Here is a 72,089-nt window from a genome sequence, read left to right as displayed (position 1 = left end):
GGGATAGACCTGGGGCAGGGTATCAGGATCAGTGCCTTCACCCTCCTGAGGTCACTGACCTATAACTTGTGGGGACACCTGGGGCAGAGTATCAGGATCAGTGCCTTCACCCTCCTGAGGTCACTGACCTATAACTTGTGGGATGGACCTGGGGCATGGTATCAGGATCAGTGCCTTCACCCTCCTGAGGTCACTGACCTATAACTTGTGGGATATACCTGGGGCAGGGTATCAGGATCAGTGCCTTCACCCTCCTGAGGTCACTGACCTATAACTTGTGGGATAGACCGGAGGCAGGGTATCAGGATCAGTGCCTTCACCCTCCTGAGGTCACTGACCTATAACTTGTGGGGACACCTGGGGCAGGGTATCAGGATCAGTGCCTTCACCATCCTGAGGTCACTGACCTATAACTTGTGGGATAGACCTGAGGCAGGGTATCAGGATCAGTGCCTTCACCCTCCTGAGGTCACTGACCTATAACTTGTGGGGACACCTGGGGCAGGGTATCAGGATCAGTGCCTTCACCCTCCTGAGGTCACTGACCTATAACTTGTGGGATAGACCTGGGGCAGGGTATCAGGATCAGTGTTTTCACCCTCCTGAGGTCACTGATCTATAACTTGTGGGGACACCTGGGGCAGGGGATCAGGATCAGTGCCTTCATCCTCCTGAGGTCACTGACCTATAACTTGTGGGGACACCTGGGGCAGGGTATCAGGATCAGTTCCTTCACCCTCCTGAGGTCACTGACCTATAACTTGTGGGGACACCTGGGGCAGGGTATCAGGATCAGTGACTTCACCCTCCTGAGGTCACTGACCTATAACTTGTGGGATAGACCTGGGGCAGAGTATCAGGATCAGTGCCTTAACCCTCCTGAGGTCACTGACCTATAACTTGTGGGATAGACCTGGGGCAGGGTATCAGGATCAGTGTCCTCACCCTCCTGAGGTCACTGACGTATAACTTGTGGGGACACCTGGGGCAGGGTATCAGGATCAGTGACTTCACCCTCCTGATATCACTGACCTATAACTTGTGGGATAGACCTGGGGCATGGTATCAGGATCAGTGCCTTCACCCTCCTGAGGTCACTGGCCTATAACTTGTGGGATAGACCTGGGGCAGGGTATCAGGATCAGTGCCTTCACCCTCCTGAGGTCACTGACCTATAACTTGTGGGATAGACCTGGGGCAGGGTATCAGGATCAGTGCCTTCACCCTCCTGAAGTCACTGACCTATAACTTGAGGGATAGACCTGGGGCAGGGTATCAGGATCCGTGTCTTCACCCTCCTGAGGTCACTGACCTATAACTTGTGGGGACACCTGGGGCAGGGTATCAGGATCAGTGCCTTCACCCTCCTGAGGTCACTGACCTATAACTTGTGGGATAGACCTGGGGCAGGGTATCAGGATCAGTGCCTTCACCCTCCTGAAGTCACTGACCTATAACTTGAGGGATAGACCTGGGGCAGGGTATCAGGATCCGTGTCTTCACCCTCCTGAGGTCACTGACCTATAACTTGTGGGGACACCTGGGGCATGGTATCAGGATCAGCGCCTTCACCCTCCTGACGTCACTGGCCTATAACTTGTGGGGACACCTGGGGCAGGGTTTCAGGATCGGTGCCTTCACCCTCCTGAGGTCACTGACCTATAACTTGTGGGAAAGACCTGGGGCAGGGTATCAGGATCAGTGTCTTCAGCCTCCTGAGGTCACTGACCTATAACTTGTGGGGACACCTGGGGCAGGGTATCAGGATCAGTGCCTTCACCCTCCTGAGGTCACTGACCTGTAACTTGTGGGGACACCTGGGGCAGGGTATCAGGATCAGTGCCTTCACCCTCCTGAGGTCGCTGACCTATAACTTGTGGGATAGACCTGGGGCAGGGTATCAGGATCAGTTTCTTCACCCACCTGAGGTCGCTGACCTATAACTTGTGGGGAGACCTGGGGCAGGGTATCAGGATCAGTGCCTTCACCCTCCTGAGGTCACTGACCTGTAACTTGTGGGATAGACCTGGGGCAGGGTATCAGGATCAGTTTCTTCACCCACCTGAGGTCACTGACCTGTAACTTGTGGGATAGACCTGGGGCATGGTATCAGGATCAGTGTCTTCATCGTCCTGAGGTCACTGACCTATAACTTGTGGGGACACCTGGGGCAGGTTATCAGGATCAGTGTCTTCACCCTCCTGAGGTCACTGACCTATAACTTGTGGGATAGACCTGGGGCAGGGTATCAGGATCAGTGCCTTCACCCTCCTGAGGTCACTGACCTATAACTTGTGGGGACACCTGGGGCAGAGTATCAGGATCAGTGCCTTCACCCTCCTGAGGTCACTGACCTATAACTTGTGGGATGGACCTGGGGCATGGTATCAGGATCAGTGCCTTCACCCTCCTGAGGTCACTGACCTATAACTTGTGGGATATACCTGGGGCAGGGTATCAGGATCAGTGCCTTCACCCTCCTGAGGTCACTGACCTATAACTTGTGGGATAGACCGGAGGCAGGGTATCAGGATCAGTGCCTTCACCCTCCTGAGGTCACTGACCTATAACTTGTGGGGACACCTGGGGCAGGGTATCAGGATCAGTGCCTTCACCATCCTGAGGTCACTGACCTATAACTTGTGGGATAGACCTGAGGCAGGGTATCAGGATCAGTGCCTTCACCCTCCTGAGGTCACTGACCTATAACTTGTGGGGACACCTGGGGCAGGGTATCAGGATCAGTGCCTTCACCCTCCTGAGGTCACTGACCTATAACTTGTGGGATAGACCTGGGGCAGGGTATCAGGATCAGTGTTTTCACCCTCCTGAGGTCACTGATCTATAACTTGTGGGGACACCTGGGGCAGGGGATCAGGATCAGTGCCTTCATCCTCCTGAGGTCACTGACCTATAACTTGTGGGGACACCTGGGGCAGGGTATCAGGATCAGTTCCTTCACCCTCCTGAGGTGACTGACCTATAACTTGTGGGGACACCTGGGGCAGGGTATCAGGATCAGTGACTTCACCCTCCTGAGGTCACTGACCTATAACTTGTGGGATAGACCTGGGGCAGAGTATCAGGATCAGTGCCTTAACCCTCCTGAGGTCACTGACCTATAACTTGTGGGATAGACCTGGGGCAGGGTATCAGGATCAGTGTCCTCACCCTCCTGAGGTCACTGACGTATAACTTGTGGGGACACCTGGGGCAGGGTATCAGGATCAGTGACTTCACCCTCCTGATATCACTGACCTATAACTTGTGGGATAGACCTGGGGCATGGTATCAGGATCAGTGCCTTCACCCTCCTGAGGTCACTGGCCTATAACTTGTGGGATAGACCTGGGGCAGGGTATCAGGATCAGTGCCTTCACCCTCCTGAGGTCACTGACCCATAACTTGTGGGATAGACCTGGAGCAGTTTATCAGGATCAGTGTCTTCACCCTCCTGAATTCACTGACCTATAACTTGAGGGATAGACCTGGGGCAGGGTATCAGGATCCGTGTCTTCACCCTCCTGAGGTCACTGACCTATAACTTGTGGGGACACCTGGGGCATGGTATCAGGATCAGTGTCTTCACCCTCCTGAGGTCACTGACTTATAACTTGTGGGGACACCTGGGGCAGGGTATAAGGATTAGTGTCTTCACCCTCCTGAGGTCACTGACTTATAACTTGTGGGGACACCTGGGGCAGGGTATCAGGATCAGTGTCTTCAAGCTCCTGAGGTCACTGACCTATAACTTGTGGGGATACCTGGGGCAGGGTATCAGGATCAGTGCCTTCAGCCTCCTGAGGTCACTGACCTATAACTTGTGGGATAGACCTGGGGCAGGGTATCAGGATCGGTGCCTTCACCCTCCTGAGGTCACTGACCTATAACTTGTGGGATAGACCTGGGGCAGGGTATCAGGATCAGTGCCTTCACCCTCCTGAGGTCACTGACCTATAACTTGTGGGATAGACCTGGGGCAGTGTATAAGGATCAGTGTCTTCACCCTCCAAAGGTCACTGACCTATAACTTGTGGGGAGACCTGGGGCAGGGTATCAGGATCGGTGCCTTCAGCCTCCTGAGGTCACTGACCTATAACTTGTGGGATAGACCTGGGGCAGGGTATCAGGATCAGTGCCTTCACCCTCCTGAGGTCACTGACCTATAACTTGTGGGATAGACCTGGGGCAGTGTATCAGGATCAGTTTCTTCACCCTCCTAAGGTCACTGACCTATAACTTGTGGGGACACCTGAGGCAGGGTATCAGGATCAGTGTCTTCACCCTCCTGAGGTCACTGACCTATAACTTGTGGGGACACCTGGGGCAGGGTATCAGGATCAGTGTCTTCACCCTCCTGAGGTCACTGACCTATAACTTCTGGGATAGACCTGGGGCAGTGTATCAGGATCAGTGTCTTCACCCTCCTGCGGTCACTGGCCTATAACTTGTGGGGACACCTGGGGCAGGTATCAGGATCAGTGCCTTCACCCTCCTGAGGTCACTGACCTATAACTTATGGGATAGACCTGGGGCAGTGTATCAGGATCAGTGTCTTCACCCTCCTAAGGTCACTGACCTGTAACTTGTGGGGACACCTGGGGCAGGGTATCAGGATCGGTGCCTTCAGCCTCCTGAGGTCACTGACCTATAACTTGTGGGATAGACCTGGGGCAGGGTATCAGGATCAGTGCCTTCACCCTCCTGAGGTCACTGACCTGTAACTTGTGGGGACACCTGGGGCAGGGTATCAGGATCAGTGCCTTCACCCTCCTGAGGTCGCTGACCTATAACTTGTGGGATAGACCTGGGCCAGGGTATCAGGATCAGTTTCTTCACCCACCTGAGGTCGCTGACCTATAACTTGTGGGGAGACCTGGGGCAGGGTATCAGGATCAGTGCCTTCACCCTCCTGAGGTCACTGACCTGTAACTTGTGGGATAGACCTGGGGCAGGGTATCAGGATCAGTGTCTTCATCCTCCTGAGGTCACTGACCTATAACTTGTGGGGACACCTGGGGCAGGTTATCAGGATCAGTGTCTTCACCCTCCTGAGGTCACTGACCTATAACTTGTGGGACAGACCTGGGGCAGGGTATCAGGATCAGTGTCTTCACCCTCCTGAGGTCACTGACCTATAACTTGTGGGGGCACCTGGGGCAGGGTATCAGGATCAGTGTCTTCACCCTCCTGAGGTCACTGACCTATAACTTGTGGGATAGACCTGGTGCAGGGTATCAGGATCAGTGTCTTCACCCTCCTGAGGTCACTGACCTATAACTTGTGGGGACACCTGGGGCAGGGTATCAGTATCAGTGTCTTCACCCTCCTGAGGTCACTGACCTATAACTTGTGGGGACACCTGGGGCAGGTATCAGGATCAGTGCCTTCACCCTCCTGAGGTCACTGACCTATAACTTGTGGGGATACCTGGGGCAGGGTATCAGGATCAGTTCCTTCACCCTCCTGAGGTCACTGGCCTATAACCTGTGGGGACACCTGGGGCAGGGTATCAGGATCAGTGTCTTCACCCTCCTGAGGTCACTGACCTATAACTTGTGGGATAGACCTGGGGCAGAGTATCAGGATCAGTGCCTTCACCCTCCTGAGGTCACTGACCTATAACTTGTGTGTTAGACCTGGGGTATGGTATCAGGTCAGTGCCTTCACCCTCCTGAGGTCACTGGCCTATAACTTGTGGGATAGACCTGGGGCAGGGTATCAGGATCAGTGCCTTCACCCTCCTGAGGTCATTGACCTATAACTTGTGGGATAGATCTGAGGCAGGGTATCAGGATCAGTGCCTTCACCCTCCTGAGGTCACTGACCTAAAACTTGTGGGGACACCTGGGGCAGGGTATCAGGATCAGTGCCTTCACCCTCCTGAGGTCACTGACCTATAACTTGTGGGATAGACCTGGGGCAGGGTATCAGAATCAGTGCCTTCACCCTCCTGAGGTCACTGACCTATAACTTGTGGGATAGACCTGGGGCAGGGTATCAGGATCCGTGTCTTCACCCTCCTGAGGTCACTGACCTATAACTTGTGGGGACACCTGGGGCAGGGTTTCAGGATCGGTGCCTTCACCCTCCTGAGGTCACTGACCAATAACTTGTGGGATAGACCTGGGGCAGGGTATCAGGATCAGTGTCTTCAGCCTCCTGAGGTCACTGACCTATAACTTGTGGGGACACCTGGGGCAGCGTTTCAGGATCAGTGCCTTCACCCTCCTGAGGTCACTGACCTGTAACTTGTGGGGACACCTGGGGCAGGGTATCAGGATCAGTGCCTTCACCCTCCTGAGGTCGCTGACCTATAACTTGTGGGATAGACCTGGGGCAGGGTATCAGGATCAGTTTCTTCACCCACCTGAGGTCGCTGACCTATAACTTGTGGGGAGACCTGGGGCAGGGTATCAGGATCAGTGCCTTCACCCTCCTGAGGTCACTGACCTGTAACTTGTGGGATAGACCTGGGGCAGGGTATCAGGATCAGTTTCTTCACCCACCTGAGGTCGCTGACCTATAACTTGTGGGGAGACCTGGGGCAGGGTATCAGGATCAGTGCCTTCACCCTCCTGAGGTCACTGACCTGTAACTTGTGGGATAGACCTGGGGCAGGGTATCAGGATCAGTGTCTTCATCCTCCTGAGGTCACTGACCTATAACTTGTGGGGACACCTGGGGCAGGTTATCAGGATCAGTGTCTTCACCCTCCTGAGGTCACTGACCTATAACTTGTGGGACAGACCTGGGGCAGGGTATCAGGATCAGTGTCTTCACCCTCCTGAGGTCACTGACCTATAACTTGTGGGGGCACCTGGGGCAGGGTATCAGGATCAGTGTCTTCACCCTCCTGAGGTCACTGACCTATAACTTGTGGGATAGACCTGGTGCAGGGTATCAGGATCAGTGTCTTCACCCTCCTGAGGTCACTGACCTATAACTTGTGGGGACACCTGGGGCAGGGTATCAGTATCAGTGTCTTCACCCTCCTGAGGTCACTGACCTATAACTTGTGGGGACACCTGGGGCAGGTATCAGGATCAGTGCCTTCACCCTCCTGAGGTCACTGACCTATAACTTGTGGGGATACCTGGGGCAGGGTATCAGGATCAGTTCCTTCACCCTCCTGAGGTCACTGGCCTATAACCTGTGGGGACACCTGGGGCAGGGTATCAGGATCAGTGCCTTCACCCTCCTGAGGTCGCTGACCTATAACTTGTGGGATAGACCTGGGCCAGGGTATCAGGATCAGTTTCTTCACCCACCTGAGGTCGCTGACCTATAACTTGTGGGGAGACCTGGGGCAGGGTATCAGGATCAGTGCCTTCACCCTCCTGAGGTCACTGACCTGTAACTTGTGGGATAGACCTGGGGCAGGGTATCAGGATCAGTGTCTTCATCCTCCTGAGGTCACTGACCTATAACTTGTGGGGACACCTGGGGCAGGTTATCAGGATCAGTGTCTTCACCCTCCTGAGGTCACTGACCTATAACTTGTGGGACAGACCTGGGGCAGGGTATCAGGATCAGTGTCTTCACCCTCCTGAGGTCACTGACCTATAACTTGTGGGGGCACCTGGGGCAGGGTATCAGGATCAGTGTCTTCACCCTCCTGAGGTCACTGACCTATAACTTGTGGGATAGACCTGGTGCAGGGTATCAGGATCAGTGTCTTCACCCTCCTGAGGTCACTGACCTATAACTTGTGGGGACACCTGGGGCAGGGTATCAGTATCAGTGTCTTCACCCTCCTGAGGTCACTGACCTATAACTTGTGGGGACACCTGGGGCAGGTATCAGGATCAGTGCCTTCACCCTCCTGAGGTCACTGACCTATAACTTGTGGGGATACCTGGGGCAGGGTATCAGGATCAGTTCCTTCACCCTCCTGAGGTCACTGGCCTATAACCTGTGGGGACACCTGGGGCAGGGTATCAGGATCAGTGTCTTCACCCTCCTGAGGTCACTGACCTATAACTTGTGGGATAGACCTGGGGCAGAGTATCAGGATCAGTGCCTTCACCCTCCTGAGGTCACTGACCTATAACTTGTGTGTTAGACCTGGGGTATGGTATCAGGTCAGTGCCTTCACCCTCCTGAGGTCACTGGCCTATAACTTGTGGGATAGACCTGGGGCAGGGTATCAGGATCAGTGCCTTCACCCTCCTGAGGTCATTGACCTATAACTTGTGGGATAGATCTGAGGCAGGGTATCAGGATCAGTGCCTTCACCCTCCTGAGGTCAGTGACCTAAAACTTGTGGGGACACCTGGGGCAGGGTATCAGGATCAGTGCCTTCACCCTCCTGAGGTCACTGACCTATAACTTGTGGGATAGACCTGGGGCAGGGTATCAGAATCAGTGCCTTCACCCTCCTGAGGTCACTGACCTATAACTTGTGGGATAGACCTGGGGCAGGGTATCAGGATCCGTGTCTTCACCCTCCTGAGGTCACTGACCTATAACTTGTGGGGACACCTGGGGCAGGGTTTCAGGATCGGTGCCTTCACCCTCCTGAGGTCACTGACCAATAACTTGTGGGATAGACCTGGGGCAGGGTATCAGGATCAGTGTCTTCAGCCTCCTGAGGTCACTGACCTATAACTTGTGGGGACACCTGGGGCAGCGTTTCAGGATCAGTGCCTTCACCCTCCTGAGGTCACTGACCTGTAACTTGTGGGGACACCTGGGGCAGGGTATCAGGATCAGTGCCTTCACCCTCCTGAGGTCGCTGACCTATAACTTGTGGGATAGACCTGGGGCAGGGTATCAGGATCAGTTTCTTCACCCACCTGAGGTCGCTGACCTATAACTTGTGGGGAGACCTGGGGCAGGGTATCAGGATCAGTGCCTTCACCCTCCTGAGGTCACTGACCTGTAACTTGTGGGATAGACCTGGGGCAGGGTATCAGGATCAGTTTCTTCACCCACCTGAGGTCGCTGACCTATAACTTGTGGGGAGACCTGGGGCAGGGTATCAGGATCAGTGCCTTCACCCTCCTGAGGTCACTGACCTGTAACTTGTGGGATAGACCTGGGGCAGGGTATCAGGATCAGTGTCTTCATCCTCCTGAGGTCACTGACCTATAACTTGTGGGGACACCTGGGGCAGGTTATCAGGATCAGTGTCTTCACCCTCCTGAGGTCACTGACCTATAACTTGTGGGACAGACCTGGGGCAGGGTATCAGGATCAGTGTCTTCACCCTCCTGAGGTCACTGACCTATAACTTGTGGGGGCACCTGGGGCAGGGTATCAGGATCAGTGTCTTCACCCTCCTGAGGTCACTGACCTATAACTTGTGGGATAGACCTGGTGCAGGGTATCAGGATCAGTGTCTTCACCCTCCTGAGGTCACTGACCTATAACTTGTGGGGACACCTGGGGCAGGGTATCAGTATCAGTGTCTTCACCCTCCTGAGGTCACTGACCTATAACTTGTGGGGACACCTGGGGCAGGTATCAGGATCAGTGCCTTCACCCTCCTGAGGTCACTGACCTATAACTTGTGGGGATACCTGGGGCAGGGTATCAGGATCAGTTCCTTCACCCTCCTGAGGTCACTGGCCTATAACCTGTGGGGACACCTGGGGCAGGGTATCAGGATCAGTGTCTTCACCCTCCTGAGGTCACTGACCTATAACTTGTGGGATAGACCTGGGGCAGGGTATCAGGATCAGTTTCTTCACCCACCTGAGGTCACTGACCTGTAACTTGTGGGATAGACCTGGGGCATGGTATCAGGATCAGTGTCTTCATCCTCCTGAGGTCACTGACCTATAACTTGTGGGGACACCTGGGGCAGGTTATCAGGATCAGTGCCTTCACCCTCCTGAGGTCACTGACCTATAACTTGTGGGATAGACCTGGGGCAGGGTATCAGGATCAGTGTCTTCACCCTCCTGAGGTCACTGGCCTATAACTTGTGGGGACACCTGGGGCAGGGTTTCAGGATCGGTGCCTTCACCCTCCTGAGGTCACTGACCTATAACTTGTGGGGATACCTGGGGCAGGGTATCAGGATCAGTGCCTTCACCCTCCTGAGGTCGCTGACCTATAACTTGTGGGATAGACCTGGGGCAGGGTATCAGGATCAGTGTCTTCACCCTCCTGAGGTCACTGACCTATAACTTGTGGGATAGACCTGGGGCAGGGTATCAGGATCAGTGCCTTCACCCTCCTGAGGTCACTGACCTATAACTTGTGGGGACACCTGGGGCAGAGTATCAGGATCAGTGCCTTCACCCTCCTGAGGTCACTGACCTATAACTTGTGGGATAGACCTGGGGCATGGTATCAGGATCAGTGCCTTCACCCTCCTGAGGTCACTGACCTATAACTTGTGGGATATACCTGGGGCAGGGTATCAGGATCAGTGCCTTCACCCTCCTGAGGTCACTGACCTATAACTTGTGGGATAGACCTGAGGCAGGGTATCAGGATCAGTGCCTTCACCCTCCTGAGGTCACTGACCTATAACTTGTGGGGACACCTGGGGCAGGGTATCAGGATCAGTGCCTTCACCATCCTGAGGTCACTGACCTATAACTTGTGGGATAGACCTGAGGCAGGGTATCAGGATCAGTGCCTTCACCCTCCTGAGGTCACTGACATATAACTTGTGGGGACACCTGGGGCAGGGTATCAGGATCAGTGCCTTCACCCTCCTGAGGTCACTGACCTATAACTTGTGGGATAGACCTGGGGCAGGGTATCAGGATCAGTGTTTTAACCCTCCTGAGGTCACTGATCTATAACTTGTGGGGACACCTGGGGCAGGGGATCAGGATCAGTGCCTTCATCCTCCTGAGGTCACTGACCTATAACTTGTGGGGACACCTGGGGCAGGGTATCAGGATCAGTTCCTTCACCCTCCTGAGGTCACTGACCTATAACTTGTGGGGACACCTGGGGCAGGGTATCAGGATCAGTGACTTCACCCTCCTGAGGTCACTGACCTATAACTTGTGGGATAGACCTGGGGCAGAGTATCAGGATCAGTGCCTTCACCCTCCTGAAATCACTGACCTATAACTTGTGGGATAGACCTGGGGCAGGGTATCAGGATCAGTGTCCTCACCCTCCTGAGGTCACTGACCTATAACTTGTGGGGACACCTGGGGCAGGGTATCAGGATCAGTGACTTCACCCTCCTGATATCACTGACCTATAACTTGTGGGATAGACCTGGGGCATGGTATCAGGATCAGTGCCTTCACCCTCCTGAGGTCACTGGCCGATAACTTGTGGGATAGACCTGGGGCAGGGTATCAGGATCAGTGCCTTCACCCTCCTGAGGTCACTGACCTATAACTTGTGGGATAGACCTGGGGCAGGGTATCAGGATCAGTGCCTTCACCCTCCTGAGGTCACTGACCTATAACTTGTGGGATAGACCTGAGGCAGGGTATCAGGATCAGTGCCTTCACCCTCCTGAGGTCACTGACCTATAACTTGTGGGGACACCTGGGGCAGGGTATCAGGATCAGTGCCTTCACCATCCTGAGGTCACTGACCTATAACTTGTGGGATAGACCTGAGGCAGGGTATCAGGATCAGTGCCTTCACCCTCCTGAGGTCACTGACCTATAACTTGTGGGGACACCTGGGGCAGGGTATCAGGATCAGTGCCTTCACCCTCCTGAGGTCACTGACCTATAACTTGTGGGATAGACCTGGGGCATGGTATCAGGATCAGTGCCTTCACCCTCCTGAGGTCACTGGCCTATAACTTGTGGGATAGACCTGGGGCAGGGTATCAGGATCAGTGCCTTCACCCTCCTGAGGTCACTGACCTATAACTTGTGGGATAGACCTGGGGCAGGGTATCAGGATCAGTGCCTTCACCCTCCTGAAGTCACTGACCTATAACTTGAGGGATAGACCTGGGGCAGGGTATCAGGATCCGTGTCTTCACCCTCCTGAGGTCACTGACCTATAACTTGTGGGGACACCTGGGGCAGGGTATCAGGATCAGTGCCTTCACCCTCCTGAGGTCACTGACCTATAACTTGTGGGATAGACCTGGGGCAGGGTATCAGGATCAGTGCCTTCACCATCCTGAGGTCACTGACCTATAACTTGTGGGATAGACCTGAGGCAGGGTATCAGGATCAGTGCCTTCACCCTCCTGAGGTCACTGACCTATAACTTGTGGGGACACCTGGGGCAGGGTATCAGGATCAGTGCCTTCACCCTCCTGAGGTCGCTGACCTATAACTTGTGGGATAGACCTGGGGCAGGGTATCAGGATCAGTGTCTTCACCCTCCTGAGGTCACTGACCTATAACTTGTGGGATAGACCTGCGGCAGGGTATCAGGATCAGTGCCTTCACCCTCCTGAGGTCACTGACCTATAACTTGTGGGGACACCTGGGGCAGAGTATCAGGATCAGTGCCTTCACCCTCCTGAGGTCACTGACCTATAACTTGTGGGATAGACCTGGGGCATGGTATCAGGATCAGTGCCTTCACCCTCCTGAGGTCACTGACCTATAACTTGTGGGATATACCTGGGGCAGGGTATCAGGATCAGTGCCTTCACCCTCCTGAGGTCACTGACCTATAACTTGTGGGATAGACCTGAGGCAGGGTATCAGGATCAGTGCCTTCACCCTCCTGAGGTCACTGACCTATAACTTGTGGGGACACCTGGGGCAGGGTATCAGGATCAGTGCCTTCACCATCCTGAGGTCACTGACCTATAACTTGTGGGATAGACCTGAGGCAGGGTATCAGGATCAGTGCCTTCACCCTCCTGAGGTCACTGACATATAACTTGTGGGGACACCTGGGGCAGGGTATCAGGATCAGTGCCTTCACCCTCCTGAGGTCACTGACCTATAACTTGTGGGATAGACCTGGGGCAGGGTATCAGGATCAGTGTTTTCACCCTCCTGAGGTCACTGATCAATAACTTGTGGGGACACCTGGGGCAGGGGATCAGGATCAGTGCCTTCATCCTCCTGAGGTCACTGACCTATAACTTGTGGGGACACCTGGGGCAGGGTATCAGGATCAGTTCCTTCACCCTCCTGAGGTCACTGACCTATAACTTGTGGGGACACCTGGGGCAGGGTATCAGGATCAGTGACTTCACCCTCCTGAGGTCACTGACCTATAACTTGTGGGATAGACCTGGGGCAGAGTATCAGGATCAGTGCCTTCACCCTCCTGAGGTCACTGACCTATAACTTGTGGGATAGACCTGGGGCAGGGTATCAGGATCAGTGTCCTCACCCTCCTGAGGTCACTGACCTATAACTTGTGGGGACACCTGGGGCAGGGTATCAGGATCAGTGACTTCACCCTCCTGATATCACTGACCTATAACTTGTGGGATAGACCTGGGGCATGGTATCAGGATCAGTGCCTTCACCCTCCTGAGGTCACTGGCCTATAACTTGTGGGATAGACCTGGGGCAGGGTATCAGGATCAGTGCCTTCACCCTCCTGAGGTCACTGACCTATAACTTGTGGGATATACCTGGGGCAGGGTATCAGGATCAGTGCCTTCACCCTCCTGAGGTCACTGACCTATAACTTGTGGGATAGACCTGAGGCAGGGTATCAGGATCAGTGCCTTCACCCTCCTGAGGTCACTGACCTATAACTTGTGGGGACACCTGGGGCAGGGTATCAGGATCAGTGCCTTCACCATCCTGAGGTCACTGACCTATAACTTGTGGGATAGACCTGAGGCAGGGTATCAGGATCAGTGCCTTCACCCTCCTGAGGTCACTGACCTATAACTTGTGGGGACACCTGGGGCAGGGTATCAGGATCAGTGCCTTCACCCTCCTGAGGTCACTGACCTATAACTTGTGGGATAGACCTGGGGCATGGTATCAGGATCAGTGCCTTCACCCTCCTGAGGTCACTGGCCTATAACTTGTGGGATAGACCTGGGGCAGGGTATCAGGATCAGTGCCTTCACCCTCCTGAGGTCACTGACCTATAACTTGTGGGATAGACCTGGGGCAGGGTATCAGGATCAGTGCCTTCACCCTCCTGAAGTCACTGACCTATAACTTGAGGGATAGACCTGGGGCAGGGTATCAGGATCCGTGTCTTCACCCTCCTGAGGTCACTGACCTATAACTTGTGGGGACACCTGGGGCAGGGTATCAGGATCAGTGCCTTCACCCTCCTGAGGTCACTGACCTATAACTTGTGGGATAGACCTGGGGCAGGGTATCAGGATCAGTGCCTTCACCCTCCTGAAGTCCCTGACCTATAACTTGAGGGATAGACCTGGGGCAGGGTATCAGGATCCGTGTCTTCACCCTCCTGAGGTCACTGACCTATAACTTGTGGGATATACCTGGGGCAGGGTATCAGGATCAGTGCCTTCACCCTCCTGAGGTCACTGACCTATAACTTGTGGGATAGACCTGAGGCAGGGTATCAGGATCAGTGCCTTCACCCTCCTGAGGTCACTGACCTATAACTTGTGGGGACACCTGGGGCAGGGTATCAGGATCAGTGCCTTCACCATCCTGAGGTCACTGACCTATAACTTGTGGGATAGACCTGAGGCAGGGTATCAGGATCAGTGCCTTCACCCTCCTGAGGTCACTGACCTATAACTTGTGGGGACACCTGGGGCAGGGTATCAGGATCAGTGCCTTCACCCTCCTGAGGTCACTGACCTATAACTTGTGGGATAGACCTGGGGCAGGGTATCAGGATCAGTGTTTTCACCCTCCTGAGGTCACTGATCTATAACTTGTGGGGACACCTGGGGCAGGGGATCAGGATCAGTGCCTTCATCCTCCTGAGGTCACTGACCTATAACTTGTGGGGACACCTGGGGCAGGGTATCAGGATCAGTGACTTCACCCTCCTGAGGTCACTGACCTATAACTTGTGGGATAGACCTGGGGCAGAGTATCAGGATCAGTGCCTTAACCCTCCTGAGGTCACTGACCTATAACTTGTGGGATAGAACTGGGGCAGGGTATCAGGATCAGTGTCCTCATCCTCCTGAGGTCACTGACGTATAACTTGTGGGGACACCTGGGGCAGGGTATCAGGATCAGTGACTTCACCCTCCTGATATCACTGACCTATAACTTGTGGGATAGACCTGGGGCATGGTATCAGGATCAGTGCCTTCACCCTCCTGAGGTCACTGGCCTATAACTTGTGGGATAGACCTGGGGCAGGGTATCAGGATCAGTGCCTTCACCCTCCTGAGGTCACTGACCTATAACTTGTGGGATAGATCTGAGGCAGGGTATCAGGATCAGTGCCTTCACCCTCCTGAGGTCACTGACCTAAAACTTGTGGGGACACCTGGGGCAGGGTATCAGGATCAGTGCCTTCACCCTCCTGAGGTCACTGACCTATAACTTGTGGGATAGACCTGGAGCAGGGTATCAGGATCAGTGTCTTCACCCTCCTGAGGTCACTGACCTATAACTTGTGGGGACACCTGGGGCAGGGTATCAGGATCAGTGCCTTCACCCTCCTGAGGTCACTGACCTATAACTTGTGGGATAGACCTGGAGCAGGGTATCAGGATCAGTGTCTTCACCCTCCTGAATTCACTGACCTATAACTTGAGGGATAGACCTGGGGCAGGGTATCAGGATCCGTGTCTTCACCCTCCTGAGGTCACTGACCTATAACTTGTGGGATAGACCTGGGGCAGAGTATCAGGATCAGTGCCTTCACCCTCCTGAGGTCACTGACCTATAACTTGTGGGGACACGTGGGGCAGGGTATCAGGATCAGTGCCTTCACCCTCCGGAGGTCACTGACCTATAACTTGTGGGATAGACCTGGGGCAGGGTATCAGGATCAGTGTCTTCACCCTCCTGAGGTCACTGACCTATAACTTGTGGGGACACCGGGGGCAGGGTATCAGGATCAATGCCTTCACCCTCCTGAGGTCACTGACCTATAACTTGTGGGGACACCTGGGGCAGGGTATCAGGATCAGTGTCTTCACCCTCCTGAGGTCACTGACCTATAACTTGTGGGATAGACCTGGGGCAGGGTATCAGGATCAGTGCCTTCACCCTCCTGAGGTCACTGACCTATAACTTGTGGGATAGACCTGGGGCAGTGTATCAGGATCAGTGCCTTCACCCTCCTGAGGTCACTGACCTATAACTTGTGGGGACACCTGGGGCAGGGTATCAGGATCAGTGCCTTCACCCTCCGGAGGTCACTGATCTATAACTTGTGGGGACACCTGGGGCAGGGTATCAGGATCAGTGCCTTCACCCTCCTGAGGTCGCTGACCTATAACTTGTGGGATAGACCTGGGGCAGGGTATCAGGATCAGTGTCTTCACCCTCCTGAGGTCACTGACCTATAACTTGTGGGATAGACCTGGGGCAGAGTATCAGGATCAGTGCCTTCATCCTCCTGAGGTCACTGACTTATAACTTGTGGGATAGACCTGGGGCATGGTATCAGGATCAGTGCCTTCACCCTCCTGAGGTCACTGACCTATAACTTGTGGGATAGACCTGGGGCAGGGTATCAGGATCAGTGCCTTCACCCTCCTGAGGTCACTGACATATAACTTGTGGGATAGACCTGAGGCAGGGTATCAGGATCAGTGCCTTCACCCTCCTGAGGTCACTGACCTATAACTTGTGGGGACACCTGGGGCAGGGTATCAGGATCAGTGCCTTCACCCTCCTGAGGTCACTGACCTATAACTTGTGGGATAGACCTGGGGCAGGGTATCAGGATCAGTGCCTTCACCCTCCTGAGGTCACTGACCTATAACTTGTGGGATAGACCTGGGGCAGGGTATCAGGATCAGTGCCTTCACCCTCCTGAGGTCACTGACCTATAACTTGTGGGATAGACCTGGGGCAGAGTATCAGGATTAGTGCCTTCACCCTCCTGAGGTCACTGACCTATAACTTGTGGGATAGACCTGGGGCAGTGTATCAGGATCAGTGCCTTCACCCTCCTGAATTTGCTCGCTTGCTATTTTTGGGGACACTCTATTCCCGACATCTCGCAACAACATTTTGTTCACAACCTTAATCGGTTCATTACATTGATTGCCATGCATACAATGTCTCTTTAAGTTCAGTTGGTTGCACGTCTCCTTTAAGAGAACCCTGCTGGCTTTACCCCAATCAGATACTTTGTTAGACCCCACGTGTTGGTCCCTCAGTGTTGCACCTCGTGGTCTGGCTGCAGACATCTGTTTTTCCAGCCACGCTGCCCCTCGCTGCAGCAGGGACTCCATCTTGCCTCTGTCCTCGAGGTCGACTGCCTTGATCCTTCTCTCCCGCGCTTCTGCCACAAACGCTGGAAGAGTGCCTGTGAATTCGATCTTCCTCCCCAGGAGTCCTGCCACTGGAGCCGGGAAGGTACTTTTAGGTCGTTCCGGTCGGATCATTGCCACGCAGTCGATGAACGGTCTGTGCCTCAGGTGCTGCGCTGGTCTGTTCTCTGGTGCCTGGCCCATGCGAAGGTGAGGTTTTGCTCTGCCTCTGAGCACGGGGAACATCGATTGCTGGAGTGAAGAGGTCTTCCCATTTCCACTGGATCTTCCCCATCCACCTTCTTCCGAGTAGTGTTGGACCATCACCTGCAACAATCCACAGAGGTAACTTGTGCACCGCGCCATTATGGATTACACTTACATCCACACTACCGAGGACTGGGATCAGCTCCTTGGTGTAGGTGTGCAACTTTTCCTGCACTGGAACCAGCTCGGGTCGTTTTTCATTCCATAGCCTCTCGAAGGCATCCTGGCTCATCACTGACTGGCTCGCTCCCGTGTCCACTTCCATGAAGACTGGAACGCCGTTTATCTCGACTTCCATCTTCACTGGAGGACAATCGGTGGTGCAGGTATACACTCCATACACTTCTTTGGGCTGAGCTGCCTCTCTGGCCAAATCATCATACTCCCCGCTGGATTCAAAGTCATCTCCCGACTCCTCTGCTAGACGGTGAGTCGTATTTGTTTTACACATACGCTGGAGGTGTCCCTTCGTGTTACAGGCTTTGCATACATACTCAGCAAACTGACACTGGTGAGCCCTATGGTTTCCTCCACAACACCAGCATGGTGCTCCTCGATTAGCACCCCTCGGCGGACTCTGAGTTCTGGAACCCTGAGGTCTGTGCTCTCTGCCCTGGACAGAGCCACGTTCTACAGCCTTGCCTGTGAAAGGCACCATTCTGTGTACAGTACTTGTCGGGTTTGAGCCCACAGGATGAATAATTTGCTTGGTGCTACAGGTCGGGGTCATGAACACTGACTGATGCTGATGGCCTTCTGCAGGTTGATTGTGGTGTCAGCAGCTAATAGCCTGTGAAGGAGACCCTCGTGGCCAATTCCCATAACGAAGATGTCCCACAATGCTTCGCTGAGATGCGTGCCGAAATCACACAGTGCCGCAAGTCTCCTGAGGTCGACAATGTTATGAATGCAACATCTTGTAACCAGCGTTCTACCACCACCAGAGGGCGCATCTGTTGGAGTCCCAAGGTATCCCAGCATACCTTGGGAGCACTGCTTATAAGCCGGCCTCCCATGCTGTGCCGGCACTCTGGAGTCAGAATAAAGAGACTAAGGTCACACTTACTCAAGTCTACAGTACTCAGTCACATTGCTTTGAGACATAACAACTGGCGACGAGTAATAGATAACGAACCATCACATGAAAATGCAGAGAACTGTTGGTATCCTGGAGAAATTCTCAGAAGGTGATGATTAGGAAGCCTTCGTGGAGCGATACGACCAATACTTCGTGGCCAACGAGCTGGAAGGGAGTGTGAACACTGCCAAACGGAGGGCGATCCTCCTCACCGTCTGCGGGGCAACAACCTATGGCCTCATGAAGAATCTTCTAGCTCCAGTGAAACCAACAACCAAATCGTATGAAGAACTGTGTACACTGGTCCGGGAGCACCTAAATCTGAAGGAGAGCGTTCTGATGGCAAGGTATGGATTTTATACATGTCAACGGTCTGAAGGCCAGGAAGTGGTGAGCTATGTCACTGAACTAAGGCGCCTTACAGGACATTGCAAATTCAGTGTATTCCTGGAGCAAATGCTAAGAGACCTTTTTGTGCTTGGCATGGGTCATGAGGTTATCCTTCACAAACGATTGATTGTTGAAACACCGAACCTGAGCAAAGCCATAACAATAGCCCAGGCATTTATATCCACCAGCGATAACACCAAACTAATTTCACAGCATAAAGAGGTTTCAGCAAGTACTGTACACAAAGTAACGTCGTTTTCAGGCAGGAATGCATATGGCAGAATGTACACACCTGCAGCTGCACGACCTCAGGTGACCCAGAGTCTGCCATCAAGCGTTAATATGAGGCAGTTAACACCTTGTTGGTGCTGCGGAGGTGATCATCGAGACCATCAATGCTGCTTCAAACACTATGTGTGCAAAGGCTGTGGAACAATGGGACACCTCCAGCGAATGTGCAGACGAGCTGCAAACCCTGCAAACCACCACGTTGCAGAGGAAGACCGATCCATGGTGGATCAAACTGAACTAGAGACTCGAACCGAGGAGGCAGAGGTGTACGGGGTACACACCTTCACCACGAAATGTTCACCGATCATGTTAAAAGTTGAACTGAATGCAATTCCAGTATCCATGGAATTGGACACGGGTGTGAGTCAGTCTATCATGAGCAAAAAGGCCTTTGAGAAGCTGTGGTGCAACAAGGCACACAGGACCAAGCTGGGCCCGATTCATACCAAGCTGAGAACTTACACTAAAGAGCTGATCCCTGTAATTGGCAGTGCAGCAGTAAAAGTCTCCTATGATGGAGCGGTGCACGAACTCCCATGATGGATTGTACCAGGAGATGGCCCCACACTGTTTGGCAGAAGCTGGCTGGGAAAAATCCACTGGAACTGGGACGACATCCGAGCGTTCTCGTCCGTCGACGATGCCTCATGTGCCCAGGTTCTGAGCAAGTTCCCATCGTTGTTTGAGCCAGGCATCGGAAGTTTCTCTCGGGCAAAGGTGCAGGTCCACTTGATTCCCGGCACACGACCCATCCACCAAAAGGCACGGGCGGTGCCATACATGATGTGAGAGAAAGTGGAGTTCGAGCTGGACAGGTTGCAACGAGAGAGCATCATCGTGCCGGTTGAGTTCAATGAGTGGACCAGTCCGATTGTTCCGGTCAAGAGCGATGGCACGGGCAGAATTTGTGGGGACTATAAAGTAACGATTAATCATTTTTCGCTGCAGGACCAGTACCCACTACTCAAGGCAGACGACCTATTTGCAACACTGGCAGGAGGGAAGACATTCACCAAGTTGGACCTGACCTCGGCCTACATGACGCAGGAGCTGGTGGAATCTTCGAAAGGCCTCACCTGCAGCAACACACAAAGGTCTGTTCATCTACAATCGATGCCCATTTGGGATTCGATCAGCCGTGGCTATTTTTCAAAGGAACATGGAGAGTCTGCTAAAGTCGGTTCCACGTATCGTGGTTTTCCAGGACGACATATTGATCACAGGTTGGGACACCATCGAACACTTGCAGAACCTGGAAGAGGTTTTTAGTCGGCTAGATCGTGTGGGACTCAGGTTGAAATGCTCGAAGTGTGTTTTCCTGGCGCCAGAGGTCAAGTTCTTCGGGAGAAGAATCGCGGCAGACGGCATCAGACCCATGCCAAGACAGAGGCCATCAAAAACGCGCCGAGACCACAGAACGTGACAGAGCTGCTGTTGTTCCTGGGACTCCTCAATTATTTTGATAATTTCATACCCGGGTTAAGCACCTTGCTAGAACCTCTACATGTGTTGCTACGCAAGGGAGATGACTGGGTGTGGGGGAAATCACAAGAGACTGCTTTTGAGAAAACCAGAAATCTGTTATGTTCCAACAAACTGCTTGTTCTCTATAACCCATGTAAACATTTAGTGCTAGCTTGTGATGCGTCTTCGTACGGGGTCAGGTGTGTGTTACAACAAGCTAACGAATCGGGGACATTGCAACCGGTCGCCTCTGCATCCAGGAGTTTGTCCAAGTCCGAAAGTGCCGACAGCATGATTGAAAAAGAAGCTCTGACATGTGTTTACAGGGTGATAAAATGCACCAGTATCTGTTTGGGCCTAAGTTTGAGTTAGAAACTGACCATAAGCCGCTCATATCGCTGGTCTCAGAGAGCAAAGGGATTAATACCAATGCCTCTGCTCACATCCAAAGATGGACGCTCACACTGTCTACATGTAACGATGTCACTCTCCACAGACCAGGCACAGAGAACTGCGCTGATGCCACCATTGCCCACCAGCGGGGTGGAAATGGCACAGCCTGCACACTTGCTCTTCGTGATGGATGCATTTGAAAACTGTAAAAAAAACTGTGTCCTCCATGGGAGCTGGTCCAGCGTGAAGAGATCAAGCCGTTCCAGTGGTGCAAACAGGAAATGTCCATACAGGCGGGCTGTCCTTTGTGGGGTAATCACGTGGTTTTGCCTAAGAAAGGCAGGAAAAGGTTCATACGTGACCTACACAGTACCCACCCAGGCATAGTAATGATGAAAGCTATAGCCAGATCCCATGTGGGGTGGCCTGGCATCGACTCTTGCATGGAGTTTTGTGTGCCCCAATGCAACACTTGCTCTCAACTGAGCAATGAACACAAGGGAGGCATCGCTAAGTTTGTGGTCATGGAACTCCAAACCACGGTCTAGGATCCACGTTGAATTCGCTGACCTGTTTCTAGGCAAAATGTTTCTGGTTGTTGTGGATGCTTATTCAAAATGGATAGTGTGTGTAATAATGTCTGTAAGCTCATCCACTGCCACCATCGAAAGCCTACGAGCCATGTTTGCCACGCACGGCCTGGCCTGATGTCCTTGTCAGCGACAATGGGCCGTGCTTCACCAGTGCTGAATTCAAGGAATTCATGACCCGCAACGGGATCAAACACATCACATCTGCCCCGTTCAAGCCCGCATCCAATGGCCAGGCAGAACGGGTAGTCCAAACCATTAAACAAAGCTTGAAATGTGTGTCGGAAGGCTCCCTGCAGACCAGCCTGTCCCGAGTCCTGCTCAGCTACCGCACAAGATCCCAGTCGCTCACCGAGGTTCCCCCAGCCGAACTGCTCATGCAAAGGGCGCTCAAAACAAGGCTCTCTCTCGTCCATCCTGATCTCCAGGATCATGTCGAGGGCAGGCGGTATCAACAAAGCATGTACCATGATCGCGCAAATTTGTCACGTGATACTGAAGTCAATGACCCTGTATTTGTATTCAACTATGGACATGGTCCCAAATGGCTTGCTGGCACTGTCGTAGCCAAAGAAGGGAGTAGGGTGTTCGATGTCAAACTTGTAAATGGACTAACTTGCAGAAAGCATTTGGACCGAACCAAACTGCGATTCACAGACAGCCACGAGCAACCTGAAGAGGACACCACCAACTTCGACCCTCCGATACACACACAAGTGGCAAGCGACATCACGGTTGACCATGAAGCTGAACTCATCATCCCCAGCAGCCCAGCGAAGACCAGCTGCACAGCAGCCCAGCGAAGGCCCAACCAACTCACCTGCACCTGTGTTTGTACCGAGATGATCGACGAGGGAGCGAAAGCCCCAGATCGTCTCACCCTGTAAATAAGTGAACTATTGACTTTGCGGGGGGACTAATGTTATGTATGCAAGACTTTGTAACCAGCATTCTACCGCCACCAGAGGGCGCATCTGTTGGAGTCCCAAGGGATCCCAGCATCCCTTGGGAGCACTGTATATAAGCCGACCTCCCATGCTGTGCCGGCACTCTGGAGTCAGAATAAAGAGACTAAGGTCACACTTACTCAAGTCTACAGTACTCAGTCACATTGCTTTATTTGAGACATAACAGGCAGCATATTACCAATCTCCTAGCCCTCAGGTCTGCGATGAGTGTAAAACCTGTGCCTGGCCGTGAGGATGCTCTGCTTTGGTTTTAGTTGTAAGTTAGTTCAGTCAGCTCATCGTATGTCTTATCCTTGGCCTTCATGGGTGCCAGCAAGTCCCTGATGAGGTGATAGACCTCGGGCCCACAACTGGTCAGCAGTATTGCCTTGTGCTTCTCCACCAATGCCAGGTCGTTTGCCACAAAATATTGCTCCAGTCTTTCTGTGTAGGAATCCCAATCATCACCCTCTGTAAAGTCTTTTAGTGTACCAAAGGTAACCATAATCGCATGAAAGTCCGTATTCTCGTCGCCAGTTGTTATGTCTGTAATGCACTTATGAAAGACTCCACGAGGCAACGTGTTGTACTCAAACTGTAGTGATCTTGGTCCTTTATTCATAATTCCAGAGTGAGGCACAAGCGTGATGGGCAGCCTTTTTTCCTGGGCCCTGCACACCTATGCAGATGACCCTCAGATCTCCCACCACAGTGCCCTCTGGTGGACAGCCTCTGCCTCAGGGGCAGGAAACCCCGGCCTCCACCAGTTGCACCTTCTAGTGGTGCCAGCATAGTATATACACAGTGTAAACTTTACTGATAGTACACCAGTTAACAGGTCTCCATCTTATGTAACTATACAGCGACTACACAGAGAGTATATCTATAGTATGCATATATAACAGGTAACAAACCTATCGTGATGTCAGTGATCACGTGATGTACAGGGTAGGGTCAGGCTTGCCCTGTGATGTCACGGTTTGACCCGTCCAGTGAAAGGGCCTCACCTTGATGTAACTGTGTTTGGCCAGAATCCCCTGGGCTTTCGATTACAAAGACTAGATGCACTAGAATACAATAACAGCTTTACACTTGGTTATAACCCAGAGAAGAGGGTGCTCGGGCGATGGACAATGATAAACTTGGTTGCCTTCTCCGTGCCCACATCTCTGGGTGGAGGATGACTCTAACACTCCAATGTCCTTCTGAAACAGCGTTTATGTTTCTTGGGTTTGGAGTGCTGGATGCTCAGATCAACGGTGGTGCAGCAGTCATAAGAACATAAGACCATAAGAAATAGGAGCAGGAGTAGGCCATTTGGCCCCTCGAGCCTGCTCCACCATTTAATACGATCATTGCTGATTCGATCATGGACTCAGGTCCATTTCCCTGCCCGCTCCCCATAACCCCTTAATCCCTTATCAGTTAAGAAACTGTCTATCTCTGTCTTAAATCCATTCAATGTCCCAGCATCCAAAGACTCTGAGGCAGTGAATTCCACAGATTTACAACCCTCTGAGAGATGAAATTCCTCCTCATCTCAGTTTTAAATGGGTGGCCCCTTATTCTAAGATTATGCCCCTAGTTCTAGCTGCAATAAACAAACCTTCTACAGCAACACCCTTCCGACTGTCAGCTGGTTAGCGATGATTCCATTGTTCACGCTCCCTTCACCAGGTCTTCTAGCCGGCCACATTCACCCCTAGAGAGATCAGCCAGTTAGTCACAGTCAGTACAGCTCCCTTTCCTTCACTGAAACTGCTTGTGCAGCCTCTCTGCCTCATGTTGTCCCTGTTTACAAACCTATCGTGATGTCAGTGATCACGTGATGCTCAGGGTAGGGTCAGGCTTGCCCTGTGATGTCACAGTTTGACCCGTCCAGTGAAAGGGCCTCACCTTGATGCAATGGCCTTGGGCCTTAGGATGGATGTGCTGGAATACAATAACAGCTTTGCACTTGGTTATGACCCAGAGAGTCGGGTGTGTGGGCAATGGGCAGTGATGGGATTGTTTGCCTTCTCCGTGCCCCCTTCTCTCAGTGGGGCCCAGTTACATGTGTGACTGTTGCTCACCCTGCAGACTGTCCCGAGCAATGCCCGGGAGATCTACCAATGATAAGTAGTTGTCTCCATTTACAGAACACGGAGTCAGCACCAAACTCAAGGGCTGGGAGGGTCTGGTCAGTGAGGGAGCTGAGAGTGGGACTCAGTAACCATCTGTGAGCAGGCTACAGGCTCCAGACTAACTACTAACAACCCCAAAGTAGATCGAATAACAACAAAATGAACTGTTCCAACAAGCTACTGTGCACCAGTATTACTGTATCTATTAAACTCGTTATGTTGCTCATTCTGACTTTCACAAATGATGATACAAGATCAATAGGTTAATACCAACCTTTCAAAGCTCACAACCTTCTCTCTAATCTGCTGGTTGATGATGTTTTCATCGTGTTCTCTTCATAAAGCAAAGATGGTGAGATATTGTATCCGGCCACAGTCACTGCTGGAGAGATCAGCCAGTTAGTCCCAGTCAGTGCTTTCCTTCACTGAAACTGCTTGTGTCTCAGGTAGCCCCAGGTTACAAACCTATTGTGATGCCTGATCTCACTGTGATGTACAGGGTAGGGTCAGGCTTGCCCTGTGATGTCACGGTTTGTCCCGTCCAGTGAAAGGTCCTCACCTTGATGTAACTGTGTTTGGCCAGAATCCCCTGAGCTTTAGATTACAAAGACTAGATGCACTAGAATACAATAACAGCTTTACACTTGGTTATGACCCAGAGAAGAGGATGCTCGGGCGATGGACAATGATAAACTTGTTTGCCTTCTCCGTGCCCACATCTCTGGGTGGAGGATGACTCTAACACTCCAATGTCCTTCTGAAACAGCGTTTGTGTTTCTTGGGTTTAGAGTGCTGGATGCTCAGATCAACGGTGGTGCAGCAGTCATAAGAACATAAGATCATAAGAAATAGGAGCAGGAGTCGGCCATTCGGCCCCTCGAGCCTGCTCCACCATTTAATACGATCATTGCTGATCCGATCATGGACTCAGGTCCACTTCCCTGCCCGCTCCCTTAATCCCTTATCAGTTAAGAGACTGTCTATTTCTGTCTTAAATTTATTCAATGTCCCAGCCTCCACAGCTCTCTGCGGCAGTGAATTCCGCAGATTTACAACCCTCTGAGAGAAGAAATTCCTCCTCATCTCAGTTTTAAATGGGCGGCCCCTTATTCTAAGACCTTGCCCCCTAGTTCTAGTCTCCCCCATCAGTGGAAACATCCTCTCTGCATCCACCTTGTCAAGCCCCCTCATAATCTTAAACGCTTTGATAAGATCCCCTCTCATTCTTCTCAATTCCAATGAGTAGATGCCCAACATACTCAACCTTTCCTCATAAGTCAACTCCCTCATCCCCAGAATCAACCGAGTGAACGTTCTCTGAACTGCCTCCAAAGCAAGTATATCCTTTCGTAAATATGGAAGCCAAAATGCACGCAGTACTCCAGGTGTGACCTCACCAATACCCTGTATAACTGTAGCAAGACTTTCCTGCTTTTATACTCCATCCCCTTTGCAATAAAGGCCAAGATACCATTGGCCTTCCTGATCACTAGCTGTACCTGCATACTAACCTTTTGTGTTTCATGCACAAGTAACCCCCAGGTCCTGCAGCATTTTGCAATCTTTCCCCATTTAAATAATAACTTGCTCTTTGATTTTTTTTCTGCCAAAGTGCATGACCTCACACTTTCCAACATTATACTTCATCGGCCAAATTTTTGCCCACTCACTTAGCCTTTTGCAGATTTTTTGTGTCCTCCTCACACATTGTTTTACCTCTCATCTTTGTATCATAGCAAACTTGGCTACGTTACACTCAGTCCTTTCTTCCAAGTCGTTAATATAGATTGTAAATAGTTGAGGTCCCAGCACTGATCCCTGTGGCACCCCACTAGTTACTGTTTGCCAACCAGAAAACGAACCATTTATCCCGACTCTCTGTTTTCTGTTAGTTAGCCAATCCTCTATCTATGCTAATATATTACCCCCAACCCCGTGAACTTTTATCTTGTGCAGTAACCTTTTATGTGGCACCTTGTCAAATGCCTTCTGGAAATCCAAATACACCACATCCACTGGTTCCCCTTTATCCACCCTGTTCATTACATCCTCAAAAAATTCCAGCAAATTTATCAAACGTGACTTCCCCTTCATAAACCCATGCTGACTCTGCCTGACTGCATTATGTTTTTCCAAATGTCCTGCTACTGCTTCTTTAGCAACATTTTCCCAACCCTGTCCTTTAGCCAATCCTCAATCCATGCTAGTATATTACCCCTAATCCCATCAACCCTCATTTTGTTTAATAATCTCTGGTGTGGCACCTTATCGAATGCCTTCTGAATATCCAAACAGACAACATCCACTGATTCCCCCGATCTATTCTGCTAGTTACCACCTCAAAAAACTCAAAACAGATTTGTCAAACACGTTTTCCCTTTCATAAATCGATGTTGACTCTGCCCAATCCTATTGTTATTTTCTCAGTGCCCTTAATAATAGATTCTAGCATTTTCCCTACTACTGATGTCAGGCGAACTGGTGTGTAGTTCCCCGTTTTCTCTCTCCCTCCTTTCTTAAATAGAGGTTTAACATTAGCAACATTCCAGTCCACGGGAACCGTTCTAGAATCTATGGGACTAGACTTTCGGCACATCATCAGTAAATGCAATTATCCAGGCAGCATCCATGGTGCGCACATCTTGCGTGAGAGCACTGTCTCTGACCTGTTTAAGAGTCAGCCACAAGGTCACGGTTGGATGCTGGGGGATAAAGGATATGACCTTGCCAGGTGGCTCATGACCCCCCTGCGTAAGCTCCAGACAGAAGCCGAGAAGTGCTACAATGAAAGCCATATAGCGACATGCAATGTCGTTAGAAAGACAATTGGAGTGCTTAAACAGTGCTTCAGATACCTGGAGCACTTAGGAGGTAACCTACAATACCACCCTGAGCAGGTCGCTGCGTTTATTGTGGTGTGCTGCATGTTGTAGAACCTAGCTATCAGGAGAGGACAACAATTGCAAATGGGATCGCCGGTCCACCTCAGGAGAGAGGGGAATCGGAAGAGGAGGATGAGGAGGAGGATGAGGAGGACCTCGGGGAGGACAATCAGCCTGGCGATGAACCCATGCTCCCCCCACAAGACTGGAAAAGCCCCATGGTAGTTACGTGGCTGTAAAACCCTTGTGTCAACAGCTGATAAATGAAGACTTTGTGTGAGCTTACATTGGTGACAGTTACAGTTGTGTTGTGTTCCATCCTTGCCCGGCCTGGGCTGACCATGGCCATTGTGTCCAACCCTTGTACTGATGTTTCACCGTACGTTATTAGAAGGCACGTCAGGACAATTGTAAAGTTAAATAAAAATATTTAATAGTTAAATTCACATCTGAGAATTTTTACAACAAACATATATAACACCCCCTCACCCCCACCCCAAACATTCAACAATATTTTTAACACAACAATAACATAACAGTGAACATTTAACAAAAATGTATTTTGAACAAGAAGTAGCAACAATATACAACACCCCCCCTCCCTACCTGCGGCCACTCTTCCCTCCTGAACCTTGACCCCCCCCTTCTAATAAGCCCCCGTTTCAATCCCCGAGTAACGGGACCAATACGTCTTGCAGCAGGGGACCTCAAGGCCTGCTGCTGTGGGGGGCAGTGGCTGGAGGAGAAGACGTTTTGGAAGAAACATTTTCCGAGTCAGAAGGAAGATCTGTCCGTCGCAGCGCGTGCCCAGCTCGCTGACTCAACCTCCGTGGGGTTGGCCTGGGCACTATACACCTTGGAGTGGCCTGCTGTAAGCCGCTTGGCCCGCTACTTCATCCGCCCATGAAGACCGCAGGTACAACAGATGGCAATTGGTCATCTTCCTCCTCCTCAGTAGTCCCCTCTGGACCCGTGGTGATGACCACCTGCAATGGCACAGGTGTCCATGGAGGGGCCTCCCTTCACACCTCGGGAGTCTCGGGACCTGCAAATCATCATTGAGGTTATTAGAACAGAAGGGTAGACAGGAGAATGCTTGCACTGTGCTGGTATATGTACGAGGAGCAACATTACTGCAATAAATGTGAACGAGAGACGTTACATATGATTACATCATATGGTTGTACAGCGATGGAATTCTCTGCCCCAGAGAGCTGTGGAGGCTGGGTCATTGAATATAGTTAAGGTGGAGATAGACAGATTTTTGAGTGATAAGGGAGTAAAGGGTTATGGGGAGCGGGCAGGGAAGTGGAGCTGAGTCCGTGATCGGATCGAGGGGTGTATGGCCTACTCCTGCTCCTATTTCTTATGTTCTTATGTTCTTGACCTGATAGTATTACAGAAGCTGCATGCATAACATGGCACCATTATTATATTATAATGAAATGCCATTAGATGACTTTAAATGACTCTGGTTTACCACTGCTTTACACATTAGTCACACGGTACAACAACGGGACCTGCACCACCGCCGGTGGCAGAGCGACTGTGGCTGCCCACTGGTGCTACAGCACATTGTGCCAAGTCAGTCAGGGTCTGTATATCAGCAGGGCCTCCTCCGGTGTGCCTCTGGTCCGCCTGATTCTTGGATATCTTCCTCTGCAAACGTGACAAGAGCATCGCATAAACTAATTGACTCGGTACTATTACGGAAAGGCAACGGACGTTGTATGCTAATACGGTTTGTATCCACAATGGATGCATGGTTATAACATCTACGTTCAGAGAAAATATTTGGACTTTCAAAAGGCTTTTGACAAGGTCCCACACAAGAGATTGGTGCAAAATTAAAGCACATGGTATTGGGGGTAATGTACTGACGTGGATAGAGAACTGGTTGGCAGACAGGAAGCAGAGAGTCGGGATAAACGGGTCCTTTTCAGAATGGCAGGCAGTGACCAGTGGAGTGAAAGGTCAAAATTCACTGGAACCCCACCTCACCCGCAACCTCCCCCCCCCGCCCCCCGCTCCCCCCACCTCACCCGCACCCCCCCCAACCCCCGCACCCCCCACCCCACCAGTGTTTGGGCTCAGTGGAAAGGACATTTAATTTGGGACTATCTACCGGAAAGTTTGAAATCCTAAAGTACTTAAGGAAGAAACTACGAACTTTAATTGAATTTTGGACTTTTACAGGACAAATTCAAGTCTGTGGGTGGGCCTAAAGGAACTGCAGGAGTCAACGTGATTATTGGAACTGTCTGGGTGTTGGGGCTAAGGTAAAGTGTCTGGAGAAATGGATATTTGAAAACCCTTCTCCACAAGAGACATTAATATTACAACATTAACTCAGAGATGGCCAGCCATCCAACCGGACCGAGAAAAGCCATCTTCAGCACGAATAAAAACAAAAGGGCCCACTACAGCCTGTATGTAAAAACCAAGCACAAAAGGACATTTCGATTACCAAGCTAATATTTTCCATCAGGAAACAGATTTAGAAGGAGCAACCCACCCAAGACATATTAACTTTTATCGAGCCCGCCAAAATATTACAAAGTAATGTCAAGCCTGCCAAATTTAAACGACGAATTCTGGACTGATTTGGCACAAAGAATAGGACAGCTCAAACCGTATAACTGGCCCCTGTTTTAACAGAGGCTAGGTTGCTACTACCTCAGGAAACACTGGGTATGCTATGCTTGTATGCCATACTAGACTATGTATCAAGAAGGGAGAGAGACCAACGCGACAGTTGAAAACTAACTTCTCCAGCCTCGAAGTCCTGAAGTCCTAAAGGGAAGGAAGAAGATCACCATCGTGGCAGCAACTGATCACAGCCAACGTGGTATCACCAAAATCCACCGCCATCGACCAAACTCCAAACAAATCTCCAACGGAAAGAAACCGAAGAATCGAAAGTTTCCAGCCTACAAGCTGTTCCTGAGGTACCAACAGGTAAAACATTACCTAAAGTACTGTAAAAACCTACTTCTAACGAAAGAAAACGGGTACTTACCCCACAAATCCAAAACGCGCCTTTCCGCATCAGCGGACTCAACCCAACTGAAGATTGTGCAGTAAGAAGTCCTCTCCGATGTTTGGGGTATGGCAAGCAGAACCTACAGAAGTCAATGAACCCTGAAATCGCGAACTACTGCTAACTGACCAGAAAGGATTGGTGAGCATAATCCCTGCCTGCCCTGGAGTCTAACCTAGCTAGGCTTAGGTACGGGGAGGTGGGAGGTGTAATTTTTACTGTAACCCCCTTTGAATGTGTAATGTATTGTTCTTTATTACAGTGATTATAAGGCTGACCTTGTACTTTCTTGTCTGCAATAAAAACAAAATTCTTTTGCACCAAACCAGTGTCCTTTGCACTTTGTCACATCCCCCAAATAAACCCAGAGTCCAGAACCCAAGGGAGCGGGAGCCATTCGAATTGTTCAAGTAGGTCAGAGGTGAACCTGAAGCCCGGGACCACCCCTTACAAATGGTGACCGCGGCAGGACTCTGGTCCAAGGGGTGTGATGCGGAGAGTGCTGGTTTGGGGGAAGAGAGGATTTCCTCCGATGTGTACAAGCAAGTGAATGTCACTGAGGAATGGGTGCTTGGTCTGTTGTGAGTTGAGTGTCCAGCCGACACTGCAGCCCAGTGGACAGCAAGCAAGGGTCACAAAGAATCAGTAGAGAAGGCAATCTGGTCGCTCTGTCTACAGCAACAGGTCCAACTCCTCGACAAAACCAATGAGACACTACAGGCAGAGTTATGGGAATGTGCAGAGACCTATCAGGAAAGGGCTGTGGCAGAAGAAAGATTATCGGGAGAACTCCGTAAGCTAAAACAGGAAAGGACCCTAATAATGGAAAGGTTTAAAAACAGTCAGGACTATTTTCAATGTCAGGTTACCAAGGCCAAAAGTAATGAAAAGTCACTGAGGGAGGAAAGCACTCTCCTCACCCGACAAGTAAAAGAGCTCCAGGAAAGATTAAAAGATGTGCAGGCAGTGTATAAAGTAACTAGCACTGATGGGTTTGAATCGGGAGACCACGGTCTCTGCCAGCAACAAATTAAAAGTTTAAACCTTGCTCTGTCCAAGGCAAAAGGCATGTTATGCTTAATAAGCCGGGTACGCCCCAGGTAAACCTGGGAGAGAAGGAAGGAACCACCTGGCCACCACCTGTGGTACCGGTGACTACACCGGTGAAGCAGCAGGAGGGGGGATCGAGTTGTGGGGTGGACAGGGATAGTGAACCACTACCTGTGGTACCGGTGACTACACCGGTGAAGCAGCAGGAGGGGGGAACGAGTTGTGGGACGGACAGGGATAGTGAACCACTACCTGTGGTACCGGTGACTACACCGGTGAAGCAGCAGGAGGGGGGATCGAGTTGTGGGGCGGACAGGGATAGTGAACCACCACCTGTGGTACCGGTGACTACACCGGTGAAGCAGCAGGAGGGGGGATCGAGTTGTGGTGCGGACAGGGATAGTGAACCACCACCACCTGTGGTACTGAGTTTCAGCTCGGCTTGGCCGCAGGGAGGAGAGGGAGGGGAGCCAGAACAGGGAGAGCCAGAACCAGGGCCAATGTGCCCAGTCCGGCAACAGAGGTTTGGCCCACCCACCAGTGGCGGGGGTCCAGGGCCCCTGGAAAGTCAGTTTGTGGTCCCCCACACTCCCCACCAGCTTAGGGCTATGTTAACCCACCTGGGAAAGCTCACTCCAAAGGGAGACCCCTTGGTTCACTTTGTGGAGGTGGAACAGGCCGGGGATATTAATGGGTGCGATGATGCAGAAATGGCAAAGATGCTTCTCCTATCCCTCGACAGCAAACTGTACCAGTCCCTCTCTACTGAGGGCAAAAGAGGACAGAAAACACTTGCTGCCACCCAGACAGACATTTAGAAACTATGGGCTGCAATGACGGAGTCCCTTCTCTAGAGTAAATGGTGCAGCTCACAGGAGAAACCCCACAGGCTTTCTCAGACCGACTGTGGCCTGTGTACCAGAGCGCCTGTAGTGGGGACATAGACAGAGATCACTGAAACCCGGCCGAGTTAGCCCACTGGCTCCGAAGCCTAGTCACTAACAGTTTACCCAGAATAAGAACCAAGGCTGAGGCCTGGTTCGACCCCAGAGAGCCCCAGGCCACAGAACAGGGAGTGTTTAGGTAACTGACCCGAGCTTACAGAAACAGCAGAGGGACAGAAGAGCCCCCACAAAAGGGAAGGGTTCACGAAATCCGACCTAACCAAGACAAGAGGGAATGGCACCATGAGGGGGGTAACCCCCCCAATACAAAACATACCTGCTTCGGGTACGGAAAGAGTGGGCACTGGAGAAAGGATTGTGGAAATCCTTGGGAGAATAGCGCAGGAAAGAATTCTCCAACCCCGGCCCAAAAGACCGGGACAGATAAGCCAGTCCCTCCCCACTCGTTTGAGACCGATTTACCTGCGCTCCGAGCCATGTTAGATGGCCCTGGGAGGGTAGCCACTGCCACCAGTACAGAGATCCCACCTGCCCCCTCCCAACCAAAACCGTGACTGGGACAGGCACAGTCCGTCCACCTGTGTGTCCTCGAGTATGATGTGTGGGGGAGACTGACCGTACAGATGGAAGTGGAAAAGATGAAAGGGACTTACCTGCTGGACACCGGTCCCTCAAGCACCCTTGTCTATACAGCTAACCCCACCACCTCACCTCTGTCTAACGGGGTCCCCTACAGCTTGGTGGGTTTCACAGGCACTGAACAGACTGGCTCATTCTCCGTTCCACTCTCCATTCATTTCGGTACACTCCACACTAAGTGGACTTGTGTCCTGATGAAGTGGGAGCAGGAAGGGAGAGGGATCCCAGGCCACGGGATCCTAGTGGATTTAAGAAACCACTGTCTTTGGGGGTCAGTCTGTACGGGACAGGAGAGTGAGGTGGTGGTTATCCCAGGAAAACAGGGAAAGGGACAGTGTGCACCATGAAACCAAAGGATGGTTACGACCTTGAATCACTGGTCAGTAACACCCCTGTAGAATATCAAGCGTATGTGAGGGAAAACCTTGCAGCTTTTGCTACTCACAAACACGACTGCGGGAGAATAAATGGGGTCGAGGTTAGCATAGATGGGGACCCCATGACCTGACCACAGAAACAGTACAACTTCCCCAGGGAGGTGGAGACAGACATGGAAACAGCCTTGGGTTCTCTGGTTAGACAGCGGGTATTGAGACCAATAGCTACCCATGTGAACTCTCCATTGTGGCCGGTTAAGAAACCGGACAACTCCTGGAGAGCCACGGTGGACTATCGAGTACTCGACCGTAACATCCCCACCTGTGCACCCACTGTTGCTGCTGTCGCTGACCTCACTGGAAGTATCCCAGCCTCCGCGACCACCTTCACGGTGCTGGATATTTCCAACGGGTTCTGGTCCATACCTTTAAGAAGGGAAGATCAGAACAAGTTTGCTTTTACCTTTAAAGGGCAGCAATACACTTGGAACTGTCTCCCTCAGGGTTTCCACAACAGCCCCAGTGTTTTCCACCAGTGTATGGCCAACTGTTTAAAGGGCTTTAGCAGACCCCAGCAGTTGGTGCAGTATGTGGATGACCTGCTCCTGTTCACCGATCAGGGGGAGGAACATGGCCCACTGCTGGCTGAGCTACTGGAGCTGCTGAAAGAAGAGGGATTTAAAGTAAACCCCAAGAAGGCACAGATCGGCCTGAAGGAAGTCAAATTCCTGGGACTGTGAGCGCGCTGGGGAGAGAGCCATTGACAAGGCGAGAAGGGAAGCAGTGCAGAAGTTACCCGCCCCCAACACAGTGACAGGAGTAAGATCTTTTCTCGGGCTAACCGGGTACTGCAGAGATTACATTGAGGATTATGCAGCCACCGCAGCCCCTCTGCTCCGAGTCCTACACAAGGGAGTGGAGTGGGAATGGGACAAAGGTTGTGAGGCAGCATTTATCCAGCTCAAGAAAGACCTACAGACCGTGCCAGCTCTAGGGGCCATCGATGGGGGTAAAGAGTTTTTCCTGGAGGAAGCAGCCAGTGGGGACAGCCTGAGTGCAGTACTGCTCCAAGAGCGGCATGGCTGGCTGAGACCAGTGGTCTACTCCTCCAGGATACTCACGGACATGGAGAAGGGATACTCCAACAGTGAGCGGCACCTCCTAGCCACTCACTGGGCTGTGAAAAGATCACTGATAACATAGAAACATAGAAAATAGGTGCAGGAGTAGGCCATTCGGCCCTTCGAGCCTGCACCACCATTCAATAAGATCATGGCTGATCATTCCCTCAGTACCCCTTTCCTGCTTTCTCTCCATACCCCTTGATCCCTTTAGCCGTAAGGGCCACATCTAACTCCCTCTTGAATATATCCAATGAACTGGCATCAACAACTCTCTGCGGCAGGGAATTCCACAGGTTAACAACTCTCTGAGTGAAGAAGTTTCTCCTCATCTCCGTCCTAAATGGCCTATCCCTTATCCTTAGACTGTGTCCCCTGGTTCTGAACTTCCCCAACATCGGGAACATTCTACCCGCATCTAACCTGTCCAGTCCCGTCAGAATCTTATATGTTTCTATGAGATCCCCTCTCATCCTTCTAAACTCCAGTGTATAAAGGCCCAGTTGATCCAGTCTCTCCTCATATGACAGTCCAGCCATCCCTGGAATCAGTCTGGTGAACCTTCGCTGCACTCCCTCAATAGCAAGAACGTCCTTCCTCAGATTAGGAGACCAAAACTGAACACACTATGCCAGGTGTGGCCTCACCAAGGCCCTGTACAACTGCAGTAAGACCTCCCTGCTCCTATACTCAAATCCCCTAGCTATGAAGGCCAACATACCATTTGCCTTCTTTACCGCCTGCTGTACCTGTATGCCCACTTTCAGTGACTGATGAACCCTGACACCCAGGTCTCGTTGCACCTCCCCTTTTCCTAATCTGCCGCCATTGAAATAATATTCTGCCTTCGTGTTTTTGCCCCCAAAGTGGATAACCTCACATTTATCTACATTATACTGCATCTGCCATGTATTTTCCCACTCACCTAACCTGTCCAAGTCACCCTGCAGCCTCTTAGCATCCTCCTCACAGCTCACACCGCCACCCAGCTTAGTGTCATCTGCAAACTTGAGAGGAGGGTCCCCTATCACACTCCTTACCCACCATACTCCCACCCAAATGTTCCTGGACGGGAGAATCAAGGACGGGACAGTGAGCAGTGCCCACATTGCTCGCTGGACCCTGCTCCTCTCCCAAATGAACCTAAGGGTAAAGGGTCTCTGCGAGCCAAGACTCACAGCCAACATGATTTATCCAGGGACAGCCCACCGGTGTTCTGTAGAAGGGGTATGGGAAATTAACATAGGCTTTCGGGCTGGGTTACACCCCACAGGCCGAGAGATCTATGTGGACGGTTCAAGCACAGTATGTGCGGGTGAACGACTCACAGGCTGCGGAGTTTATGACCCCGAGGCAGGTATTGCCCTGGTGATTAAACTCCCCAGTACTATGAGCGCCCAGCACGCTGAACTGTCTGTGGTGGTCTATGTAGTCTGTAAGGGGTTTTCACAGGGTTGTTGTACCTTGGGTGTCTCTCCCTGGCCTTATGCCCTCACAGCTTATGCCTGGCCTGTGAGGTACCCTGAGTGCTGCAAGAGCACCCCTGGAGAGACTGTGTCCACAGTTTATGAAGGGGGTTTTGAGACTCGTACGTCCCCACAGCTTATGCCTAGCCTGTGAGGCACCCGTGAGTGTCAAACACTCCTAACCCCTTCTTCCCGAGCCTGTGACACACAGTTGAGCGTTTTCAAGGCGCTCTTAGCTTCCCTTACACGGTTCTGACATACGACTCACGATCAGGAGATGTAATACAATAGAACTGAGACAAGGTGATTCCAAGAGGAACTTCAGCTTCCAATTTATTTGACAAGGTGTAACTCAACAAACAGCAATACACCAACAAAACAATCCCCCTAAATCCCACTAAACGGACCCAACGAAAATCTTTACACCAGTTTAGCAGTACAATGCCCAACCTCCCACCTTTCCTGGCCTAACTGAGTTGGGAGTTCCGGGGACCAGAGGTTATACTCACTACTGTGCCTTCTGCAGTCTGGTGGTTTGTTTCTTCTATCTTCGGTGTCTTCAGACACTGGTTTTCCTTCAGTGTCGAGACGCTTGCTGGTTGTTGAATCACGAGGGCAGGGAAAATCATCACTTCTTTCTCACTATGTCAGAAACCCCTTTTTATAGCCAGATTATCCAGTCCGCCTCTCCTGCTGAAGTCGATTCTTCTCATTGGTGGACTTTTTGATTTTGAAAAATGCAGCAGTTTTAGATTGACGGTTTTTTTTCCACTGATCTTAACCTACTCAAGGTTTGAGTGGGTGTTGATTGCATTGGCCTCCTGTAGCCATTGTGCTAGTCTGGCCTGAGCCAGATATTTCTATGCCTGATGAAAAAGGTGTTGGAATATGTATGTGGCATTGTTTAAATGCTAATGTTTTCAAGGGGCAAGTTTCGAGGGTATACAGTTCCCAGACAATTTGATTAGTTCCAATGTCCAAACTGGCCCTTTAGATATTGACCCCACCCCTTTTCTTGCAGACCCAACATGCACCTTTTAAAAATCCCAAATTCGATTAAAGTTCGTAGTTTCTTCCATGTGCACTTTAGGATTTCAAACTTTCTGGTAGATAGTTCCAAATTAAATTCCCTTTCCTATAAGTCCAAACACTGGGGGGAGGGGGGTCTCCATTTGTGTCCCAAAGTTTTCCTTCCATCGGTTTCAATTCACAGCACAGACTGATCCCACAGCCCTTTTCCTTCTGGGTAAAATGAGGGGGTTTTTGTCCTCCCCTACATAATCCCCCATCTGACACAGTCAGACACCACTCAAGTGTGTCAAAGTTCAGGGTGGTGAGAAAACCCTCGGTCTCCCAAATTGCCCAACTTTCCCCAGTTTAACTCTAAACTGATCCCGTCGATATATATCGTAATTCCTTTTAACGCGGTACTAAACACAGAAATCCAACAGGTTACAATACACGACAGCAACATACATATATGTACTTAAGGTTACAGCAGTAATTGTACATTGAGTCTCATTTCAGTCTTAACCGTAAAACAAAGAAACCTGCCCTGCAAACTCCCCAGGGGCCATGTATGAAAAACGCAGTCATCCCTGGGAATAACAAAACCGCCTAAGTATCGCGGTCAAGCTTTGTTTACACACCTTGAGTGTTTAGCAACGGCTCTCCTGGCTGTGTAGTAGCCTGAGGAACTGCGTACTTTTTCTTTTTCTCCTGAGCTTACAGCTTGTAACGAGCAGATAAGCTACAATCAGGAGTTGGCCGATCACCAAGGCATGCGATCCCACCCGGATCCATGCAGGTATGTCTGCCCGTATTCCCAAATCCCACCATGCTGGGGGTTTAATCTGGGCAATCTCCCCTGCTAGAATTTCAGTTTTCTGCTCCATGGTGTAAAAATGTTTTTGAGACAAATCCACTGCCTGGAGGAGGGCTGTAAGTTTCTCAGGTAGTGGGGCAATGGGATAGCCAAACTGGGCGACATATTGTTGTAGATGGCTGAGGTTGTTTTGTACCGTGAGGTGAATCGTGGAAGGTTCAGGGATGGGTGTGATTCTGGTGTGTGCCACTTGAACCTCTGCCCCGGGTTTAAAGCAAAAGCTGCTGTACGGAATTGGACACCACCTTCCCGGTCCGTGTTCATACCGTTGGGCACTTGTGGTGACATAATATGTCCCACTGCCTACATATGCTACCTGTGGAGGCATGTGGTTAGGGGCCATTACCTCCATTGTATAATTGATAGGCTCTGCGCCAGCAGTGCTGAACCCGCATTGTGGCCTTGCAAAAGCGTTCAAGTGCTGGGGGCACAGGATTACCTGTGTTCCCCTGCTCCGACAACCCGAGAGGTCTGTACCTGTCACAGTGTGCTCCCACATTGTGACATCAGGTGGGACCTCTTGGAATCGAACATGCACCCCTCCACGAATGACTCCCACATTCTCCACTCAGTACAAGGGTGCTGGTCGTGGGGACGCCCCCATCACCGGCATCCTGACCACCACACCCATGGTGGTATGGTTTGACTTTCCACAGTCCACCGGTGCCGGGTAGACTTCCGACGCTACACGAAGTTGGCAAGGACTCAAAACATTATCATAAGGGTGCAGTGCTGTAAGTGCTGGTTGCTGATCCAGGAGGGGACCTGTCCCTGTCTCAGATCCTCGAGGTTACTCCGTCCCTCTCCCAGCAACCAGGCCCCATAGAGCACGCACACCTCATTTTGGGCGGCTTGATCGGAGGCGTTTCTATCCTCCCGAATCAAAGCGTTTACAGCCCTGGCCTGTGCCTCCAATTGAGAGATAATCTCCTTTAAGTGAACTGTCATTGCCACCTCTTGGTGGAGCGCGGATCCCACGACGGTATTCTCGTCCCCCAGGACTTTGTGCAGCTGATTCTTTAACCCATTTATCTGGAGGGCCAGCTGCATGTTATCCAAACTGTTTATGGCGGGCGCCCCGGTGTTAAACCCCGTAAGAATGTCATTTAAAGTGCCACGCCTCTGCTTGCCCGGTTCAGCCCTATCCCACTGTTTATACAAGTCTGTCACACTGACATCCCCGAAGTCCAGTTCATAGAACTTCCGGAACATCTCCCGCAGCAGAGCCTGGTATAACAGCTCGGTTTCCCGGGGACACCACGTGGGTAGGTGGACTTCTGTCAGATTTAGCACCACTGATGTCACCGTGCAGTGCACCCCCTGATAAAATAGTTTCTCGGTAGGGACCAACACTAAACCATTCCCCGGCCCCCTGGTTGTTGTCGGGCCCTCGTGTGGGACGGTGGGCTTGGCCGTGGGTGGGGGCTTCCTTTCACGAACTACAAGTTCGGTGGCATTTACTGGTACCCGGGGATTGGGGATCACACACGCCTCCCCGCTGCGATCCCATACCACCCCATCCCCGACATCCTGCCCCCACCTATAGAAAGCAATGGAGACCCCCTCTGAACACACGCGAGTGGATCCCCACGTACACAAATAAATTCCTTGGTCGTACGCCCACCATTTCTCCCAGCACACCGTGACCCCGCCAGATGACCCCATGATGGTTCGGTAGGTATCATTATCGAGACGTTCCCAGTCCGAGTGTCAGTCTCCCACGTCCCTCTTGAGCTTTCTGAGCCACCACCACCGTCCCAGAGGTATGTCCCCTTGGCAAGTTAGGCATACCTTCCTGCCTTCTGTCACTCTCACTCTGGATGTGGCCACAGTGATCTCCGGGCAGGGGATGGAGGTCTCTCCGTAGGTAAAGTCCTTATGGTTGGAGTACTTGGTGGAGTTCGATCCCAACCACCCAGGCCATCTCCCCTCGTGGGAGTAGGTGACCCGGCCATCCGCCACCGGAGTCCCTTCTCCTGTGGTCACTGTCGGCGCTCTGCCCCCGGAGCATCCGAAAACCAGGGAGTCCTCGGTGTCCCCTCGGTGCCCGGTGCAGATCCTTAGCGATACCAGCATCACTAACGGCCAGTAGGGAGGTGTTGACATCTGAAAGGCAAGAAGAACATGGCCTTCCCTTGAGAGACCTCTCCAGGCTCGGCCCACGTAACATGTTCCAAACATAAACTGCTGTACCCAACCGTCACTGCCTTACCTAAACACATATACTCACAACACAAAGTAACAAAACAGGAAGGGAAAATATACACACCGCCACCCGTCCCCGGGTGGCCAGGCTATATCCTGTCACTGTACAGGCGTCGTCCACCACTCGGCTGACCGTACCCTGGGGACCAGGATGCCCTCCGCTGAGGGGCTCGTATAGTCCCCCTTAATGAGTCTTGTGCTGCCCTCCAAGGCCCTCCCGAGCCCCGGATAATCGGTGGGAGACCCTTGCTAGTACAACAGAGCACCCTCCCTGTTGTCTTTCACCTTCTCGGTCTGGGGCGGGGAGCTCAGTAAACAGGGGACCACGGTGCCCTGGGCTGTGGCACTCTGTTACTCCTCCTTACTGTCGGTGCAGAGTCCCACGTTATGGGCTGTAATGCCATCTCCTCCACCTCTTGGGCTAGCCCCAGCTGATCCACCATGGGAGGTTCAGCTTCCCCTTGGACCTTGCTAATGGTAGAGCCTTTCTCCCTACTTCTGTTAGTGGGCTGGGAACCTCTACCCAGTGGTGGGATAGCCTTACAGGAGCAGTGAACCAGCCCCGGCTGTAGAGCTTCGGGGCCCGCTGCCTCCTCCGGAGCCTCCAAATCCACCGGGGCCTGTTCCTCCCCCAGTGCCTGATTTCCTTCCCTTGCTCATCCCCTCTGTTTTTTATTTCTTTTGGGGTCAAACAATTTACACTGATTAATGTGATACCACTTCACCTGGCGAGGTAATCGAACCGCATAGACCATAGGGCTGGCCTTGTCGACTATGCTGTATGGTACCATATACAGTGGTTCAAATACCCCGACCCGAGCATAGTTCCTCACCATGGCCTGGTCCCCTATCTCCCATTCGTGGTGTTTGCTGGGTTCTAGCAGCAATCGGTTACTCTGATGCTGTCTGCCCATGTTACTAGCAGCCTGCCAGTGAATCTGTTTGAGGTGTTCAAACAGATTCCTGACAAACCGGTCCCGGTTCACCTCTCGGAGCTGCCCTTCGGTGAGAACCGGCACCAACACATGCACTGGGGTTCTCATGATCCGGCCAGTCATCAGCTCATGGGGTGAGTACCCTGTGCTCTTTGACTGACTGGCCCGGATTCCCATGAGGACCAACGGTAAGACCTCCACCCACTTGTTCGGTGAGTCTCCCGTCTCCTTGCACAGCCTTTCCTTTAGGGTCCGGTTCAGGCGTTCTACGGGGCCTGAGGACTGAGGGTTGTAGGCCACATGCCATTTGGCTCTTATCCCCAGCACCTTTAGGGTGGCCTGCATCACCTGGCCGGTGAAGTGGCTTCCTCGGTCGGACTCCACGATTTGAGGTAGACCCCACCGAGAGAACACCTCCCTCACCAGGATTTTTGCAGTCCCCACCGCGGGAGCTGTTCGGCAAGGGAAGGCTTCCACCCACTTGGAAAACACATCCACCAGGACGAGGCAGTATTTATAACCTCCCTGGGCGGCCGGTAGGGGTCCGATGTAGTCGATCTGGATCGACTGCCATGGTCCCTCTACCCACCTGACGTGTCCCATAGACACCTTCCTTTTCTGAGGGTCTGGGTTGTTTGCAGCACAAACCAGACAGCCCGCACAGAATTCGCGGACGTCTTCCCGGAGGTCTGGCCACCACCCTGCCTTTTCTACCTGTTGCCAGGTAGATTCCGGCCCGGGGTGTCCCGCACCTGGACCCTCATGGACCAGCTGAAGGAATTCCCTCTGGTGTTGTGGGGGCACTACCAATTTGTCCCCTTTAAACAACATGCCTTCCCGCACAGCAATATCTACAGCACTGTATGGGCCCTCCGCCTTTTCCCCCCTTTTAATAGCAGCCAAGGCAGCCTTCAGGATCGGATCCTGCATCTGGACTACTTTAAGGTCCGGGGCCGCAGCCGCCCCTACGCTCCCTTGTGTCCCTGGCTTGCTTCTTGCTGCTGCTCTCCTGCCTGCCTCGTATGGGTCCCATGGGCGACCTGTGCGAGCACCTTCCCTTGCCAGCAGGCCTGCCTGCTGGTTACCTTCCCCCCGTGGCTCAGTTTTGGAGTGGGCCTTTACCTTATGGATATATACATCCCCGGTTTCTCCCACTGCAGCCACGATCTTTTCTAGCAGGGGTTTGGTCACAAGGGACTTCCCATCCACAGAGGTGTACCCCCGGCGTGACCAAATCGCCAGATACGCTGTACACCAATTGCAAGTGAACATGCTGTCTGAGCAAACCGTGTATGGGGTAGGGAATTCCTCGGGGTGTGTGACCACATACATCACCGCCGAGAGTTCCGCCTGCTGGGCGCTCAGGGTGCATGGGAGTTTAAGAGCCAAGGCAATTCCTGCCTTGGGATCCCAAACTCCGCAGCCCGTGAGTCTTGTACCCGCGGACACTGAACTGGAGCCATCAACGTAGATCTCGCGGCCTGTGGGGTGTATCCCTGCCCGAAATCCAAAGTTAATGTCCCACACTCCCTCCACAGAGCATCGATGCGGCTGCCCTGGATAGATTAAATTTGCTGAGAGCCTGGGCTCGCAGAGGCCCTTGACCTTTAAAGTAATTTGGGAGAGGAGGATGGTCCAGCGAGTGATTCTAGCACTGCTCACTGTCCCGTCCTTAATCCTCCCGTCCAACAGCATCTGTGTCGGGGTATGATGGGTGAGGAGTGTCATGGGGGATATTTCGGTAAAGCTCTGAGCTCTCTTTACTGCCCAGTGGGTGGCAAGCAAGTGCCTCTCACAATTGGAGTATCCCTTTTCTACCTCCGTGAGGACCCTGGAGGAGTACACCACTGGTCTCAGCTGACCGTTTCACCCCTGGAGCAACACTGTACTTAAGCTGTCACCACTGGCTGCCACCTCCAGGAAGAATTCCTCCCCCACATCAATTGCCCCGAGGGCTGGTGCTACCTGCAGGTCTCTCTTAAGACGGACAAATGCTGCCTCACAGCCCTTGTCCCATTCCCACTCGACCCCCTTATGTAGGAGTCTGAGCAGAGGGGCGGCAGTGGCTGCATAGTCCTCGATGATGTCCCTACAGTAGCCAGTGATTCCCAGGAAAGACCTTACCCCCGACACATCCCTAGGGACAGGGAGTTCCTGCACTGCCTTTCTTCTAGCCTCATCAATGGCCCTTTCTCCTGCCCTTATCGTCAGGCCCAGGAATTTTACCTCTCCTCGACCTATCTGGGCTTAACTTTAAAACCCCCTTCCTTCAGTAAGACCAGCAGTTCGGCCAGCAGTGGACCGTGTTCCTCACTGCTGTCTGTGAACAACAACAGGTCGTCCACATACTGGACAGACTGGTGTGGCTGGCTGAACCTGTTAAGCAGTTTGCCATGCATTGGTGAAAGATGCTGGGACTATTATGAAAGCCCTGTGGGAGGCAGCTCCAGGTATACTGCTGTTCCCGGAAGGTGAAGGTAAACTTGTACTGGTCTTCCCTCCGTACAGGGATAGACCAGAACCCGTTGGATATGTCCAACACTGTGAACGTGGTTGTGGATGCAGGGATTTCCCCGATCAGATCCACAACCGCCGCTACTGTGGGGGCACAAGCTGGGATGTTTTTATTGAGCACCCTATAATCCACCGTAGCCCTCCAAGAATTGTCCGGTTTCCTAACCGGCCAAAGCGGGGAGTTGATATGGGTGGCTATGGGTCTCAAAACACCCTGCTCAACAAGTGAGCTTAACGCTGTCTCCAAGTCTGCTTCTGCCTCTCGGGGAAAGCCATACTGCTTTTGCGGGCGGGACATGGGATCCCCATCTATTCGAACCTCCACTCCTGTGACTCTCCCACAGTCGTGTTTATGGGTGGCAAATGCTGCAAGATTTGCTTGTACATAGACCCGGTACTCAGCCGGGGTGTTACAGACCAGAACCTCCAGGTCGTAACCCCCTTTTGGCTCCATTGTACACAGAGTCCCTTTTCCCTGTTTCTCATCAATAACCATGACTTCTCCCTCTGCTCCCGTGCCCACTGTGCCCCATAGACAGTGATTCCTCAAGTCTACTAGGATCTGGCGAGCGATGATAAAATCAGCCCCCAAGATCCCTTTTCCCACCTGCTCCCAGTTCACCAGGACGCACTTCCATTGTATTTGGAGTGCTCCTAAACGAACTGCGAGCGGGACTGAGAAAAACCCAGCCTTCTCATTACCTGTGAACCCAACTAGTTGATACTGCACCCCGTTTGATTGAGGTGAGGTTGTGGGGTCCTCCGAATGGACTATCGTGCTGGAAGCACCAGTGTCCAAAAGGTAGGTACCCAATACACCCTCAACCTCCATCTTGACCCAGGGTCGTCCCCAGGGGTCGTATTCTAGTGGACACAGGTATACAGGCTGGGTCTGGGCTAGTCACGGCCTCTGTACTGGCAGGGTTGCTGGTGCTTCCCTGCCTGTTGCCGTGGCTACCTTCCCAGTCCCCTCCAGCACTGTCCTCACTGCAGCTACTATCTGGTCAAGGGATGGTGAGGAGCTCGCTCCACTTCCCCCATTCTGGGCAGCTCCTGAAGGACTTCTCCCCCCATATCTCTTTACTGGGCTCCTGCAATCCCTTTTAAAATGCCCCGCTTTCCCGCACCCGTAGCACACTCCCTCCTCATCAGACGAGCGGCCACCCTCCTGGTGCCATTCCCTTTTGGGAATCGAGTTGGGTTTTACCTCATTTACCCGACCTTTGGAGGTTTTCCCCTCCTCCCCTCCTCCATTCCGTTGGACCAGTGCCAGTTGCCTGACCACTGCTTCCTCGGTGAGGTTGGGGTCCCGGGAATCGAACCACAGTTCTGCCCTGGCCTTGAGCCGGGGCAAGCAGTTTGCCCCCAGCATCCTCAGCCAGCGGCCAGTCTGTACCGCGGAAAGATTCGCCCGGTCGAGGAGCTCCCCACAGGCTGCGTGGTATACCACCCACAGCCTGTTCGCAAACGCCTGCGGGGTTTCCCCTGCGAGCTGCCTTGTCCTTTCGACCCGTTCGAAAGGACTGCCGTCATCGAAGCCCATAGCCTCAAGGACGGCCCTCTGGACCTCAGTAAATGTCCGCTGTCCCCTCCGGCATTCTGCCGGTAGGGCCTGGTACAATTTGCTGTCCAGAGAGAAGAGCAGCAGCTTGGCTGTCTCTTCCTCGTCGCACCCATTAATTTCCCCGGCCTGCATCACCTCCATGAAGTGGATAGACGGGTCCCCGCTGCGAGTGAGTTTGGCCAAATGGGCCACCATGGCCCTGAGTGATTGAACTCCATGGGGAATAATAAAGTCGCTCTCCAGCGCTCCCTGACCTTGGCCACCTCCCTGTGGAGGACCGTACTTGTGCTGCCTGACCGGGCACATCCGCCCTGGTTCAGGATCTTTCTGCGCTGGTCCCTCTACCTCCGGCTGTCCCACCAAACCCAGTGCAGCAGATAGTGCCTGGTCTCCTGATCCAGCCCTTAACTGACCCTCGGCTGGAGCCTCACATCCCTGCTGCTGAGCGGGACACATTGGTCCTGCCCCCAGCCCTGGGTATGCTACTACCTGCGTGCCCCACTCCTCCTGGTACCCCACCGGACAAACCACCGGTGCCTCAGGAGGTGGTCGGGCGCCTCTTGCCTTTGGGTTCTCCTCTACCCCCCAATACTCTCCTTTGTCCCCTGTGGACCCTCCGGGTCCTATCAGGGCGACCATCCCCTTTGCCTGGGATAGAGCGTGGCTGAGAGTTTTAATCCTCTCCTGGCAGGGACCGTGATCTGCAAACTCACTGCTACTGGCCACTTTATAGGCTGCCTGTACGTCTTTTAATTTATTCTCCAGTTCCCACATTTTCTGGGTGTACCGAGAGTTCCGTTCCCGGAGGGACCCCTCACTACCTGTGACCTGACACTGAAGATAGTCCCGGCTATTTCGGAAGGTCTCCTCCAACTGCCGGTTCCTTTGCTGCTCCCCAGCTAATTCGGTCAGCAGGTTGTCCCCAACCACAGCCCGGATAGCAGAGAGCTCCTCTGATTTCTGAAGACTCTGTTCCAAGTCCTTCACCCGCTGGTCGAGCTTTCGGACTTGGCGGGTGAGGCAGATAAGCCAGATGGCCTTTTCCACCCTGTGGTTGTGGTCCTTCCCTGCTGTCCACTGAGCAGCAGCATCCACTGGGCGCTCTGCCCGAGTGAGGGCTTGTACCCAAGGTTTGGTGAGGTTCACCTTGCCAAAAATGTATGAGGAAATTCTCTCCTCCATTTTAGTTTCCTCTCTTATCACCTCATCTGTTATATTAACATCTCCTGTTTGCTTATGTCCTGCCGTGGTCGCCATGTTCTGTAAGGGGTTTTCACAGGGTTGTTGTTGTGCCTTGGGGGTCTCTCTCTGGCCTTCTGCCCTCACAGCTTATGCCTGGCCTGTGAGGTACCCTGAGTGCTGCAAGAGCACCCCTGGAGAGACTGTGTCCACAGCTTATGCCTGGCCTGTGAGGTACCTTGAGTGCTGCAAGAGCACCCCTGGAGAGACTGTGTCCACAGCTTATGAAGGGGGTTTTGAGACTCGTGCGTCCCCACAGCTTATGCCTAGCCTGTGAGGCACCTGTGAGTGTCAAACACTCCTAACCCCTTCTTCCCTAGCCTGTGACACACAGTTGAGCGTTTTCGAGGCGCCCCTAGCTTCCCTTACACGGTTCTGACATAAGACTCACGATCAGGAGATGTAATACAATAGAACTGAGACAAGGTGATTCCAAGAGGAACTTTAGGCTTCCAATTTATTTGACAAGGTGTAACTCAACAAACAGCAATACACCAACAAAACAATCCCCCTAAATCCCACGAAACGGACACAGCGAAAATCTTTACACCAGTTTAGCAGTACAATGCCCAACCTCCCACCTTTCCTGGCCTAACTGAGTTGGGAGTTCTGGGGACCAGAGGTTATACTCACTACTGTGCCTTCCGCAGTCTGGTGGTTTGTTGCTTCTATTTTTGGTGTCTTCGGACACTGGTTTTCCTTCAGTGTCGAGAGGCTTGCTGGTTGTTGGATCACGAGGGCAGGGAACCACACAATCTACGTCAAAAACCCCTTTTTATAGCCAGATTATCCAGTCCGCCTCTCCTGCTGAAATCGATTCTTCACATTGGTGGGCTTTGTGATTTTGAAAAATGCAGCAGTTTTAGATAATTGTGGGTTTTTTCCACTGATGTTAACCTACTCAAGGTTTGAGTGGGTGTTGATTGCATTGGCCTCCTGTAGCCATTGTGCAGGCCCTTGGGTTGTTTTGGGTTCCCGAGTTTTCTGAAGATCTGCATAATTTCCCTCCATAGTGTAAACATGGGGAAGACAATAGTCCGATAATGGCTGTGGGTCAGTCCCACAGTTTGGCCAAGTGCTCTCCCATTGGCTTGAAAGCCCCATGCTTCGGGCTGACTCTGTCTCACCATTGGCCATCCGGTGTCCTCCCCCGTCCAATCACTGCTCTGCCAAGGTCAAACAGTATCGGTTTCAATTCACAGCACAGACTGATCCCACAGCCCTTTTCATTCTGGGTAAAATGAGGGGGTTTTCATCCTCCCCTACAACTGACTGGTGTCTCTCAGTCCCCTCTCCCTCAGGGAGATATCTGCACACTGACTGGTGTCTCTCAGTCCCCTCTCCCTCAGGGAGATATCTGTACACTGACTGGTGTCTCTCAGTCCCTCTTCCTCATGGAGATATCTGTACACTGACTGGTGTCTCTCAGTCCCTCTCCCTCAGGGAGATATCTGTACACTGACTGATGTCTCTCAGTCCCTCTCTCTCAGGGAGATATCTGCACACTGACTGGTGTCTCTCAGTCCCTCTCTCTCAGGGAAATATCTGTACACTGACTGGTGTCTCTCAGTCACTCTTCCTCAGGGAAATATCTGTACACTGACTGGTGTCTCTCAGTCCCTCTCCCTAAGGGAGATATCTGTACACTGACTGGTGTCTCTCAGTCCCTCTCCCTCAGGGAGATATCTGTACACTGACTGGTGTCTCTCAGTCCCTCTTCCTCAGGGAGATATCTGTACACTAACTGGTGTCTCTCAGTCCCTCTCTCTCAGGGAGATATCTGTACACTGACTGGTGTCTCTCAGTCCCCTCTCCCTCGGAGATATCTGTACACTGACTGATGTCTCTCATTCCCTCTCCCTCAGGGAAATATCTGTACACTGACTGCTGTCTCTCAGTCCCTCTCCCTCAGGGAAATCTGTACACTGACTGGTATCTCTCAGTGCCACTCACTCAGCGAGATATCTGTACACTATCTGGTGTCTCTCAGTCCCCTCTCCCTCAGGGAGATATCTGTAAACTGACACTGTCTCTCAGTCCCTCTCCCTCAGGGAGATATCTGTACACTGACTGGTATCTCTCAGTCCCCTCTCACTCAGGGCGATATCTGTACACTGACTGGTGTCTCTTAGTCCCTCTCCCTCAGGGAGATATCTGTACACTGACTGGTGTCTCTCAGTCCCTCTCCCTCAGGGAGATATCTGTACACTGACTGGTGTCTCTCAGTCCCTCTCACTCAGGGAGATATCTGTACACTGACTAGCGTCTCTCAGTCCCCTCTCCCTCAGGGAGATATCTGTATACTGACTGGTTTCTCTCAGTCCCTCTCCCTCAGGGAGATATCTGTACACTGACTGGTGTCTCTCAGTCCCTCTCCCTCAGGGAGATATCTGTACACTGACTGCTGTCTCTCAGTCCCTCTCCCTCGGGGAGATATCTTTACATTGACTGGTGTCTCTCAGTCCCTCTCCCTCAGGGAGATATCTGTGCGCTGACTGCTGTCTCTCAGTCCCCTCTCTTCCTCAGGGATATCTGTACACTGACTGGTGTCTCTCAGTCCCTCTCTGTCGGGGAGATATCTGTACACTGACTGCTGTCTCTCAGTCCCTCTCCCTCAGGGAGATATCTGTACACTCACTGTTGTCTCTCAGTCCCTCTCCCTCAGGGAGATATCTGTACACTGACTGGTATCTCTGATTCTCCTCTCCCTCAGGGAGATATCTGTACACTGACTGGTATCTCTCACTCCCTCTGCCTCGGGAACATGTCCGGAAACTGACTGGTGTCTCTCAGTTCACTCTCCCTCAGGGAGATATCTGTACAGTGACACTGTCTCTCAGTACCTCTCCCTCAGGGATATCTGTACACTGACTGGTGTCACTCAGTCCTACTCACTTGGAGATATCTGTACACTATCTGGTGTATCTCAATCCCTCTCCCTCAGGGAGATATCTGTATACTGACTGCTATCTCTCAGTCCCCACTCCCTCAGGGAGATATCTGTGCACTGACTGGTGTCTCTCAGTCCCTCTCCCTCAGGGATATCTGTACGCTGATTAGTGTCTCTTAGTCCCTCTCCCTCAGGGAGATACCTGTACACTGACTGCTGTCTCTCATTCCCTCTCCCTCAGGGAGATATCTGTACACTGACTGGTGTCTCTCAGTCACTCTCCCTCAGGGAGATATCTGTACACTGACTCGTGTCTCTCAGTCCCTCTCCCTCGGAGAGTTATCTGTACACTGACTGCTGTCTCTCAGTCCCTCTCCCTCAGGGAAATCTGTACACTGACTGGTATCTCTCAGTGCCACTCACTCAGTGAGATATCTGTACACTATCTGGTGTCTCTCAGTCCCCTCTCCCTCAGGAAGATATCTGTAAACTGACACTGTCTCTCAGTCCCTCTCCCTCAGGGAGATATCTGTACACTGACTGCTGTCTCTCAGTCCCTCTCCCTCGGGAACATTTCCATACACTGACTGGTATCTCTCAGTCGCCTCTCACTCAGGGAGATATCTGTACACTTACTGGTGTCTCTTAGTCACTCTCCCTCAGGGAGATATCTGTACACTGACTGGTGTCTCTCAGTCCCTCTCACTCAGGGAGATATCTGTACACTGACTGGTGTCTCTCAGTCCCTCTCACTCAGGGAGATATCTGTACACTGACTAGCGTCTCTCAGTCCCCTCTCCCTCAGGGAGATATCTGTATACTGACTGGTTTCTCTCAGTCCCTCTCCCTCAGGGAGATATCTGTACACTGACTGGTGTCTCTCAGTCCCTCTCCCTCAGGGAGATATCTGTACACTGACTGCTGTCTCTCAGTCCCTCTCCTTCGGGGAGATATCTTTACATTGACTGGTGTCTATCAGTCCCACTCCCTCAGGGAGATATCTGTGCGCTGACTGCTGTCTCTCAGTCCCCTCTCTTCCTCAGGGATATCTGTACACTGACTGGTGTCTCTCAGTCCCTCTCTGTCGGGGAGATATCTGTACACTGACTGCTGTCTCTCAGTCCCTCTCCCTCAGGGAGATATCTGTCCACTGACTGGTGTCTCTCAGTCCCTATCCCTCAGGGAGATATCTGTACACTGACTGGTATCTCTGATTCTCCTCTCCCTCAGGGAGATATCTGTACACTGACTGGTATCTCTCAGTCCCTCTGCCTCGGGAACATGTCCGGAAACTGACTGGTGTCTCTCAGTCCCTCTCTGTCGGGGAGATATCTGTACACTGACTGCTGTCTCTCAGTCCCTCTCCCTCAGGGAGATATCTGTACACTGACTGCTGTCTCTCAGTCCCTCTCCCTCACGGAGATATCTGTACACTGACTGCTGTCTCTCAGTTCACTCTCCCTCAGGGAGATATCTGTTCAGTGACACTGTCTCTCAGTACCTCTCCCTCAGGGATATCTGTACACTGACTGGTGTCACTCAGTCCTACTCACTTGGAGATATCTGTACACTATCTGGTGTATCTCAATCCCTCTCCCTCAGGGAGATATCTGTATACTGACTGCTATCTCTCAGTCCTCACTCCCTCAGGGAGATATCTGTGCACTGACTGGTGTCTCTCAGTCCCTCACCCTTAGGGATATCTGTACACTGACTGCTGTCTCTCAGTCCCCACTCCGTCAGGGAGATATCTGTGCACTGACTGGTGTCTCTCAGTCCCTCTCCCTCAGGGATATCTGTACGCTGATTAGTGTCTCTCAGTCCCTCTCCCTCAGGGAGATATCTGTACACTGACTGGTGTCTCTCAGTCACTCTCCCTCAGGGAGATATCTGTACACTGATTGATGTCTCTCATTCCCTCTCCCTCAGGGAGATATCTGTACACTGACTGGTGTCTCTCAGTCACTCTCCCTCAGGGAGATATCTGTACACTGACTGGTGTCTCTCAGTCCCCTCTCCCTCGGAGATATCTGTACACTGACTGGTGTCTCTCCGTCCCCCTCTCCCTCAGGGAGATATTTGTACACTGACTGGTGTCTCTCAGTCCCTCTCCCTCAGGGAGATATCTGTACACTGACTGGTATCTCTCAGTCCCTCTGCCTCGGGAACATGTCCGTAAACTGACTGGTGTCTCTCAGTTCACTCTCCCTCAGGGAGATATCTGTACAGTGACACTGTCTCTCAGTACCTCTCCCTAAGGGAGATATCTGTACACTGACTGGTGTCTCTCAGTACCCCTCCCTTGGGGAGATATCTGTACAGTGACTGATGTCTCTCATTCCCTCTCCCTCAGGGAGATATCTGTACACTGACTGCTATCTCTCAGTCTCGACTCCCTCAGGGAGATATCTGTGCACTGACTGGTGTCTCTCAGTCCCTCTCCCTTAGGGATATCTGTACACTGACTGCTGTCTCTCAGTCCCCACTCCCTCAGGGATATCTGTACGCTGATTGGTGTCTCTCAGTCCCTCTCCCTCAGGGAGATGTCTGTACACTGACTGCTGTCTCTCATTCCATCTCCCTCAGGGAGATATCTGTACACTGACTGCTGTCTCTCAGTCCATCTCCCTCAGGGAGATATCTGTACACTGACTCGTTTCTCTCAGTCCCTCTCCCTCGGGGAGATATCTGTACACTGACTGCTGTCTCTCAGTCCCTCTCCCTCAGGGAGATATCTGTACACTGACTGGTGTCTCTCAGTCCCTCTCCCTCAGGGAAATCTGTACACTGACTGGTATCTCTCAGTGCCACTCACTCAGTGAGATATCTGTACACTATCTGGTGTCTCTCAGTCCCCTCTCCCTCAGGAAGATATCTGTAAACAGACACTGTCTCTCAGTCCCTCTCCCTCAGGGAGATATCTGTACACTGACTGCTGTCTCTCAGTCCCTCTCCCTCGGGAACATTTCCATACACTGACTGGTATCTCTCAGTCGCCTCTCACTCAGGGAGATATCTGTACATTTACTGGTGTCTCTTAGTCCCTCTCCCTCAGGGAGATATCTGTACACTGACTGGTGTCTCTCAGTCCCTCTCACTCAGGGAGATATCTGTACACTGACTGGTGTCTCTCAGTTCCTCTCACTCAGGGAGATATCTGTACACTGCCTGCTGTCTCTCAGTCCCCTCTCCCTCAGGGAGATATCTGTATACTGACTGGTTTCTCTCAGTCCCTCTCCCTCAGGGAGATATCTGTACACTGACTGGTGCCTCTCAGTCCCTCTCCCTCAGGGAGATATCTGTACACTGACTGCTGTCTCTCAGTCCCTCTCCTTCGGGGAGATATCTTTACATTGACTGGTGTCTCTCAGTCCCTCTCCCTCAGGGAGATATCTGTGCGCTGACTGCTGTCTCTCAGTCCCCTCTCTTCCTCAGGGATATCTGTACACTGACTGGTTTCTCTCAGTCCCTATCCCTCAGGGAGATATCTGTACACTGACTGGTATCTCTGATTCTCCTCTCCCTCAGGGAGATATCTGTACACTGACTGGTATCTCTCAGTCCCTCTGCCTCGGGAACATGTCCGGAAACTGACTGGTGTCTCTCAGTTCACTCTCCCTCAGGGAGATATCTGTTCAGTGACACTGTCTCTCAGTACCTCTCCCTCAGGGATATCTGTACACTGACTGGTGTCACTCAGTCCTACTCACTTGGAGATATCTGTACACTATCTGGTGTATCTCAATCCCTCTCCCTCAGGGAGATATCTGTATACTGACTGCTATCTCTCAGTCCTCACTCCCTCAGGGAGATATCTGTGCAATGACTGGTGTCTCTCAGTCCCTCACCCTTAGGGATATCTGTACACTGACTGCTGTCTCTCAGTCCCCACTCCCTCAGGGAGATATCTGTGCACTGACTGGTGTCTCTCAGTCCCTCTCCCTCAGGGATATCTGTACGCTGATTAGTGTCTCTCAGTCCCTCTCCCTCAGGGAGATATCTGTACACTGACTGGTGTCTCTCAGTCACTCTCCCTCAGGGAGATATCTGTACACTGATTGATGTCTCTCATTCCCTCTCCCTCAGGGAGATATCTGTACACTGACTGGTGTCTCTCAGTCACTCTCCCTCAGGGAGATATCTGTACACTGACTGGTGTCTCTCAGTCCCCTCTCCCTCGGAGATATCTGTACACTGACTGGTGTCTCTCCGTCCCCCTCTCCCTCAGGGAGATATTTGTACACTGACTGGTGTCTCTCAGTCCCTCTCCCTCAGGGAGATATCTGTACACTGACTGGTATCTCTCAGTCCCTCTGCCTCGGGAACATGTCCGTAAACTGACTGGTGTCTCTCAGTTCACTCTCCCTCAGGGAGATATCTGTACAGTGACACTGTCTCTCAGTACCTCTCCCTAAGGGAGATATCTGTACACTGACTGGTGTCTCTCAGTACCCCTCCCTTGGGGAGATATCTGTACAGTGACTGATGTCTCTCATTCCCTCTCCCTCAGGGAGATATCTGTACACTGACTGCTATCTCTCAGTCTCGACTCCCTCAGGGAGATATCTGTGCACTGACTGGTGTCTCTCAGTCCCTCTCCCTTAGGGATATCTGTACACTGACTGCTGTCTCTCAGTCCCCACTCCCTCAGGGATATCTGTACGCTGATTGGTGTCTCTCAGTCCCTCTCCCTCAGGGAGATGTCTGTACACTGACTGCTGTCTCTCATTCCATCTCCCTCAGGGAGATATCTGTACACTGACTGCTGTCTCTCAGTCCATCTCCCTCAGGGAGATATCTGTACACTGACTCGTTTCTCTCAGTCCCTCTCCCTCGGGGAGATATCTGTACACTGACTGCTGTCTCTCAGTCCCTCTCCCTCAGGGAGGTATCTGTACACTGACTGGTGTCTCTCAGTCCCTCTCCCTCAGGGAAATCTGTACACTGACTGGTATCTCTCAGTGCCACTCACTCAGTGAGATATCTGTACACTATCTGGTGTCTCTCAGTCCCCTCTCCCTCAGGAAGATATCTGTAAACTGACACTGTCTCTCAGTCCCTCTCCCTCAGGGAGATATCTGTACACTGACTGCTGTCTCTCAGTCCCTCTCCCTCGGGAACATTTCCATACACTGACTGGTATCTCTCAGTCGCCTCTCACTCAGGGAGATATCTGTACATTTACTGGTGTCTCTTAGTCCCTCTCCCTCAGGGAGATATCTGTACACTGACTGGTGTCTCTCAGTCCCTCTCACTCAGGGAGATATCTGTACACTGACTGGTGTCTCTCAGTTCCTCTCACTCAGGGAGATATCTGTACACTGCCTGCTGTCTCTCAGTCCCCTCTCCCTCAGGGAGATATCTGTATACTGACTGGTTTCTCTCAGTCCCTCTCCCTCAGGGAGATATCTGTACACTGACTGGTGTCTCTCAGTCCCTCTCCCTCAGGGAGATATCTGTACACTGACTGCTGTCTCTCAGTCCCTCTCCTTCGGGGAGATATCTTTACATTGACTGGTGTCTCTCAGTCCCTCTCCCTCAGGGAGATATCTGTGCGCTGACTGCTGTCTCTCAGTCCCCTCTCTTCCTCAGGGATATCTGTACACTGACTGGTTTCTCTCAGTCCCTATCCCTCAGGGAGATATCTGTACACTGACTGGTATCTCTGATTCTCCTCTCCCTCAGGGAGATATCTGTACACTGACTGGTATCTCTCAGTCCCTCTGCCTCGGGAACATGTCCGGAAACTGACTGGTGTCTCTCAGTTCACTCTCCCTCAGGGAGATATCTGTACAGTGACACTGTCTCTCAGTACCTCTCCCTCAGGGATATCTGTACACTGACTGGTGTCACTCAGTCCTACTCACTTGCAGATATCTGTACACTATCTGGTGTATCTCAATCCCTCTCCCTTAGGGAGATATCTGTATACTGACTGCTATCTCTCAGTCCCCACTCCCTCAGGGAGATATCTGTGCACTGACTGGTGTCTCTCAGTCCCTCACCCTTAGGGATATCTGTACACTGACTGCTGTCTCTCAGTCCCCACTCCCTCAGGGAGATATCTGTGCACTGACTAGTGTCTCTCAGTCCCTCTCCCTCAGGGATATCTGTACGCTGATTAGTGTCTCTCAGTCCCTCTCCCTCAGGGAGATACCTGCACACTGACTGCTGTCTCTCATTCCCTCTCCCTCAGTGAGATATCTGTACACTGACTGGTGTCTCTCAGCCACTCTCCCTCAGGGAGATATCTGTACACTGACTGGTGTCTCTCAGTCCCTCTCCCTCAGGGTTATCTGTACGCTGATTGGTGACTCTCAATCCCCCTCCCTCAGGGAGATACCTGTACACTGACTGCTGTCTCTCATTCCCTCTCCCTCAGGGAGATATCTGTACACTGACTGGTGTCTCTCAGTCACTATCCCTCAGGGAGATATCTGTACACTGACTGATGTCTCTCATTCCCTCTCCCTCAGGGAGATACCTGTACACTGACTGCTGTCTCTCAGTCCCTCTCCCTCAGGGAAATCTGTACACTGACTGGTATCTCTCTGTGCCACTCACTCAGTGAGATATCTGTACACTATCTGGTGTCTCTCAGTCCCCTCTCCCTCAGGGAGATATCTGTAAACTGACACTGTCTCTCAGTCCCTCCCCCTCAGGGAGATATCTGTACACTGACTGCTGTCTCTCAGTCCCTCTCCCTCGGGAACATTTCCATACACTGACTGGTATCTCTGATTCTCCTCTCTCTCAGGGAGATATCTGTACACTGACTGGTGTCTCTCAGTCGCCTCTCACTCAGGGAGATATCTGTACACTGACTGGTGTCTCTTAGTCCCTCTCCCTCAGGGAGATATCTGTACACTGACTGGTGTCTCTCAGTCCCTCTGCCTTGGGAACATGTCCGGAAACTGACTGGTGTCTCTCAGTTCACTCTCCCTCAGGGAGATATCTGTACAGTGACACTGTCTCTCAGTACCTCTCCCTCAGGGATATCTGTACACTGACTGGTGTCACTCAGTCCTACTCACTTGGAGATATCTGTACACTACCTGGTGTATCTCAGTCCCTCTCCCTCAGGGAGATATCTGTATACTGACTGCTGTCTCTCATTCCCTCTCCCTCAGGGAGATATCTGTACACTGACTGGTGTCTCTCAGTCACTCTCCCTCAGGGAGATATCTGTACACTGACTGGTGTCTCTCAGTCCCTCTCCCTCAGGGATATCTGTACGCTGATTGGTGTCTCTCAGTCCCTCTCCCTCAGGGAGATACCTGTACACTGACTGGTGTCTCTCAGTCACTCTCACTCAGGGAGATATCTGTACACTGACTGGTGTCTGTCAGTCCCCTCTCCCTCGGAGATATCTGTACACTGACTGGTGTCTCTCCGTCCCCCTCTCCCTCAGGGAGATATTTGTATACTGATTGGTGTCTCTCAGTCCCTCTCCCTCAGGGAGATATCTGTACACTGACTGGTATCTCTCAGTCCCTCTGCCTCGGGAACATGTCCGTAAACGGACTGGTGTCTCTCAGTTCACTCTCCCTCAGGGAGATATCTGTACAGTGACACTGTCTCTCAGTACCTCTCCCTAAGAGAGATATCAGTACACTGACTGGTGTCTCTCAGTCCCCCTCCCTTGGGGAGATATCTGTACACTGACTGATGTCTCTCATTCCCTCTCCCTCAGGGAGATATCTGTACACTGACTGCTGTCTCTCATTCCCCACCACTTCAGGGAGATATCTGTGCACTGACTGGTGTCTCTCAGTCCCTCTCCCTTAGGGATATCTGTACACTGATTGCTGTCTCTCAGTCCCCACTCCCTCAGGGATATCTGTACGCTGATTGGTGTCTCTCAGTCCCTCTCCCTCAGGGAGATGTCTGTACACTGACTGCTGTCTTTCATTCCATCTCCCTCAGGGAGATATCTGTACACTGACTGCTGTCTCTCAGTCCCTCTCCCTCAGGGAGATATCTGTACACTGACTGGTATCTCTCAGTTCCTCTCCCTCAGGGAGATATCTGTGCACTGACTGCTGTCTCTCAGTCCCTCTCCCTCAGGGAGATACCTGTACACTGACTCGTGTCGCTCAGTCCCTCTCTCTCGGGGACATAGAAACATAGAAACATAGAAAATAGGTGCAGGTTTCGGACATTCGGCCCTTCGATCCTGCACCACCATTCAATATGATCATGGCTGATCTTTCATCTTCAGTACCCCATTCCTGCTTTCTCAGCATCCCCCTTGATCCCTTTAGCCATTGCGGCCACATCCACCTCCCTTTTGAATATATCTAATGAACTGGCCTCACCAACATTCTGTGGTAGAGAACTGAGTGAAGAAGTTTCTCCTCATCTCGGTCCTACATGGCTTAACCCTTATCTCGAGACTGACCCCTGGTTCCCCAAAATCAGGAACATTTTTTCTGCATCTAACCTGTCCAATCCCATCAGAATTTTATGTGTGTATGAGATCCCCTCTCATCCTTCTAATCTCCAGTGAATACAGGCCCAGTCGATCCAGTCTCTCCTCATATGTCAGTCCTGCCATCCCGGGAATCTGTCTGGTGAACCTTTGCTGCACTCCCTCATTGACAGTCATTTTCCAACATTCCATTGACTCTGGATCAGTTCCTATGGAGTGGAGGGAAGCCAATGTAATCCCACTTTTTAAAAAAGGAGGGAGAGAGAAAACAGGGAATTATAGACCGGTCAGCCTGACATCACTAGTCGATAAAATAATAATATCAATTATTAAGGATGTCATAGCAGCGCATGTGGAAAGAGGTGACATGATAGGTCCAAGTCAGCATGGATTTGTGAAAAGGAAATCAAGCTTAACAAATCTTCTGGAATTTTTTGAGGATGTTTCCAGTAGAGTGGACAAGGGAGAACTAGTTGATGTGGTGTATTTGGACTTTCAGAAGGCTTTCGACAAGGTCCCACACAAGAGATTAATGTGCAAAGTTAAAGCACATGGGATTGGGGATAGTGTGCTGACATGGATTGAGAACTGGTTGTCAGACAGGAAGCAAAGAGTAGGAATAAATGGGTACTTTTCAGAATGGCAGGCAGTGACTAGTGGGGTACCGCAAGGTTCTGTGCTGGGGCCCCAGCTGTTTACACTGTACATTAATGATTTACGAGAGGATTAAATGCAGTATCTCCAAGTTTGCGGATGACACTAAGTTGGGTGGCAATGTGAGCTGCGAGGAGGATGCTATGAGGCTGCAGAGTGACTTGGATAGGTTAGATGAGTGGGCAAATGCATGGCAGATGAAGTATAATGTGGATAAATGTGAGGTTATCCACTTTGGTGGTAAAAACAGAGAGGCAGACTATTATCTGAATGGTGACAGATTAGGAAAAGGGGAGGTGCAACGAGACCTGGGTGTCATGGTACATCAGTCATTGAAGGTTGGCATGCAGGTACAGCAGGCGGTTAAGAAAGCAAATGGCATGTTGGCCTTCATAGCGAGGGGATTTGAGTACAGGGGCAGGGAGGTGTTGCTACAGTTGTATAGGACCTTGGTGAGGCCACACCTGGAGTATTGTGTACAGTTTTGGTCTCCTATCTTGAGGAAGGACATTCTTGCTATTGAGGGAGTGCAGCGAAGGTTCACCAGACTGATTCCCGGGATGGCGGGACTGACCTATCAAGAAAGACTGGATCAACTGGGCTTGTATTCACTGGAGTTAAGAAGAATGAGAGGGGATCTCATAGAAATATTTAAAATTCTGACAGGTTGGATACAGGAAGAATGTTCCCAATGTTGGGGAAGTCCAGAACCAGGGGTCACAGTCTAAGGATAAGGGGTAAGCCATTTAGGACTGAGATGAGGAGAAACTTCTTCACCCAGAGAGTGGTGAACCTGTGGAATTCTCTACCACAGAAAGTTGTTGAGGCCAATTCACTAAATGTATTCAAAAAGGAGTTAAATGCAGTCCTTACTACTCGGGGGATCAAGGGGTATGGTGAGAAAGCAGGAATAGGATACTGAAGTTGCATGTTCAGCCATGAACTCATTGAATGGTGGTGCAGGCTTGAAGGGCCGAATGGCCTACTCCTGCACCTATTTTCCATGTTCCGATGTTTCTAACAGCAAGAATGTCCTTCCTCAGATTAGGAGAGCCAAGCTGTACACAGTATTCAAGGTGAGTCCTCACCAAGGTTCTGTACAACTGCAGTATGACCGCCCTGATCCTATACTCAAATCCTCTCGCTATGAAGGCCAATATGCCAATAAGCCTTCTTCACAGCCTGCTGTACCTGCATGCCAACTTTCAATGACTGATGTACCATGACACCCAGGTCTCGTTGCACCTCCACTTTTCATAATCTGTCAACTTGAGATAATATTCTGCCTTCCTGTTTTTGCAACCAAAGTGGATAACCTCACATTTATCTACAATATACTGCATCTGTACACTGACTGGTGTCTCGAAGACCCATCTCACTCTGAGAGTATCTGTGAAACGACAGAGAGCTACGGGGAGAGAGCAGGGCAGTGGGATTAGTTTGGGATTGATACAGGGCTATGGGGAGAGAGTGGGGCAGTGGGATTAGTTTGGGATTCATACAGGGCTATGGGCAGAGAGTGGGGCAGTGGGAATAGTTTTGGATTGATACAGGGCTATGGGGAGAGAGTGGAGCAGTGGGATTAGTTTGGGGATTGATACAGGGCTATGGGGAGAGAGTGGGGCAGTGGGATTAGTTTGGGGATTGATACAGGGCTATGGGGAGAGAGCAGGGCAGTGGGATTAATTTGGGATTGATACAGGGCTATGGGCTGAGAGTGGGGCAATGGGATTAGTTTTGGATTGATACAGGGCTATGGCGAGAGGGTGGGGCAGTGGGATTAGTTTGGGATTGATACAGGGCTATGGGGAGAGGGTGGGGCAGTGGGATTAGTTTGGGATTGATACAGGGCTATGGGGAGAGAGCAGGGCAGTGGGATTATTTTGGGATTGATACAGGGCTATGGGGAGAGAGTGGGGCAGTGGGATTAGTTTGGGATTGTTACAGGGCTATGGGCAGAGAGTGGGGCAGTGGGATTAGTTTGGGATTGATACAGGGCTATGGGCAGAGAGTGGGGCAGTGGGATTAGCTTGGGATTGATACACGGCTATGGGGAGAGAGCAGGGCAGTGGGATTAGTTTGGGATTGATACAGGGCTATGGGGAGAGAGTGGGGCAGTGGGATTAGTTTGGGGATTGATACAGGGCTATGGGCAGAGTGCGGGGCAGTGGAATTAGTTTGGGATTGATACAGGGCTATGTGGAGAGAGTGGGAAGTGGGATTAGTTTGGGATTGATACAGGGCTATGGGGAGAGTGTGGGGCAGTGGGTTTAGTTTGGGATTGATACAAGGCTATGGGGAGAGAGCGGGGCAGTGGGATTAGTTTTGGGATTGATACAGGGCTTTGGGGAGAGAGTGGGGCAGTGGAATTAGTTTGGGATTGATACAGGGCTATGGGGAGAGAGTATGGCAGTGGAATTAGTTTGGGATTGATACAGGGCTATGGGGAGAGAGCAGGGCAGTGGGATTAGTTTGGGATTGATACAGGGCTATGGGCAGAGAGTGGGGCAGTGGGATTAGTTTGGGATTGTTACAGGGCTATGGGCAGAGAGTGGGGCAGTGGGATTAGTTTGGGATTGATACAGGGCTATGGGCAGAGAGTGGGGCAGTGGGATTAGTTTGGGATTGATACACGGCTATGGGGAGAGAGCAGGGCAGTGGGATTAGTTTGGGATTGATACAGGGCTATGGGGAGAGAGTGGGGCAGTGGGATTAGTTTGGGGATTGATACAGGGCTATGGGGAGAGTGCGGGGCAGTGGAATTAGTTTGGGATTGATACAGGGCTATGTGGAGAGAGTGGGGCAGTGGGATTAGTTTGGGATTGATACAGGGCTATGGGGAGAGTGTGGGGCAGTGGGTTTAGTTTGGGATTGATACAAGGCTATGGGGAGAGAGCGGGGCAGTGGGATTAGTTTTGGGATTGATACAGGGCTTTGGGGAGAGGGTGGGGCAGTGGAATTAGTTTGGGATTGATACAGGGCTATGGGGAAAGAGCAGGGCAGTGGAATTAGTTTGGGATTGATACAGGGCTATGGGGAGAGTGTGGGGCAGTGGGATTAGTTTGGGGATTGATACAGGGCTATGGGGAGAGAGTGGGGCAGTGGGATTAGTTTGGGGATTGATACAGGGCTATGGGGAGAGAGCGGGGCAGTGGAATTAGTTTGGGATTGATACAGGGCTATGGGGAGAGAGCGGGGCAGTGGGATTAGTTTGGGATTGATCCAGGGCTATGTGGAGAGAGTGGGGCAGTGGGTTTAGTTTGGGATTCATACAGGGCTATGGGGAGAGTGTGGGGCAGTGGGATTCGTTTGGGGATTGATACTGGGCGATGTGGAGAGAGCGGGGCAGTGGGATTAGTTTGGGGATTGATACAGGGCTATGTGGAGAGAGCAGGGCAGTGGGATGAGGGTTGTACCAGGGGTAACAGCAAGCATTGGAGAGCGTATTATTTTTAATAGGGACTAGGGAATGAAAGGTGGTGGTGAGGGTCTGGTTGAGCAGATCGGTGACTGCAGAAATGCCATTGTTAAAAGAGGGCGAAAGGTTGGACCGTTTTGAGTTGATAAGTGCAGTTGTAAGAGAGTTTGGGGAGAGTTTTATTCCAGGGGCAGATACAGAAAGGAGTAGGTTTGTCTTGGGGAAAGGGGCATGTGGGTCTAGAGCGATACAAGGAAATGGTCAGAGATGGTCCCATCTGTAATTGACACTGTTGGAGTAACAAGGCAACGAGAGATTGCAAGGCCAAGGAGGTGTCTGTGAATATGGGTTGAGGAATTTACATGGAGGGAGTGATTGAGGGAGGACAGGAGGGTCATGAACTCAGAGTGAGTGTGAGCTCATATGGTGAGTGTGGGCTCACTACAGACCTTTAAAAGGGGAAGTTGAAACGTTTCTGAGAGTAAATTGCCAGTTACAGGGAGTGAGTGGACACTTTAGATTGTGATGTTACCGGAGCAACAGTGCTCTCCCTGGAGCCTCAGGCAGTTGGAGAGCAATTGCCCGGAGGCTTTTCCTGAATTGGCCACGTTTCTTTGTATGTTCCGAGAGATAGTGTTACTGGGAGGTGGGACAGGAACATGCCAGGTTATTCTGTCTGACAGACTTTATCTACTGACAGTCTTTGTGTACATTTGTATGTGCAGACTGGGGATTGTCTCTGGGACCTGCCTGGTGTGTGGCTCAGAGACTTCACCCAGTCAATAGCTGAGTCCAACGGCAATCCCCAGTCAGAAGCTGGCAAGATGGTTCACTTTATTGACTGGATCTGGCGCTGGCTCCCATGGGTAACACTCACTTTGATCAATTTGTCCTGGAAGCCAGAGAGTTTGTTCCCATGCAGGGCCCACCCTTCTCACCCTAAATTCCATAGCAACATAGAAACATAGAAATTTACAGCACAGAAGGAGGCCATTCCATCCCATCGTGTCCTCACCGGCCGACAAAGAGCCACACGGCCCTCGGTCAGCAGCCCTGAAGGTTATATATAAACCTATGAACAATGTCGGAAAGGCAAAGAGCACCCAGCCCAACCAGTCCGCCTCACACAACTGTGACATCCCTTATACTGAAACATTCTACACTCCACCCCAACCGGAGCCATATGATCTCCTGGGAGAGGCAAAAACCAGATAAAAACCCAGGCCAATTTAGGGAGAAAAAATCTGGGAAAATTCCTCTCCAACACATCCAGGCGATCGACACTAGTCCAGGAGATCACCCTGGCCGTATTCTATTCCCTGTAGTACTTACCATTATATCTGCACCGTCCAACAAAAGGTCATCCAGTCTAATCCCAATTACCAGCTCTTGGTCTGTAACCCTGCAGGTTACTGCACTTTAAGTGCCCATCCAACCATCTCTTAAAAGTGGTGAGGGTTTCTGCATCCACCACTCTTCCAGGCAGCGAGTTCCAGATCCCCACAACCCTCTGTGTAAAGAAGCCCCCCTCAAATCCCCTCTAAACCTTCCAGCAACCACCTTAAAACTATGCCCCCTCATAATAGACCCCTCCACCAATGGAAATAGACCCTTACTATCCACTATGTCCAGGCCCCTCAATATTTTGTTGACATCGATGAGGTCTCCTCTCAACCTCCTCCGTTCCAATGAGAACAAACCCAGCCTATCCAATCGGTCCTCATAACTAAGATTCTCCATTCCAGGCAGCATTCTAGTAAATCTCCTCTGCACCCTCTCAGGTACAATCAAATCCTTCCTGCAATATGGCAACCAGAACTGCATGCAGTACTCCAGCTGTGGCCTAACCAAAGTATTATACAATTTAAGCATAACCTCCCTGCTCTTATATTCTATCTCTCGGCCAATAAAGGCAAGCATTCCGTATGCCTTCTTAACCACCTTATCCACCTGGCCTGCTACTTTCAGGGATCTGTGGACAAGCACTCCAAGGTCCCTTTGTTCATCTACATGATTAAGTGGCCTACCGCTTAATGTGTATACATACCCTTTCCTTATTAGCATTCACAAAATGCATCAAAGGGGGATAGAAAGGTGTTTCTGCGGTCGCAACCGAGACTCGAGGATGGTATGTTGCCTCCCTGGTGCAAGGGTCAAGGATGTCTCGGAGCAGCTGTCGGCATACTGGAGGGGGAGTGTGAACAGCCAGTTGTCGTGGTACATACAGGTACCAACGATAAAGGTAAAAAACGGGATGAGGTACTACAAGCTGAATTTAGGGAGCCAGTGTTAAATTAAAAAGTAGGACCTCAAAGGTGGTAATCTCAGGATTTCTACCAGTGCCACGTGCTAGTCAGAGTAGGAATCACAGGATAGCTCAGATGAATATGTGGCTTGAGGAGTGGTGCAGCAGGGAGGGGTTCAAATTCCTGGGGCATTGGAACAGGTTCTGGGGGAGGTGGGACCAGTACAAACCGGACGGTCTGCACCTGGGCAGGACCGGAGCCAATATCCTAGGGGGAGTGTTGGCTGGTGCTGTTGGGGAGGAGTTAAACTAATATGGCAGGGGGATGGGAACCAATGCAGGGAGACAGAGGGAAATAAAATGGGGGCAGAAGCAAAAGATGGAAAGGAGAATGGTAAAAGTGGAGGGCAGAGAAACCCAAGGCAAAAATCTAAAGCGGTGACATTGCAGAAAAAGTCTAAAGGGACAAAGGGTGTTAAAAAGACAAGCCTGAAGACTCTGTGCCTCAATGCGAGGAGTAGTCGTAATAAGGTGGATGAATTAACTGCGCACGCAGCTATTAACGATTATGATATAATTGGGATTACGGAGACATGGCTCCAGGGTGACCAAGGCTGGGAACTCAACATCCAGGGGTATTCATCATTCAGGAAGGTTAGACAGAAAGGAAAAGGAGGCGGGGTAGCGTTGCTGGTTAAAGAGGAAATTAACACAATAGCAAGAAGGGACATTAGCCTGGATGATGTGGAATCTGTATGGGTGGAGCTGCGGAATACCAAAGGTCAGAAAATGCTCGTGGCAGTTATGTACAGACCACCAAACAGTAGTAGTGAGTTTGGGGATGGCATCAACCAGGAAATTAGGGATGCATGCAATAAAGGTGCAGCAGTTATCATGCGACTTTAATCTACATATAGATTGAGCTAACTAAGCTGGTAGCAATGCGGTGGAGGAAGATTTCCTGGAGTGTATTAGGGATGGTTTTCGAGACCAATATGTCGAGGAACCAACGAGAGAGCTGGCCATCCTAGACTGGGTGATGTGTAATGCGAAAGGACTAATTAGCAATCTTGTTGTGCGAGGCCTCTTGGGGAAGAGTGACCATAACATGGTAGAATTCTTTATTAAGATGGAGAGTGACACAGTTAATTCAGAGACTAGGGTCCTGAACTTAAGGAAAGGTAACTTCGATGGTATGAAACGAGAATTGGCTTGGATAGACTGGCAAATTATACTTAAAGGGTTGACAGTGGACAGGCAATGACAGACATTTATGGATTACATGGATGAACTTCAACAATTGCACATCCCTGTCTGGAGTAAAAATAAAACAGGGAAGGTAGCTCAACCGTGGCTAACAAGGGAAATTAGGGACAGTGTTAATCTCCAAGGAAGAGGTTTATAAATTGGCCAGAAAAAGCAGCAAACCTGAGGACTGGGAGAAATTTAGAATTCAGCAGAGGAGGACAAATTGTCTAATTAGGAAGGGAAAATAGAGTATGAGAGGAAGCTTGCAGGGAGCATAAAAACTGACTGCAAAAGCTTCTATCGATATGTGAAGAGATAAAGATTAGTGAAAACCAACGTAGGTTCTTTGCAGTCAGATTCAGGTGAATTTATAATGTGGAACAAAGAAATGGCAGACCAATTGAACAAATACTTTGGATCTGTCTTCACTAAGGAAGACATATAACCTTCCGGAAATACTAGGGGTTCGAGGGTCTAGCGAAAAGGAGGAACTGAAGGAAATCCTTATTAGCCAGGAAATTGTGTTGGGGAAATTGATGGGATTGAAGGCCGATAATTCCCCAGGGCCTGACAGGCTGCATCCCAGAGTATTTAAGGATGTGGCCCTAGAATTAGTAGGTGCATTGGTGATCATTTCCCAACATTCTATTAATTCTGGATTAGTTCCTATGGACTGGAGGGAGAGAGAAAACTAGTAATTATAAACCGGTTAGCCTGACATCGGTGGTGGGGTAAATGTTGGAATCAATTATTAAAAATGAAATAGCAGCCCATTTGGAAATCAGTGATAGGATCGGTCCAAGTCAGCATGGATTTATGAAAGGGAGATCATGCTCAACAAATCTTCTAGAATTTTTTGAGAATGTAACTAGTCGAGTGGACAAGGGAGAACCAGTGGATGTGGTGTATTTGGTCTTTCAAAAGGCTTTTGACAAGTCCCACACAAGAGATTAGTGTGCAAAATTAAAGCACATGATATTGGGGACAATGTACTGACGTGGATAGAGAACTGGTTGGCAGACAGGAAGCAGAGAGTCAGGATAAACAGGTCCTTTTAAGAATGGCAGGCAGTGACTAGTGGGGTGCCGCAGGGCTCAATGCTGGGACCCCAGCTCTTTACAATATACATTAATGATTTAGATGGAGGAATTGAGTGTAATATCTCCAAGATTGCAGATAACACTAAGCTGGGTGGCAGTGTGAGCTGTGAGGAGGATGCTAAGAGGCTGCAGGTTGACTTGTACAGGTTAGGTGAGTGGGCAAATGCATGGCAAGTGCAGTATAATGTGGATAAATGTGAGGTTATCCACTTTGGGGGCAAAAACTGGAAGACAGAATATTATCTGAATTGTGACAGATTAGGAAAAGGGGAAGTGCAACGAGACCTGGGTGTCATGGTACATCAGTCACTGAAGGTTGGCATGCAGGTACAGCAGGCGATGAAGAAGGCAAATGGCATGTTGGCCTTCATAGTTCGAGGATTTGTGTATCGGAGCAGGGAGGTCTGACTGCAGTTGTACAGAACCTTGGTGAGGCCACACCTGGAATATTGTGTTCAGTTTTGGTCTCCTAATCTGAGGAAGGATGTTCTTGCTATTGAGGGAGTGCAGCAAAGGTTCACCAGACTGATTCCCGGGATGGCAGGACTGACATATGTGGAGAGACTGAATCAATTGGGTTTGTATCCACTGGAGTTTTGAAGAATGAGAGGGGATCTCATAGAAACATATACAATTCTGACGAGATTAGACAGGTTAGATGCAGGAAGAATGTTCCCATTGCTGGGGAGATCCAGAACCAGGGGTCACAGTCTAAGAATAAGGGGTAAGCCATTTAGGACCGAGATGAGGAGAAACTTCTTCACTCAGAGAGTGGTGAACCTGTGGAATTCTCTACCGCAGAAAGTTGTTGAAGTCAGTTCGTTAGATATATTCAAAAGGGAGTTGGATGGGGCCCTTACGGCCAAAGGGAGCAAGGGGTATGGAGAGAAAGCAGGGATGGGGTACTGAGGGAATGATCAGCCATGATCTTATTGAATGGCGGTGTAGGCTCGAAGGGCCGAATGGCCTACTCCTGCAACTAATTTCGATGTTTCCACCTTTCTCACACTTCTCTGAATTAAATTCCATTTGCCACTGCTCTGCCCACCTGACCAGTAGATTAATATCCTCCTGCAGCCCATGACTTTCCTCTTCATTATCAACCACACAGCCAATTTTAGCATTGTCTGCAAACTTCTTAATCCTACTCCCGATATTCAAATCTAAATCATTGATATATGCCACAAAAAGCAAGGGAACCAGTACTGAGCCTTGTGGAACCCCACTGGAAACATCCTTACAGTCACAAAAACATCCATCAACCATTACCCTTTGCTTCCTACCTCCAAGCCAATTTTGGATCCAACTTGCCACTTTGCCCTGTATCCCATGGGCTTTAACTTCATGACCAGTCTAACATGTGGGATCTTATCTAAAGCCTTGCTAAAGTCCAAATATATTATATCGTACACACTGCCCTCATCGACCCTCTTGGTTACTGCCTCAAAAAAGTCAATCAGGTTAGTCAAACAGGATCTTCCCTTAACAAATCCGTGCTGACTGTCCCGAATCAATCCTTGCCTATCCAAATGCAGATTTATCCTGTCTTTTAGGATTTTTTTCAATCATTTTCCCACCTCTGACGTTAGGCTGCCAGGCCTGTAATTACTCGGCCTATAACTTTTGTCCCTTATTAAACAAGGGTACTACATTAGCAGTTCTCCAATCCTCCGGCACCTTGCCCAGATCCAAAGAGGACTGGAAAATGATGGTCAAGGTCTCGGCTATTTCCTCTTTTAATTTGCTGGGATGCATTTCATCCGGGCCTGGGGACTTATCTACTTTCAAACCTGCTAACCCCTTTAATACTTCCTCTCTCAGTATATTTATTTCCTCCAGAATATTACACTCCTCCTCTATAGCAGTATCCGGATTACTTCTTTCCTTTGGATTGCTACCAGTGCCACGTGATAGTCAGAGTAGAAATCGCAGGATAGCTCAGATCAATACGTGGCTTGAGGAGTGGTGTAGAACGGATTCAAATTCCTGGGACATTTGAACCGGTTCTGGGGGAGGTGGGACCAGTACAAACCGGATAGTCTGCACCTGGGCAGGACCGGAACCAATGTCCTAGGGGGAGTGTTTGCTCGTGCTGTTGGGGAGGAGTTAAACTAATATGGCAGGGGGATGGGAACCTGTGCAGGGAGACAGAGGAGAGTATAATGTGGGCAGAAGCAAAAGATAGAAAGAAGGAAAGTAAAAGTGGAGGATCGAGAAACCCAAGGCAAAAAGCAAAAAGGGCCACATTGCTGCAAAACTCTAAAGGGGCAAAGTGTGTTACAAAGACAAGCCTGAAGGTTCTGTGCCTGAAAGTGAGGAGTATTTGGAATAAGGTGGACGAATTAACTGCGCAGATAGCAGTTAATGGGTATGATGTAATTAGCATCACAGAGACGTGGCTCCAGGGTGACCAAGGCTGGGAACTCAACATCCAGGGGTATTCAACATTTTGGGAAGGATAGATAGAAAGGAAAAGGAGGTGGGGTGGCGTTGCTGGTTAAAGAGGAAATTAATGCAATAGTAAGGAAGGACATTAGCTTGGATGATTTGGAATCGGTATGGGTGGAGCTGCGGAATACCAAGGGGCAGAAAACGCAAGTGGGAGTTGTGTACAGACCACCAAACAGTAGTAGTAAGGTTGGGGACAGCATCAAACAAGAAATTAGGGATGTGTGCAATAAAGGTACAGCAGTTATCATGGGTGACTTTAATCTACATATTGATTGGGTTAACCAAACTGGTAGCAATGCAGTGGAGAAGGATTTCCTGGAGTGTATTAGGGATGGTTTTCTAGACCAATATGTGGAGGAACCAACCAGGGAGCTGGCCATCCTTGACTGGGTGGTGTGTAATGAAAAGGACTAATTAGCAGTCTTGTTGTGCGAGACCCCTTGGGGAATAGTGACCATAATATGGTCGAATTCTTTATTAGGATGGAGAGTGACACAGTTAATTCAGAAACTAGGGTCTTGAACTTAAGGAAAGGTAACTTCGATGGTTTGAGGAGTGAATTGGCTAGAATAGACTGGCAAATGATGCTTAAAGGGTTGACAGTGGATAGACAATAGCAAACATTTAAAGGTCACATGGATGAACTTCTGCAATTGTCCATCACTGTCTGGAGTAAAAATAAAACGGGGAAGGTGGCTCAACCGTGACTAACAAGGGAAATTAAGGATAGTGTTAAATCTAAGGAAGAGGCATAGAAATTGGCCAGAAAAAGCAGCAAACCTGAGGACTGGGAGAAATTTAGGATTCAGCAGAGGAGGACAAAGGGTTTAATTAAGAGGGATGAAAATAGAGTATGAGAAGAGGCTTGCCGGGAACATAAAATCTGACTGCAAAAGCTTCTATAGATATGTGAAGAGAAAAAGATTAGTGAAGACAAACGTAGGTCCCTTGCGGTTGGAGTCAGGTGAATGTATATTTGCAAGTTGGCTCCAAAATTGGCTTGGAGGTAGGAAGCAAAGGGTAATGATTGATGGATGTTTTTGTGACTGGAAGGATGTTTCCAGTGGGGTTCTGCAGGGCTCAGTACTGGGTCCCTTGCTTTTTGCAGTATATATCAACAATTTAGATTTGAATATAGGGAGTATGATTAATGCTTTCGTTCTGCATCCTTTTTTAAATAGGGGCGTTACATTTGCGGTTTTGCAATCCACTGCGACCGCCTCAGAATCCAGGGAATTTTGGTCGATTACAACCAAAGCATCCACTATTGCTGCCGCTACTTCTCCGAAGATGTAGGCGTCAGGTCCAGGGTGTAGTTCCCTGCACCTTACTACAAACTCACACATGGCATGGATATATCAGTCACGGTCACTCTGTGACCTTCACCTTTATTCCCAGGACCAAGGAGTACTGACCCTGAGTGGGACCTCCCCTTTTATACCTGGAAACCCAGGTGAGGAGTGTCTCCCGCAAGTTCACCCCCCTGTGGTCAGTGTGTGCATTTCTAGGGTACAGGTACAGGGTGCATGAGTTACAGTTACATGACTATGTCATTGCAAGATGGTGAAATACATGACATCACCTCCCCCCTTGAGACTTTTAGTTTCAGGTGTTAAGTCTGCCAGGTGGTCTGTGCTCTCTCGTGGAGCGCTGCAGTTGTGACTCTGGTGGCTGAGCCTCAGCACGTGTCTCTGTCACTTGAGGTGATTCCGGCCTGTCCGGGCTGGCCACAGGGACTGTGCATGCTGAGGGCTGTCTTTGTTGTTCGTGCGCTGGCAGTGGTGTGGGTGCTATCCCATCATGCTCTTCTTCAGGTTCCTCTGTGTCTGCACTGAACCTTGTCTTTACTTGGTCCAAGTGTTTGCGGCATGTCTGTCCATTGTTTAGTCTGACCACCATGACCCTGTTTCTTTCTTTGCCAATTACGCTGCCCTCAAGCCACTTGGGTCCCAAAGCATGGTTAAGAACAAATACTGGGTCATCTATTTCTATACACCTCCCCCTTGAGCCTCGATCATGGAGATCGGTTTGGGACTGGCGCTTGCCCTCAACAATGTCTGCCAGGTCTGGGTGAATGAGGGACAGCTGCGTCTTGAGCGTGCGTTTCATGAGGAGTTCCGCTGGCGGGACTCCCGTGAGCGAGTGCGGCCAGGACCTGTAGGCCAGCAGGAGGCGCGATAGGCGGTACTGAAGGGTGGGACCCTGGATACGTAGCATGCCCTGCTTTATGACTTGGACCACCCGTTCCGCCTGACCATTGGAGGCCGGCTTGAAAGGCGCTGTCCAGACGTGCTTGATACCATTGCCCGACATAAACTCCTGGAACTCATTGCTGGTGAAACACGGGCCATTATCACTGACCAGGATATCCGGCAAGCCCTGGGTCGCGAAAACCGTACGCAGACTCTCCACGGTGGTGGATGTCGTGCACGAGTTTAATATGATGCACTCGATCCACTTCGAGTATGCATCAACAACGATCAGGAACATTTTCCCCATGAACGGGCCCACATAGTCTACGTGAATACGTGACCATGGGCTGGTGGGCCAGGGCCACGGGCTGAGTGGGGCCTCCCTGGAGGCATTGCCCAGCTGGGCACACGTCGTGCACCTGCGAACCCAGTGTTCCAGGTCTGAGTCAATCCCTGGCCACCACACATGTGACCGGGCAATGGCCTTCATTAACACGATGCCAGGGTGCTCGCTGTCGAGTTCCCTGATGAACGCTTCCCTTCCTTTCTGGGGCATGACTACCCGCCTGCCCCATAACAGGCAGTCGGCTTGGATGGAGAGTTCATCCATCCGTCTCTGAAACGGTCTGACCTCCTCGGGGCACGCCCCATGTGCGGGCGCCCAATCCCCAGTCAGGACACATTTCTTTATCATGGACAGGAGGGGGTCCCTGTTGGTCCAGAGTTTGATCTGGCGGGCTGTGATGGGGGAGCCCGCAGTGTCAAAAGCCTCAACGGCCATGACCATCTCAGCGCTCTGCTCCGACGTCCCCTCGGTGGTGGCCAGTGGGAGCCCGCTGAGTGCGTCAGC

Source organism: Pristiophorus japonicus, unplaced genomic scaffold (genome assembly GCF_044704955.1).
Source record: "Pristiophorus japonicus isolate sPriJap1 unplaced genomic scaffold, sPriJap1.hap1 HAP1_SCAFFOLD_124, whole genome shotgun sequence".
NCBI lineage: Eukaryota > Metazoa > Chordata > Chondrichthyes > Pristiophoridae > Pristiophorus > Pristiophorus japonicus.
Note: the sequence above shows the minus strand (reverse complement) of the source record.